Source organism: Aulostomus chinensis, chromosome 1 (genome assembly GCF_037954235.1).
Source record: "Aulostomus chinensis isolate RoL2024-O1b breed Wild chromosome 1, RoL_Achi_v1.0, whole genome shotgun sequence".
Taxonomy (NCBI): domain Eukaryota; kingdom Metazoa; phylum Chordata; class Actinopteri; order Syngnathiformes; family Aulostomidae; genus Aulostomus; species Aulostomus chinensis.
In genome coordinates, this window is record NC_141320.1 from 24,282,418 (window position 1) to 24,354,506 (window position 72,089).

The following is a 72,089-nucleotide window of genomic DNA, read 5'->3' on the forward strand; positions in this document are numbered from 1 at the left end:
TGTAGTCATGGAAACCACAATTGCAGCTTCTCTGCCCTCATGTACATACTCTCAAACAAACACTTGTAGCTTCTAAACTAAAACACTCACACATTCAGAAAACACACCATTGAATTCCTGAGAAAAAACTCTACGCACTGATGTCTTTACATTCAACTTTTGACCAACATATGCTGAGTTATGACTGTGTTTGTCAGTAAAACTGCCAAATCCTCCTCTGCTCTCCACTCTAGCACAGATGGCAGAGATTTGTTTACTGTAGTCATGGAAACCACAATTGGAGGGTCTCTGCCCTCATGTACATACTCTCAAACAAACACTTGTATCTTCTAAACTAAAACACTCACACCTTCAGAAAACACACCATTGAATTCCTGAGAAAAAACTCTACGCACTGATGTCTTTACATTCCACTTTTGACCAACATATGCTGAGTTATGACTGTGTTTGTCAGTAAAACTGCCAAATCCTCCTCTGCTCTCCACTCTGACACAGATGGCAGAGAGCGAGCAGAGAAGGGAGGGGCTCTTAAAGGGCCGGCTCTCAACTCTGCATTCGCACTGTGCAGCGAACTGAGGCTCGTATCTCCTAAACTACAAGGCCTAGGGATTTGCCGATTACACCGTTGGATTGGGGCCGGCGATCCGGCCGCGGTTAGGCGGGGGCTCAGGCCCTAACAACGCTGCTTGCAGCTTTAATTAGGGCCTGAGCCAGTCCCTGGCGAAGACCCTATTATGTTTCGAAGTCACACTCGCCACTTCAAAAGTAAATTTGACCCCCTAAACATGCATGAAAACTCACCAAATTTGGTAAGCACATCGGGTGCGGCGAAAAATTCGATAATTTAAAAAAAAAGAGGCGCTCTACTCAATAGCGCCACCTACATACACAAAAAACCACGCCCCAGACTGTAGGAATGTCCTACAGACATGGGACAAACACCATTGAACTCGTCTCATCAAGACGGATAAATCATACACTCACACCCCTGACCTAACTGTAACAGGATGTCCACAATTTGGACACGAATGTCTAATTTTGGACAATTTTGCTCCCCGAACAAAATCTATCTCCTCCTAAACCGTAAATGCCAGGGCTTCCAAACTTTCACACATTACTCTCCCAACTGTGCTGATTAAAAGTTGTTCAAGGTTAATATACTACGCGCTCGGTTTGGATTTTATGAGCCGTCAAAGTGGGGGAGACACTTTTCGCCTTACAATGGAAGTCTATGGGGAGAGCGTGTCCTCTCAGGGTACATACTCTCAAACAAATGCTTCTCACATCTACACCATACATTCCACAGCTTTTAAAAACACACCACTGTATTCCTGACAAAAATCCCTACAAAAATATGGTATTTTGTGTGACTTTTGACCAACGTATGCCGACTTATTCACCTTTTACACACTACATTTCTCTTAATCCTCCACTCTCTCCACTCCAGCACAGATCAGACACAGTGCAGCGGGGGAGGGGTTCTTAAAGGGCCAGCTGGCAGCTCTGCTCTCAGCTCTGCTCTCAGCTCTGACAGAGATGGCAGAGAGCGAGCAGAGAAGGGAGGGGCTCTTAAAGGGCCGGCTCTCAGCTCTGCTCTCACACTGTGCAGCGCACTGAGGCTTGTATCTCCTAAACTACAAGGCCTAGGGATTTGCCGATTACACCGTTGAATTCGGGCCGGCGATCCGGCCGCGGTTAGGCGGGGGCTCAGGCCCTAACAACGCTGCTTGCAGCTTTAATTATTATTTTTTTTCTTTGTTTCATCCGACGCCTCTTTGACGCTTAATTTGACCCCCTAGACATTTATGAAATTCGCTGAAATTCGGCACACATGTCCGGTCTGGCGAAAAATTTTATATTTTAAAAAAAAATTTCGCAAAAACTCAATAGCGCCACCTAGGGAGCCAAAAAACTCGCAAAAAATTTGGAGCGCTATAACTGCTTGCACGAATGTCCCACAGACATGGGACCAACACCGTTGGAATCGTCTCATTAAGACGAAAAATTCATACACTCTGACCTCTCACCTATCTACAACACAATGTCCACAAATTGGACAAAACTGTCAAAAAAAGGAATTTTTTACTCCCCGAACAAAATCTATCTCCTCCTAAACCGTAAATGGCACCGCTTCCAGACTTTCACACACTACTCTCCCAACACTGCTCTTCAAAAATCTTTAAAGGCTAATATACTACGCGCTCGGTTTGGATTTTATAAGCCGTCAAAGTCGGGGAGACACGTTTCACGCTTACAATGGAAGTCAATGGGGTGGCCGTGTCCTCTCATGGTACAAACTCTCGAACAAATGCTTCTCACATCTAAACTAAAACTCTCACAGCTTCACAAAACACACCAGTCGATTCCTCAGAAAAATCTCTACAAAAATATGGTATTATATCCCACTTCCAAGCAACATATGCAGAGTTATTTGCTTTTCACACACTAAAAATGTACACTTTTAAGCTGCTCTCCACTCAGGCACAGATGGCAGAGATTTGTTTACTGTAGTCATGGAAACCACAATTCGAGGGTCTCTGCCCTCATGTACATACTCTCAAACAAACACTTGTAGCTTCTAAACTAAAAGACTCACACCTTCAAAAAGCACACCATTGAATTCCTGAGAAAAAACTCTACACACTGATGTCTTTACATTCCACTTTTGACCCATATATGCAGAGTTATGACTGTGTTTCACAGTTAAACTGCCAAATCCTCCTCTGCTCTCCACTCTGACACAGATGGCAGAGAGCGAGCAGAGAAGGGAGGGGCTCTTAAATGGCCGGCTCTCAGCTCTGCAGTCACACTGTGCAGCGCGCTGAGGCTCGTATCTCCTAAACTACAAGGCCTAGGGATTTGCCGATTACACCGTTGGATTCGGGCCGGCGATCCGGCCGCGGTTAGGCGGGGGCTCAGGCCCTAACAACGCTGCTTGCAGCTTTAATTAGGGCCTGAGCCAGAAGGTACTTCTGGCGAAGACCCTATTCTGTTTGCTCGGCAGAGCAACACATTAGCAGCACTAAAAACACTAAAAACACACACTAAACAGTGTCCCAGGCCCCCCCAACACCCATGAGGCAACTGGGCCAGACGGCCCGGAGCCAGTTTTCACATACACACCCATTCAAAACCTGGTATTATACTGTTCTTGCTCTCAATGAGTGCGCGCTATATGCGCATAATGCGCATAACGCGCATAATCTAATTTGACCCCCTGAACATGCATGAAATTCGCTGAATTTCGGCACAATCGTTCGGTATGTCTCAACATTCACTAATCAAAAACAAAAACGCCACAAAAGTCTATAGCGCCACCTAGGGAGCCACACAAAAAAAAGATAATTTTTTTTAATTTCGCGCGCTATAACTCCTCACACAAAACTCCCACAGACATGGGACCAACACCCTTGGACTCGTCTCATCAAGACGAACAATTCTTACACTCTGACCCCTCACCTATCTCCAACAGAATGTCCACAAATTGGACAAAACTGTCAAAATCAGGACTTTTTTTACTCCCCGAACAAAATCTATCTCCTCCTAAACCGTAAATGCCAGGGCTTCCAAACTTTCACACATTACTCTCCCAACTGTGCTCTTCAAAAATCTTTAAAGGCTAATATACTACGCGCTCGGTTTGGATTTTATAAGCCCTCAAAGTGGGGGAGACACGTTTCACGCTTACAATGGAAGTCAATGGGGGGAGCGTGTCCTCTCATGGTACATACTCTCGAACAAATGCTTCTCACGTCTATACCATACATCGCACAGCTTTTAAAAACATATCAATGTATTCCTGACAAAAATCCCTACAAAAATATGGTATTTTGTGTTACTTTCCACCAACGTAGGCCGAGTTATTCAGCTTTTACACACTACATTTCTCTTAATCCTCCACTCTCTCCACTCTAGCACAGATCAAAGAAAGTGCAGCGGGGGAGGGGTTCTTAAAGGGCCAGCTGGCAGCTCTGCTCTCAGCTCTGACAGAGATGGCAGAGATTTGTTTACTGTAGTCATGGAAACCACAATTGGCACTTCTCTGCCCTCATGTACATACTCTCATACAAACACTTGTCGCTTCTAAATTAAAACACTCACACCTTCAGAAAACACACCATTGAATTCCTGAGAAAAAACTCTACGAACTGATGTCTTTACATTACACTTTTGACCAACATATGCAGAGTTATGACTGTGTTTGTCAGTAAAACTGCCAAATCCTCCTCTGCTCTCCACTCTGACAGAGATGGCAGAGAGCGAGCAGAGAAGGGAGGGGCTCTTAAAGGGCCGGCTCTCAGCTCTGCACTCACACTGTGCAGCGCACTGAGGCTCGTATCTTCTAAACTACAAGGCCTAGGGATTTGCCGATTACACCGTTGGATTCGGGCCGGTGTCAAGGACGCGGCCGTAGGCCGCGTGGGGGCTCAGGCCCTAACAACGCTGCTTGCAGCTTTAATTAGGGCCTGAGCCAGAAGGTACTTCTGGGCGAAGACCCTATTATGTTTCGAAGTCAGAGAGACACGAAGTCAGCGCTAAAAGCAGTAAAAACACACACTTAGGAGCATCACAGGCCTCTAAAAACATCACAGGGGGGTCCGGGGGGGGACAGGGGGGTGAGGTCCCCCATTGAAACCTATGGTGGCAAAAATTTTATCTGAAATTGCAAAGTTTTTCCTATTATTATTAGGGCCTGAGCCAGAAGGTACTTCTGGGCGAAGACCCTATTATGTTTCGAAGTCAGAGAGACACGAAGTCAGCGCTAAAAGCAGTAAAAATACACACTTAGGAACATCACAGGCCTCTAAAAACATCACAGGAGGGTCCGGGGGGGGACAGGGGGGTGAGGTCCCCCATTGAAACCAATGGTGGCAAAAATTTTATCTGAAATTGCAAAGTTTTTTTGGCTATTATTATTAGGGCCTGAGCTAGTCCCTGGCGAAGACCCTATTATGTTTCGAAGTCACACTCGCCACTTCAAAAGTAAATTTGACCCCCTAAACATGCATGAAAACTCACCAAATTTGGTAAGCACATCGGGTGCGGCGAAAAATTCGATAATTAAAAAAAAAAGAGGCGCTCTACTCAATAGCGCCACCTACATACACAAAAAACCACGCCACAGACTGTAGGAATGTCCTACAGACATGGGACAAACACCATTGAACTCGTCTCATCAAGACGGATAAATCATACACTCACACCCCTGACCTAACTGTAACAGGATGTCCACAATTTGGACACGAATGTCTAATTTTGGACAATTTTGCGCCCCGAACAAAATCTATCTCCTCCTAAACCGTAAATGCCAGGGCTTCCAAACTTTCACACATTACTCTCCCAACTGTGCTGATTGAAAGTTGTTCAAGGTTAATATACTACGCGCTTGGTTTGGATTTTATGAGCCGTCAAAGTGGGGGAGACACTTTTCGCCTTACAATGGAAGTCTATGGGGAGAGCGTGTCCTCTCAGGGTACATACTCTCGAACAAATGCTTCTCACGTCTATACCATACATCGCACAGCTTTTAAAAACACACCACTGTATTCCTGACAAAAATCCCTACAAAAATATGGTATTTTGTGTGACTTTTGACCAACGTATGCCGACTTATTCAGCTTTTACACACTACATTTCTCTGAATCCTCCACTCTCTCCACTCCAGCACAGATCAGACACAGTGCAGCGGGGGAGGGGTTCTTAAAGGGCCAGCTGGCAGCTCTGCTCTCAGCTCTGCTCTCCACTCTGACACAGATGGCAGAGAGCGAGCAGAGAAGGGAGGGGCTCTTAAATGGCCGGCTCTCAGCTCTGCTCTCACACTGTGCAGCGCACTGAGGCTCGTATCTCCTAAACTACAAGGCCTAGGGATTTGCCGATTACACCGTTGGATTCGGGCCGCTGTCAAGGACGCGGCCATAGGCCGCGCGGGGGCTCAGGCCCTAACAACGCTGCTTGCAGCTTTAATTAGGGCCTGAGCCAGAAGGTACTTCTGGGCGAAGACCCTATTATGTTTCGAAGTCAGAGAGACACGAAGTCAGCGCTAAAAGCAGTAAAAATACACACTTAGGAGGATCACAGGCCTCTAAAAACATCACAGGGGGGTCCGGGGGGGGAGAGGGGGGTGAGGTCCCCCATTGAAACCTATGGTGGCAAAAATTATATCTGAAATTGCTGCGTTTTTTTGGCTATTATTCTTTCTTTCTTCCGCCGCGACTTTAACGCTGAATTTGACCCCCTGAACATGCATGAAATTCGCTGAATTTTTGCACACACGTCCGGTCCGGCGAAAAATTTTATATTTTAAAAAAAAATTTCACCAAAACTCAATAGCGCCACCTAGGGAGCCAAAAAACTAAAAAAAAATTGGGAGCGCTATAACTGCTTGCACGAATGTCCCACAGACATGGGACCAACACCGTTGGAATCGTCTCATTAAGACGAACAATTCATACACTCTGACCTCTGACCTATCTACAACAGAATGTCCACAAATTGGACAAAACTGTCAAAATGAGGAGTTTTGCTCCTCCCCGAACAAAATCTATCTCCTCCTAAACCGTAAATGGCACCGCTTCCAGACTTTCACACATTACTCTCCCAACTGTGCTGATAAAAAGTTCAGTAAGAATAATATACTACGCGCTCGGTTTGGATTTTATAAGCCGTCAAAGTCGGGGAGACACGTTTTACGTTACAATGGAAGTCAATGGGGAGGCCGTGTCCTCTCATGGTACATACTGTTAAACAAACGCTTCTCACGTCTACACTAAAACTCACACAGCTTCACAAAACACACAATGGATTCCTCAGAAAAATCTCTACAAAAATATGGTATTATATTCCACTTCCAAGCAACAAATGCAGAGTTATTTGCTTTTCACACACTAAAAATGTACACTTTTCAGCTGCTCTCCACTCAGGCACAGATGGCAGAGATTTGTTTACTGTAGTCATGGAAACCACAATTGGAGCTTCTCTGCCCTCATGTACATTCTCTCAAACAAACACTTGTAGCTTCTAAACTAAAACACTCACACCTTCAAAAAGCACACCATTGAATTCCTGAGAAAAAACTCTACGCACTGATGTCTTTACATTCCACTTTTGACCAACATATGCTGAGTTATGACTGTGTTTCACAGTAAAACTGCCAAATCTTCCTCTGCTCTCCACTCTGACACAATTGGCAGAGAGCGAGCAGAGAAGGGAGGGGCTCTTAAAGGGCCGGCTCTCAACTCTGCAGTCGCACTGTGCAGCGAACTGAGGCTCGTATCTCCTAAACTACAAGGCCTAGGGATTTGCCGATTACACCGTTGGATTGGGGCCGGCGATCCGGCCGCGGTTAGGCGGGGGCTCAGGCCCTAACAACGCTGCTTGCAGCTTTAATTATTAGGGCCTGAGCCAGAAGGTACTTCTGGCGAAGACCCTATTATGTTTGCTCGGCAGAGCAACACATTAGCAGCACTAAAAACACTAAAAACACACACTAAACAGTGTCCCAGGCCCCCCCAACACCCATGAGGCAACTGGGCCAGACGGCCCGGAGCCAGTTTTCACATACACACCCATTCAAAACCTGGTATTATACTGTTCTTGCTCTCAATGAGTGCGCGCTATATGCGCATAATGCGCATAATGCGCATAATCTAATTTGACCCCCTGAACATGCATGAAATTCGCTGAAATTTGGCACAATCGTTCGGTATGTCTCAACATTCACTAATCAAAAACAAAAACGCCACAAAAGTCTATAGCGCCACCTAGGGAGCCACACAAAAAAAAGATAATTTTTTTTAATTTCGCGCGCTATAACTCCTCACACAAAACTCCCACAGACATGGGACCAACACCGTTGGACTCGTCTCATCAAGACGAACAATTCTTACACTCTGACCCCTCACCTATCTCCAACAGAATGTCCACAAATTGGACAAAACTGTCAAAATCAGGACTTTTTTTACTCCCCGAACAAAATCTATCTCCTCCTAAACCGTAAATGCCAGGGCTTCCAAACTTTCACACATTACTCTCCCAACTGTGCTGATTAAAAGTTCAGTAAGAATAATATACTACGCGCTCGGTTTGGATTTTATAAGCTCTCAAAGTGGGGGAGACACGTTTCACGCTTACAATGGAAGTCTATGGGGGGAGCGTGTCCTCTCAGGGTACATACTCTCAAACAAATGCTTCTCACGTCTATACCATACATCGCACAGCTTTTAAAAACATATCACTGTATTCCTGACAAAAATCCCTACAAAAATATGGTATTTTGTGTTACTTTTGACCAACGTAGGCCGAGTTACTCAGCTTTTACACACTACATTTCTTTTAATCCTCCACTCTCTCCACTCTAGCACAGATCAAAGAAAGTGCAGCGGGGGAGGGGTTTTTAATGAGCCAGCTGGCAGCTCTGCTCTCAGCTCTGCTCTCAGCTCTGACAGACATGGCAGAGATTTGTTTACTGTAGTCATGGAAACCAGAATTGGAGCTTCTCTGCCCTCATGTACATACTCTCAAACAAACACTTGTCGCTTCTAAATTAAAACACTCACACATTCAAAAAGCACACCATTGAATTCCTGAGAAAAAACTCTACGCACTGATGTCTTTACATTCCACTTTTGACCCATATATGCAGAGTTATGACTGTGTTTCACAGTTAAACTGCCAAATCCTCCTCTGCTCTCCACTCTGACACAGACAGCAGAGAGCGAGCAGAGAAGGGAGGGGTTCTTAAAGGGCCGGCTCTCAGCTCTGCAGTCACACTGTGCAGCGCACTGAGGCTCGTATCTCCTAAACTACAAGGCCTAGGGATTTGCCGATTACACCGTTGGATTCGGGCCGGTGTCAAGGACGCGGCCGTAGGCCGCGCGGGGGCTCAGGCCCTAACAACGCTGCTTGCAGCTTTAATTAGGGCCTGAGCCAGAAGGTACTTCTGGCGAAGACCCTATTATGTTTGCTCGGCAGAGCAACACATTAGCAGCACTAAAAACACTAAAAACACACACTAAACAGTGTCCCAGGCCCCCCCAACACCCATGAGGCAACTGGGTCAGACGGCCCGGAGCCAGTTTTCACATACACACCCATTCAAAACCTGGTATTATACTGTTCTTGCTCTCAATGAGTGCGCGCTATATGCGCATAATGCGCATAACGCGCATAATCTAATTTGACCCCCTGAACATGCATGAAATTCGCTGAAATTTGGCACAATCGTTCGGTATGTCTCAACATTCACTAATCAAAAACAAAAACGCCACAAAAGTCTATAGCGCCACCTAGGGAGCCACACAAAAAAAAGATAATTTTTTTTAATTTCGCGCGCTATAACTCCTCACACAAAACTCCCACAGACATGGGACCAACACCGTTGGACTCGTCTCATCAAGCCGAACAATTCTTACACTCTGACCCCTCACCTATCTCCAACAGAATGTCCACAAATTGGACAAAACTGTCAAAATCAGGACTTTTTTTACTCCCCGAACAAAATCTATCTCCTCCTAAACCGTAAATGCCAGGGCTTCCAAACTTTCACACATTACTCTCCCAACTGTGCTGATTAAAAGTTCAGTAAGAATAATATACTACGCGCTCGGTTTGGATTTTATAAGCTCTCAAAGTGGGGGAGACACGTTTCACGCTTACAATGGAAGTCTATGGGGGGAGCGTGTCCTCTCAGGGTACATACTCTCAAACAAATGCTTCTCACGTCTATACCATACATCGCACAGCTTTTAAAAACATATCACTGTATTCCTGACAAAAATCCCTACAAAAATGTGGTATTTTGTGTTACTTTTGACCAACTTAGGCCGAGTTATTCAGCTTTTACACACTACATTTCTTTTAATCCTCCACTCTCTCCACTCTAGCACAGATCAAAGAAAGTGCAGCGGGGGAGGGGTTTTTAATGAGCCAGCTGGCAGCTCTGCTCTCAGCTCTGCTCTCAGCTCTGACAGACATGGCAGAGATTTGTTTACTGCAGTCATGGAAACCAGAATTGGAGCTTCTCTGCCCTCATGTACATACTCTCAAACAAACACTTGTCGCTTCTAAATTAAAACACTCACACATTCAAAAAGCACACCATTGAATTCCTGAGAAAAAACTCTACGCACTGATGTCTTTACATTCCACTTTTGACCCACATATGCAGAGTTATGACTGTGTTTCACAGTTAAACTGCCAAATCCTCCTCTGCTCTCCACTCTGACAGAGATGGCAGAGAGCGAGCAGAGAAGGGAGGGGCTCTTAAAGGGCCGGCTCTCAGCTCTGCACTCACACTGTGCAGCGCACTGAGGCTCGTATCTCCTAAACTACAAGGCCTAGGGATTTGCCGATTACACCGTTGGATTCGGGCCGGTGTCAAGGACGCGGCCGTAGGCCGCGCGGGGGCTCAGGCCCTAACAACGCTGCTTGCAGCTTTAATTATTCTTTCTTTCTTCTCCCGCCACTTTGACGCTTAATATGACCCCCTGAACATGCATGAAATTCGCTGAAATTTGGTACGCACGTCGGTTCTGGCGAAAAATTCGATATTTAAAAAAAAAAAATTGCAATAACTCTATAGCGCCACCTAGGGAGGCAAAAAACCAATTCTAAAAAATTGGACTGCTATAACTTCTTGCACGAATGTCCCACACACACGGGACCAACACCGTTGCACTCGTCTCATCAAGACAAAAAATTCATACACTCTGACCTCTGACCTATCTACAACAGAATGTCCACAAATTGGACACAACTGTCCAAAAACCAACTTTTTTTACTCCCCGAACAAAATCTATCTCCTCCTAAACCGTAAATGGCATCGCTTCGAAACTTTCACACATTACTCTCCCAACTGTGCTGATTAAAAGTTGCGTAAGAATTATATACTACGCGCTCGGTTTGGATTTTATAAGCCGTCAAAGTCAGGGAGACACGTTTTACGTTATAATGGAAGCCAATGGGGAGGCCGTGTCCTATTATGGTACAAACTCTCGAACAAACGCTACTCACGTCCACACTGAAAGTCACACAGCTTAACAAAACACACCAATGGATTCCTCAGAAAAATCCCTACACAAATATGGTATTATATTGCAGTTTGAAGCAACAAATGCAGAGTTATTTGACTTTCACACACTAAAAATGTGCATTTCTCAGCTGCTCTCCACTCTAGCACAGATGGCAGAGATTTGTTTACTGTAGTCATGGAAACCAGAATTGGAGCTTCTCTGCCCTCATGTACATACTCTCAAACAAACACTTGTAGCTTCTAAACTAAAACACTCACACCTTCAGAAAACACACCATTGAATTCCTGACAAAAAACCCTACGCACTGATGTCTTTACATTCAACTTTTGACCAACATATGCTGAGTTATGACTGTATTTGTCAGTAAAACTGCCAAATCATCCTCTGCTCTCCACTCTGACACAGATGGCAGAGAGCGAGCAGAGAAGGGAGGGGCTCTTAAAGGGCCGGCTCTCAGCTCTGCAGTCACACTGTGCAGCGCACTGAGGCTCGTATCTCCTAAACTACAAGGCCTAGGGATTTGCCGATTACACCGTTGGATTCGGGCCGGCGATCCGGCCGCGGTTAGGCGGGGGCTCAGGCCCTAACAACGCTGCTTGCAGCTTTAATTATTATTATTATTATTCTTTCTTTTTCCGCCGCCACTTTAACGCTTAATTTGACCCCCTGAACATGCATGAAATTCGCTGAAATTTTGCACACACGTCCGGTCTGGCAAAAAATTTTATATTTAAAAAAAAAATTTCGCAAAAACTCAATAGCGCCACCTAGGGAACCAAAAAACTCGCAAAAAATTGGGAGCCCTATAACTGCTAACACGAATGTCCCACAGACATGGGACCAACACCGTTGGAATCGTCTCAGCAAGACGAACAATTCATACACTCTGACCTCTCACCTATCTACAACACAATGTCCACAAATTGGACAAAACTGTCAAAATTTAGACTTTTTTTACTCCCGAACAAAATCTATCTCCTCCTAAACCGTAAATGGCATCGCTTCCAAACTTTCACACATTACTCTCCCAACTGTGCTGATTAAAAGTTCAGTAAGAATAATATACTACGCGCTCGGTTTGGATTTTATAAGCCGTCAAAGTCGGGGAGACACATTTCACGCTTACAATGGAAGTCAATGGGGTGGCCGTGTCCTCTCATTGTACATACTCTCGAACAAACGCTTGTCACGTCTACACTGAAACTCTCACAGCTTCACAAAACACACCACTGGATTCCTCAGAAAAATCTCTACAAAAATATGGAATTATATTTCACTTCCAAGCAAGAAATGCAGAGTTATTTGCTTTTCACACACTAAAAATGTACACTTTTTAGCTGCTCTCCACTCAGGCACAGATGGCAGAGATTTGTTTACTGTAGTCATGGAAACCACAATTGGAGGGTCTCTGCCCTCATGTACATACTCTCAAACAAACACTTGTAGCTTCTAAACTAAAACACTCACACCTTCAAAAAGCACACCATTGAATTCCTGACAAAAAACTCTACGCACTGATGTCTTTACATTCCACTTTTGACCAACATATGCTGAGTTATGACTGTGTTTGTCAGTAAAACTGCCAAATCCTCCTCAGCTCTCCACTCTGACACAGATGGCAGAGAGCGAGCAGAGAAGGGAGGGGCTCTTAAAGGGCCAGCTCTCAGCTCTGCAGTCACACTGTGCAGCGAACTGAGGCTCGTATCTCCTAAACTACAAGGCCTAGGGATTTGCCGATTACACCGTTGGATTGGGGCCGGCGATCCGGCCGCGGTTAGGCGGGGGCTCAGGCCCTAACAACGCTGCTTGCAGCTTTAATTAGGGCCTGAGCCAGAAGGTACTTCTGGGCGAAGACCCTATTATGTTTCGAAGTCAGAGAGACACGAAGTCAGCGCTAAAAGCAGTAAAAATACACACTTAGGAGCATCACAGGCCTCTAAAAACATCACAGGGGGGTCCGGGGGGGGACGGGGGGTGAGGTCCCCCATTGAAACCAATGGTGGCAAAAATTATATCTGAAATTGCTCCGTTTTATTAGGGCCTGAGCCAGAAGGTACTTCTGGGCGAAGACCCTATTATGTTTCGAAGTCAGAGAGACACGAAGTCAGCGCTAAAAGCAGTAAAAAAACACACTTAGGAGCATCACAGGCCTCTAAAAACATCACAGGGGGGTCCGGGGGGGGGGACGGGGGGTGAGGTCCCCCATTGAAACCAATGGTGGCAAAAATTTTATCTGAAATTGCAAAGTTTTTCCTATTATTATTATTATTAGGGCCTGAGCCAGAAGGTACTTCTGGGCGAAGACCCTATTATGTTTCGAAGTCAGAGAGACACGAAGTCAGCGCTAAAAGCAGTAAAAAAACACACTTAGGAGCATCACAGGCCTCTAAAAACATCACAGGAGGGTCCGGGGGGGGACAGGGGGGTGAGGTCCCCCATTGAAACCAATGGTGGCAAAAATTATATCTGAAATTGCTTCGTTTTTTAGGGCCTGAGCCAGAAGGTACTTCTGGCGAAGACCCTATTATGTTTGCTCGGCAGAGCAACACATTAGCAGCACTAAAAACACTAAAAACACACACTAAACAGTGTCCCAGGCCCCCCCAACACCCATGAGGCAACTGGGCCAGACGGCCCGGAGCCAGTTTTCACATACACACCCATTCAAAACCTGGTATTATACTGTTCTTGCTCTCAATGAGTGCGCGCTATATGCGCATAATGCGCATAACGCGCATAATCTAATTTGACCCCCTGAACATGCATGAAATTCGCTGAATTTCGGCACAATCGTTCGGTATGTCTCAACATTCACTAATCAAAAACAAAAACGCCACAAAAGTCTATAGCGCCACCTAGGGAGCCACACAAAAAAAAGATAATTTTTTTTAATTTCGCGCGCTATAACTCCTCACACAAAACTCCCACAGACATGGGACCAACACCGTTGGACTCGTCTCATCAAGACGAACAATTCTTACACTCTGACCCCTCACCTATCTCCAACAGAATGTCCACAAATTGGACAAAACTGTCAAAATCAGGACTTTTTTTACTCCCCGAACAAAATCTATCTCCTCCTAAACCGTAAATGCCAGGGCTTCCAAACTTTCACACATTACTCTCCCAACTGTGCTGATTAAAAGTTCAGTAAGAATAATATACTACGCGCTCGGTTCCCATTTTATAAGCCGTCAAAGTCGGGGAGACACGTTTCACGCTTACAATGGAAGTCAATGGGGAGGCCGTGTCCTCTCATGATACATACTCTCGAACAAATGCTTCTCACGTCTATACCATACATCGCACAGCTTTTAAAAACATATCACTGTATTCCTGACAAAAATCCCTACAAAAATATGGTATTTTGTGTTACTTTCGACCAACGTAGGCCGAGTTATTCAGCTTTTACACACTACATTTCTCTTAATCCTCCACTCTCTCCACTCTAGCACAGATCAAAGAAAGTGCAGCGGGGGAGGGGTTCTTAAAGGGCCAGCTGGCAGCTCTGCTCTCAGCTCTGACAGAGATGGCAGAGATTTGTTTACTGTAGTCATGGAAACCACAATTGGAGCTTCTCTGCCCTCATGTACATACTCTCAAACAAACACTTGTAGCTTCTAAACTAAAACACTCACACCTTCAGAAAACACACCATTCAATTCCTGAGAAAAAACTCTACGAACTGATGTCTTTACATTACACTTTTGACCAACATATGCAGAGTTATGACTGTGTTTGTCAGTAAAACTGCCAAATCCTCCTCTGCTCTCCACTCTGACAGAGATGGCAGAGAGCGAGCAGAGAAGGGAGGGGCTCTTAAAGGGCCGGCTCTCAGCTCTGCACTCACACTGTGCAGCGCACTGAGGCTCGTATCTCCTAAACTACAAGGCCGAGGGATTTGCCGATTACACCGTTGGATTGGGGCCGGTGTCAAGGACGCGGCCGTAGGCCGCGCGGGGGCTCAGGCCCTAACAACGCTGCTTGCAGCTTTAATTATTCTTTCATTCTTCCGCCGCCTCTTTAACGCTTAATTTCACCCCCTGAACATGCATGAAATTCGCTGAATTTTTGCACGCACGTCCGGTCTGGCGAAAAATTTTATATTTAAAAAAAAAAATTCAGAAAAACTCTATAGCGCCACCTAGGGAGCAAAAAAACAAACCAAAAAGTTTGGAGCGCTATAACTTCTTGCACGAATGTCCCACAGACACGGGACCAACACTGTTGCACTCGTCTCATCAAGACGAAAAATTCATATGCTCTGACCTCTCACCTATCTGCAACAGGATGTCCACAAATTGGACAAAACTGTCAAAATGAGGACTTTTGCTCCTCCCCGAACAAAATCTATCTCCTCCTTAACCGTAAATGGCATCGCTTCCAAACTTTCACACATTACTCTCCCAACTGTGCTGATTAAAAGTTCAGTAAGAATAATATACTACGCGCTCGGTTTGGATTTTATAAGCCGTCAAAGTCGGGGAGACACGTTTCACGCTTACAATGGAAGTCAATGGGGTGGCCGTGTCTTCTCATGGTACAAACTCTCGAACAAACGCTTCTCACGTCTAAACTAAAACTCTCACAGCTTCACAAAACACATCAGTCGATTCCTCAGAAAAATCTCTACAAAAATATGGTATTATATTCCACTTCCAAGCAACATATGCAGAGTTATTTGCTTTACACACACTAAAAATTTACACTTTTCAGCTGCTCTCCACTCAGGCACAGATGGCAGAGATTTGTTTACTGTAGTCATGGAAACCACATTTGGAGCTTCTCTGCCCCCATGTACATACTCTCAAACAAACACTTGTAGCTTCTAAACTAAAACACTCACACCTTCAGAAAACACACCATTGAATTCCTGAGAAAAAACTCTACGCACTGATGTCTTTACATTCAACTTTTGACCCACATATGCTGAGTTATGACTGTGTTTGTCAGTAAAACTGCCAAATCCTCCTCTGCTCTCAGCTCTGACAGAGATGGCAGAGAGCGAGCAGAGAAGGGAGGGGCTCTTAAAGGGCCGGCTCTCAGCTCTGCACTCGCGCTGTGCAGCGAACTGAGGCTTGTATCTCCTAAACTACAAGGCCTAGGGATTTGCCGATTACACCGTTGGATTCGGGCCGGCGATCCGGCCGCGGTTAGGCGGGGGCTCAGGCCCTAACAACGCTGCTTGCAGCTTTAATTAGGGCCTGAGCCAGAAGGTACTTCTGGGCGAAGACCCTATTATGTTTCGAAGTCAGAGAGACACGAAGTCAGCGCTAAAAGCAGTAAAAACACACACTTAGGAGCATCACAGGCCTCTAAAAACATCACAGGGGGGTCCGGGGGGGGACGGGGGGTGAGGTCCCCCATTGAAACCAATGGTGGCAAAAATTATATCTGAAATTGCTGCGTTTTAATTAGGGCCTGAGCCAGAAGGTACTTCTGGGCGAAGACCCTATTATGTTTCGAAGTCAGAGAGACACGAAGTCAGCGCTAAAAGCAGTAAAAACACACACTTAGGAGCATCACAGGCCTCTAAAAACATCACAGGGGGGTCCGGGGGGGGACGGGGGGTGAGGTCCCCCATTGAAACCAATGGTGGCAAAAATTATATCTGAAATTGCTGCGTTTTAATTAGGGCCTGAGCCAGAAGGTACTTCTGGGCGAAGACCCTATTATGTTTCGAAGTCAGAGAGACACGAAGTCAGCGCTAAAAGCAGTAAAAACACACACTTAGGAACATCACAGGCCTCTAAAAACATCACAGGAGGGTCCGGGGGGGGACAGGGGGGTGAGGTCCCCCATTGAAACCAATGGTGGCAAAATTATATCTGAAATTGCTTCGTTTTTTAGGGCCTGAGCCAGAAGGTACTTCTGGCGAAGACCCTATTATGTTTGCTCGGCAGAGCAACACATTAGCAGCACTAAAAACACTAAAAACACACACTAAACAGTGTCCCAGGCCCCCCCAACACCCATGAGGCAACTGGGCCAGACGGCCCGGAGCCAGTTTTCACATACACACCCATTCAAAACCTGGTATTATACTGTTCTTGCTCTCAATGAGTGCGCGCTATATGCGCATAATGCGCATAATGCGCATAATCTAATTTGACCCCCTGAACATGCATGAAATTCGCTGAAATTTGGCACAATCGTTCGGTATGTCTCAACATTCACTAATCAAAAACAAAAACGCCACAAAAGTCTATAGCGCCACCTAGGGAGCCACACAAAAAAAAGATAATTTTTTTTAATTTCGCGCGCTATAACTCCTCACACAAAACTCCCACAGACATGGGACCAACACCGTTGGACTCGTCTCATCAAGACGAACAATTCTTACACTCTGACCCCTCACCTATCTCCAACAGAATGTCCACAAATTGGACAAAACTGTCAAAATCAGGACTTTTTTTACTCCCCGAACAAAATCTATCTCCTCCTAAACCGTAAATGCCAGGGCTTCCAAACTTTCACACATTACTCTCCCAACTGTGCTGATTAAAAGTTCAGTAAGAATAATATACTACGCGCTCGGTTTGGATTTTATAAGCTCTCAAAGTGGGGGAGACACGTTTCACGCTTACAATGGAAGTCAATGGGGAGGCCGTGTCCTCTCAGGGTACATACTCTCAAACAAATGCTTCTCACGTCTATACCATACATCGCACAGCTTTTAAAAACATATCACTGTATTCCTGACAAAAATCCCTACAAAAATATGGTATTTTGTGTTACTTTTGACCAACGTAGGCCGAGTTACTCAGCTTTTACACACTACATTTCTTTTAATCCTCCACTCTCTCCACTCTAGCACAGATCAAAGAAAGTGCAGCGGGGGAGGGGTTTTTAATGAGCCAGCTGGCAGCTCTGCTCTCAGCTCTGCTCTCAGCTCTGACAGACATGGCAGAGATTTGTTTACTGTAGTCATGGAAACCAGAATTGGAGCTTCTCTGCCCTCATGTACATACTCTCAAACAAACACTTGTCGCTTCTAAATTAAAACACTCACACATTCAAAAAGCACACCATTGAATTCCTGAGAAAAAACTCTACGCACTGATGTCTTTACATTCCACTTTTGACCCATATATGCAGAGTTATGACTGTGTTTCACAGTTAAACTGCCAAATCCTCCTCTGCTCTCCACTCTGACACAGACAGCAGAGAGCGAGCAGAGAAGGGAGGGGCTCTTAAAGGGCCGGCTCTCAGCTCTGCAGTCACACTGTGCAGCGCACTGAGGCTCGTATCTCCTAAACTACAAGGCCTAGGGATTTGCCGATTACACCGTTGGATTCGGGCCGGTGTCAAGGACGCGGCCGTAGGCCGCGCGGGGGCTCAGGCCCTAACAACGCTGCTTGCAGCTTTAATTAGGGCCTGAGCCAGAAGGTACTTCTGGCGAAGACCCTATTATGTTTGCTCGGCAGAGCAACACATTAGCAGCACTAAAAACACTAAAAACACACACTAAACAGTGTCCCAGGCCCCCCCAACACCCATGAGGCAACTGGGTCAGACGGCCCGGAGCCAGTTTTCACATACACACCCATTCAAAACCTGGTATTATACTGTTCTTGCTCTCAATGAGTGCGCGCTATATGCGCATAATGCGCATAACGCGCATAATCTAATTTGACCCCCTGAACATGCATGAAATTCGCTGAAATTTGGCACAATCGTTCGGTATGTCTCAACATTCACTAATCAAAAACAAAAACGCCACAAAAGTCTATAGCGCCACCTAGGGAGCCACACAAAAAAAAGATAATTTTTTTTAATTTCGCGCGCTATAACTCCTCACACAAAACTCCCACAGACATGGGACCAACACCGTTGGACTCGTCTCATCAAGCCGAACAATTCTTACACTCTGACCCCTCACCTATCTCCAACAGAATGTCCACAAATTGGACAAAACTGTCAAAATCAGGACTTTTTTTACTCCCCGAACAAAATCTATCTCCTCCTAAACCGTAAATGCCAGGGCTTCCAAACTTTCACACATTACTCTCCCAACTGTGCTGATTAAAAGTTCAGTAAGAATAATATACTACGCGCTCGGTTTGGATTTTATAAGCTCTCAAAGTGGGGGAGACACGTTTCACGCTTACAATGGAAGTCTATGGGGGGAGCGTGTCCTCTCAGGGTACATACTCTCAAACAAATGCTTCTCACGTCTATACCATACATCGCACAGCTTTTAAAAACATATCACTGTATTCCTGACAAAAATCCCTACAAAAATGTGGTATTTTGTGTTACTTTTGACCAACTTAGGCCGAGTTATTCAGCTTTTACACACTACATTTCTTTTAATCCTCCACTCTCTCCACTCTAGCACAGATCAAAGAAAGTGCAGCGGGGGAGGGGTTTTTAATGAGCCAGCTGGCAGCTCTGCTCTCAGCTCTGCTCTCAGCTCTGACAGACATGGCAGAGATTTGTTTACTGCAGTCATGGAAACCAGAATTGGAGCTTCTCTGCCCTCATGTACATACTCTCAAACAAACACTTGTCGCTTCTAAATTAAAACACTCACACATTCAAAAAGCACACCATTGAATTCCTGAGAAAAAACTCTACGCACTGATGTCTTTACATTCCACTTTTGACCCACATATGCAGAGTTATGACTGTGTTTCACAGTTAAACTGCCAAATCCTCCTCTGCTCTCCACTCTGACAGAGATGGCAGAGAGCGAGCAGAGAAGGGAGGGGCTCTTAAAGGGCCGGCTCTCAGCTCTGCACTCACACTGTGCAGCGCACTGAGGCTCGTATCTCCTAAACTACAAGGCCTAGGGATTTGCCGATTACACCGTTGGATTCGGGCCGGTGTCAAGGACGCGGCCGTAGGCCGCGCGGGGGCTCAGGCCCTAACAACGCTGCTTGCAGCTTTAATTTCTTCTTTATTATTCTTTCCGGTTCCGCCGCCAAAAAAACCCTTAATTACACCCCCTGAACATGCATGAAATTCGCTGAATTTTTGCACGCACGTCCGGTCCGGCGAAAAATTTAATATTTTAAAAAAAAATTTAACGCAAAACTCAACAGCGCCACCTAGCAGGCCAAAAACACGTTTACGTCAATAACTTCCCCGAGGAATGTCCCACAGACATGGGACCAACACCGCTGGATTCGTCTCATCAAGACGAAAAATTCGTACACTCTGACCCCTGACCTAACTCCAACAGGATGTCCACAATTTGGACACAAACGTCCAATTTTTCACCATCGCACCCTCCGAACAAAATCTATCTCCTCCTAAACCGTAAATGGTATCGCTTCCAAACTTTCACACATTACTCTCCCGACTGTGCTGATTAAAAGTTCAGTAAGAATAATATACTACGCGCTCGGTTTGGATTTTATAAGCCGTCAAAGTTGCGACAAAAATTCACGTTATAATGGAAGTCTATGGGGAGAGCGTGTCCTCTCAGGTACATACTGTCAAACAAATGCTTCTCATGTCTATACCATACATTGCACAGCTTCAGAAAACACACCACTGTATTCCTGACAAAAATCCCTAACAAAATTTGGTATTTTGTGTTACTTTTGACCAACGTATGCCGACTTATTCAGCTTTTACACACTACATTTCTCTGAATCCTCCACTCTCTCCACTCTAGCACAGATCAAAGAAAGTGCAGCGGGGGAGGGGTTCTTAAAGGGCCAGCTGCCAGCTCTGCTCTCAGCTCTGCTCTCAGCTCTGACAGAGATGGCAGAGATTTGTTTACTGTAGTCATGGAAACCACAATTGGAGGGTCTCTGCCCTCATGTACATACTCTCAAACAAACACTTGTAGCTTCTAAACTAAAAGACTCACACCTTCAAAAAACACACCATTGAATTCCTGAGAAAAAACTCTACGCACTGATGTCTTTACATTCCACTTTGGACCCACATATGCTGAGTTATGACTGTGTTTGTCAGTTAAACTGCCAAATCATCCTCTGCTCTCCACTCTGACACAGATGGCAGAGAGCGAGCAGAGAAGGGAGGGGCTCTTAAAGGGCCGGCTCTCAGCTCTGCACTCACACTGTGCAGCGCACTGAGGCTCGTATCTCCTAAACTACAAGGCCTAGGGATTTGCCGATTACACCGTTGGATTCGGGCCGGCGATCCGGCCGCGGTTAGGCGGGGGCTCAGGCCCTAACAACGCTGCTTGCAGCTTTAATATTATTATTAGGGCCTGAGCCAGAAGGTACTTCTGGCGAAGACCCTATTATGTTTGCTCGGCAGAGCAACACATTAGCAGCACTAAAAACACTAAAAACACACACTAAACAGTGTCCCAGGCCCCCCCAACACCCATGAGGCAACTGGGCCAGACGGCCCGGAGCCAGTTTTCACATACACACCCATTCAAAACCTGGTATTATACTGTTCTTGCTCTCAATGAGTGCGCGCTATATGCGCATAATGCGCATAATGCGCATAATCTAATTTGACCCCCTGAACATGCATGAAATTCGCTGAAATTTGGCACAATCGTTCGGTATGTCTCAACATTCACTAATCAAAAACAAAAACGCCACAAAAGTCTATAGCGCCACCTAGGGAGCCACACAAAAAAAAGATAATTTTTTTTAATTTCGCGCGCTATAACTCCTCACACAAAACTCCCACAGACATGGGACCAACACCGTTGGACTCGTCTCATCAAGACGAACAATTCTTACACTCTGACCCCTCACCTATCTCCAACAGAATGTCCACAAATTGGACAAAACTGTCAAAATCAGGACTTTTTTTACTCCCCGAACAAAATCTATCTCCTCCTAAACCGTAAATGCCAGGGCTTCCAAACTTTCACACATTACTCTCCCAACTGTGCTGATTAAAAGTTCAGTAAGAATAATATACTACGCGCTCGGTTTGGATTTTATAAGCTCTCAAAGTGGGGGAGACACGTTTCACGCTTACAATGGAAGTCTATGGGGGGAGCGTGTCCTCTCAGGGTACATACTCTCAAACAAATGCTTCTCACGTCTATACCATACATCGCACAGCTTTTAAAAACATATCACTGTATTCCTGACAAAAATCCCTACAAAAATATGGTATTTTGTGTTACTTTTGACCAACGTAGGCCGAGTTACTCAGCTTTTACACACTACATTTCTTTTAATCCTCCACTCTCTCCACTCTAGCACAGATCAAAGAAAGTGCAGCGGGGGAGGGGTTTTTAATGAGCCAGCTGGCAGCTCTGCTCTCAGCTCTGCTCTCAGCTCTGACAGACATGGCAGAGATTTGTTTACTGTAGTCATGGAAACCAGAATTGGAGCTTCTCTGCCCTCATGTACATACTCTCAAACAAACACTTGTCGCTTCTAAATTAAAACACTCACACATTCAAAAAGCACACCATTGAATTCCTGAGAAAAAACTCTACGCACTGATGTCTTTACATTCCACTTTTGACCCATATATGCAGAGTTATGACTGTGTTTCACAGTTAAACTGCCAAATCCTCCTCTGCTCTCCACTCTGACACAGACAGCAGAGAGCGAGCAGAGAAGGGAGGGGCTCTTAAAGGGCCGGCTCTCAGCTCTGCAGTCACACTGTGCAGCGCACTGAGGCTCGTATCTCCTAAACTACAAGGCCTAGGGATTTGCCGATTACACCGTTGGATTCGGGCCGGTGTCAAGGACGCGGCCGTAGGCCGCGCGGGGGCTCAGGCCCTAACAACGCTGCTTGCAGCTTTAATTAGGGCCTGAGCCAGAAGGTACTTCTGGCGAAGACCCTATTATGTTTGCTCGGCAGAGCAACACATTAGCAGCACTAAAAACACTAAAAACACACACTAAACAGTGTCCCAGGCCCCCCCAACACCCATGAGGCAACTGGGTCAGACGGCCCGGAGCCAGTTTTCACATACACACCCATTCAAAACCTGGTATTATACTGTTCTTGCTCTCAATGAGTGCGCGCTATATGCGCATAATGCGCATAACGCGCATAATCTAATTTGACCCCCTGAACATGCATGAAATTCGCTGAAATTTGGCACAATCGTTCGGTATGTCTCAACATTCACTAATCAAAAACAAAAACGCCACAAAAGTCTATAGCGCCACCTAGGGAGCCACACAAAAAAAAGATAATTTTTTTTAATTTCGCGCGCTATAACTCCTCACACAAAACTCCCACAGACATGGGACCAACACCGTTGGACTCGTCTCATCAAGCCGAACAATTCTTACACTCTGACCCCTCACCTATCTCCAACAGAATGTCCACAAATTGGACAAAACTGTCAAAATCAGGACTTTTTTTACTCCCCGAACAAAATCTATCTCCTCCTAAACCGTAAATGCCAGGGCTTCCAAACTTTCACACATTACTCTCCCAACTGTGCTGATTAAAAGTTCAGTAAGAATAATATACTACGCGCTCGGTTTGGATTTTATAAGCTCTCAAAGTGGGGGAGACACGTTTCACGCTTACAATGGAAGTCTATGGGGGGAGCGTGTCCTCTCAGGGTACATACTCTCAAACAAATGCTTCTCACGTCTATACCATACATCGCACAGCTTTTAAAAACATATCACTGTATTCCTGACAAAAATCCCTACAAAAATGTGGTATTTTGTGTTACTTTTGACCAACTTAGGCCGAGTTATTCAGCTTTTACACACTACATTTCTTTTAATCCTCCACTCTCTCCACTCTAGCACAGATCAAAGAAAGTGCAGCGGGGGAGGGGTTTTTAATGAGCCAGCTGGCAGCTCTGCTCTCAGCTCTGCTCTCAGCTCTGACAGACATGGCAGAGATTTGTTTACTGCAGTCATGGAAACCAGAATTGGAGCTTCTCTGCCCTCATGTACATACTCTCAAACAAACACTTGTCGCTTCTAAATTAAAACACTCACACATTCAAAAAGCACACCATTGAATTCCTGAGAAAAAACTCTACGCACTGATGTCTTTACATTCCACTTTTGACCCACATATGCAGAGTTATGACTGTGTTTCACAGTTAAACTGCCAAATCCTCCTCTGCTCTCCACTCTGACAGAGATGGCAGAGAGCGAGCAGAGAAGGGAGGGGCTCTTAAAGGGCCGGCTCTCAGCTCTGCACTCACACTGTGCAGCGCACTGAGGCTCGTATCTCCTAAACTACAAGGCCTAGGGATTTGCCGATTACACCGTTGGATTCGGGCCGGTGTCAAGGACGCGGCCGTAGGCCGCGCGGGGGCTCAGGCCCTAACAACGCTGCTTGCAGCTTTAATTAGGGCCTGAGCCAGAAGGTACTTCTGGCGAAGACCCTATTATGTTTGCTCGGCAGAGCAACACATTAGCAGCACTAAAAACACTAAAAACCCACACTAAACAGTGTCCCAGGCCCCCCCAACACCCATGAGGCAACTGGGCCAGACGACCCGGAGCCAGTTTTCACATACACACCCATTCAAAACCTGGTATTATACTGTTCTTGCTCTCAATGAGTGCGCGCTATATGCGCATAATGCGCATAACGCGCATAATCTAATTTGACCCCCTGAACATGCATGAAATTCGCTGAAATTTGGCACAATCGTTCGGTATGTCTCAACATTCACTAATCAAAAACAAAAACGCCACTAAAGTCTATAGCGCCACCTAGGGAGCCACACAAAAAAAAGATAATTTTTTTAAATTTCGCGCGCTATAACTCCTCACACAAAACTCCCACAAACATGGGACCAACACCGTTGGACTCGTCTCATCAAGACGAACAATTCTTACACTCTGACCCCTCACCTATCTCCAACAGAATGTCCACAAATTGGACAAAACTGTCAAAATCAGGACTTTTTTTACTCCCCGAACAAAATCTATCTCCTCCTAAACCGTAAATGCCAGGGCTTCCAAACTTTCACACATTACTCTCCCAACTGTGCTGATTAAAAGTTCAGTAAGAATAATATACTACGCGCTCGGTTCCCATTTTATAAGCCGTCAAAGTTGGGGAGACACGTTTCACGCTTACAATGGAAGTCAATGGGGAGGCCGTGTCCTCTCATGATACATACTCTCGAACAAATGCTTCTCACGTCTATACCATACATCGCACAGCTTTTAAAAACATATCACTGTATTCCTGACAAAAATCCCTACAAAAATATGGTATTTTGTGTTACTTTCGACCAACGTAGGCCGAGTTATTCAGCTTTTACACACTACATTTCTCTTAATCCTCCACTCTCTCCACTCTAGCACAGATCAAAGAAAGTGCAGCGGGGGAGGGGTTCTTAATGGGCCAGCTGGCAGCTCTGCTCTCAGCTCTGCTCTCAGCTCTGACAGAGATGGCAGAGATTTGTTTACTGTAGTCATGGAAACCACAATTGGCGCTTCTCTGCCCTCATGTACATACTCTCAAACAAACACTTGTAGCTTCTAAACTAAAACACTCACACCTTCAGAAAACACACCATTGAATTCCTGAGAAAAAACTCTACAAACTGATGTCTTTACATTACACTTTTGACCAACATATGCAGAGTTATGACTGTGTTTATCAGTAAAACTGCCAAATCCTCCTCTGCTCTCCACTCTGACAGAGATGGCAGAGAGCGAGCAGAGAAGGGAGGGGCTCTTAAAGGGCCGGCTCTCAGCTCTGCACTCACACTGTGCAGCGAACTGAGGCTCGTATCTCCTAAACTACAAGGCCTAGGGATTTGCCGATTACACCGTTGGATTGGGGCCGGTGTCAAGGACGCGGCCGTAGGCCGCGCGGGGGCTCAGGCCCTAACAACGCTGCTTGTTAGGGCCTGAGCCAGTCCCTGGCGAAGACCCTATTATGTTTCGAAGTCACACTCGCCACTTCAAAAGTAAATTTGACCCCCTAAACATGCATGAAAACTCACCAAATTTGGTACGCACATCGGGTGAAGCGAAAAATTCAATAATTTAAAAAAAAAGAGGCGCTCTACTCAATAGCGCCACCTACATACACAAAAAACCACGCCACAGACTGTAGGAATGTCCTACAGACATGGGACCAACACCTTTGAACTCGTCTCATCAAGACGGATAAATCATACACTCACACCCCTGACCTAACTGTAACAGGATGTCCACAATTTGGACACGAATGTCTAATTTTGGACAATTTTGCGCCCCGAACAAAATCTATCTCCTCCTAAACCGTAAATGCCAGGGCTACCAAACTTTCACACATTACTCTCCCAACTGTGCTGATTAAAAGTTGTTCAAGGTTAATATACTACGCGCTCGGTTTGGATTTTATGAGCCGTCAAAGTGGGGGAGACACTTTTCGCCTTACAATGGAAGTCTATGGGGAGAGCGTGTCCTCTCAGGGTACATACTCTCAAACAAATGCTTCTCACATCTACACCATACATTCCACAGCTTTTAAAAACACACCACTGTATTCCTGACAAAAATCCCTACAAAAATATGGTATTTTGTGTGACTTTTGACCAACGAATGCCGACTTATTCAGCTTTTACACACTACATTTCTCTTAATCCTCCACTCTCTCCACTCCAGCACAGATCAGACACAGTGCAGCGGGGGAGGGGTTCTTAAAGGGCCAGCTGGCAGCTCTGCTCTCAGCTGTGCTCTCAGCTCTGACAGAGATGGCAGAGAGCGAGCAGAGAAGGGAGGGGCTCTTAAAGGGCCGGCTCTCAGCTCTGCACTCACACTGTGCAGCGCACTGAGGCTCGTATCTCCTAAACTACAAGGCCTAGGGATTTGCCGATTACACCGTTGGATTGGGGCCGGTGTCAAGGACGCGGCCGTAGGCCGCGCGGGGGCTCAGGCCCTAACAACGCTGCTTGCAGCTTTAATTAGGGCCTGAGCCAGTCCCTGGCGAAGACCCTATTATGTTTCGAAGTCACACTCGCCACTTCAAAAGTGAATTTGACCCCCTAAACATGCATGAAAACTCACCAAATTTGGTAAGCACATCGGGTGCGGCGAAAAATTCGATAATTGAAAAAAAAAGAGGCGCTCTACTCAATAGCGCCACCTACATACACAAAAAACCACGCCACAGACTGTAGGAATGTCCTACAGACATGGGACAATCACCATTGAACTCGTCTCATCAAGACGGATAAATCATACACTCACACCCCTGACCTAACTGTAACAGGATGTCCACAATTTGGACACGAATGTCTAATTTTGGACAATTTTGCGCCCCGAACAAAATCTATCTCCTCCTAAACCGTAAATGCCAGGTCTTCCAAACTTTCACACATTACTCTCCCAACTGTGCTGATTAAAAGTTGTTCAAGGTTAATATACTACGCGCTCGGTTTGGATTTTATGAGCCGTCAAAGTGGGGGAGACACTTTTCGCCTTACAATGGAAGTCTATGGGGAGAGCGTGTCCTCTCAGGGTACATACTCTCAAACAAATGCTTCTCACATCTACACCATACATTCCACAGCTTTTAAAAACACACCACTGTATTCCTGACAAAAATCCCTACAAAAATATGGTATTTTGTGTGACTTTTGACCAACGTATGCCAACTTATTCAGCTTTTACACACTACATTTCTCTGAATCCTCCACTCTCTCCACTCCAGCACAGATCAGACACAGTGCAGCGGGGGAGGGGTTCTTAAAGGGCCAGCTGGCAGCTCTGCTCTCAGCTCTGCTCTCAGCTCTGACAGAGATGGCAGAGAGCGAGCAGAGAAGGGAGGGGCTCTTAAAGGGCCGGCTCTCAGCTCTGCAGTCACACTGTGCAGCGCACTGAGGCTCGTATCTCCTAAACTACAAGGCCTAGGGATTTGCCGATTACACCGTTGGATTGGGGCCGGTGTCAAGGACGCGGCCGTAGGCCGCGCGGGGGCTCAGGCCCTAACAACGCTGCTTGCAGCTTTAATTAGGGCCTGAGCCAGAAGGTACTTCTGGCGAAGACCCTATTATGTTTGCTCGGCAGAGCAACACATTAGCAGCACTAAAAACACTAAAAACACACACTAAACAGTGTCCCAGGCCCCCCCAATACCCATGAGGCAACTGGGCCAGACGGCCCGGAGCCAGTTTTCACATACACACCCATTCAAAACCTGGTATTATACTGTTCTTGCTCTCAATGAGTGCGCGCTATATGCGCATAATGCGCATAACGCGCATAATCTAATTTGACCCCCTGAACATGCATGAAATTCGCTGAATTTCGGCACAATCGTTCGGTATGTCTCAACATTCACTAATCAAAAACAAAAACGCCACAAAAGTCTATAGCGCCACCTAGGGAGCCACACAAAAAAAAGATAATTTTTTTTAATTTCGCGCGCTATAACTCCTCACACAAAACTCCCACAGACATGGGACCAACACCGTTGGACTCGTCTCATCAAGACGAACAATTCTTACACTCTGACCCCTCACCTATCTCCAACAGAATGTCCACAAATTGGACAAAACTGTCAAAATCAGGACTTTTTTTACTCCCCGAACAAAATCTATCTCCTCCTAAACCGTAAATGCCAGGGCTTCCAAACTTTCACACATTACTCTCCCAACTGTGCTGATTAAAAGTTCAGTAAGAATAATATACTACGCGCTCGGTTCCCATTTTATAAGCCGTCAAAGTCGGGGAGACACGTTTCACGCTTACAATGGAAGTCAATGGGGAGGCCGTGTCCTCTCATGATACATACTCTCGAACAAATGCTTCTCACGTCTATACCATACATCGCACAGCTTTTAAAAACATATCACTGTATTCCTGACAAAAATCCCTACAAAAATATGGTATTTTGTGTTACTTTCGACCAACGTAGGCCGAGTTATTCAGCTTTTACACACTACATTTCTCTTAATCCTCCACTCTCTCCACTCTAGCACAGATCAAAGGAAGTGCAGCGGGGGAGGGGTTCTTAATGAGCCAGCTGGCAGCTCTGCTCTCAGCTCTGCTCTCAGCTCTGACAGAGATGGCAGACATTTGTTTACTGTAGTCATGGAAACCACAATTGGAGCTTCTCTGCCCTCATGTACATACTCTCAAACAAACACTTGTAGCTTCCAAACTAAAACACTCACACCTTCAAAAAGCACACCATTGAATTCCTGAGAAAAACTCTACGAACTGATGTCTTTACATTCCACTTTTGACCCATATATGCAGAGTTATGATTGTGTTTCACAGTTAAACTGCCAAATCCTCCTCTGCTCTCCACTCTGACACAGACAGCAGAGAGCGAGCAGAGAAGGGAGGGGTTCTTAAAGGGCCGGCTCTCAGCTCTGCTCTCAGCTCTGCAGTCACACTGGGCAGCGCACTGAGGCTCGTATCTCCTAAACTACAAGGCCTAGGGATTTGCCAATTACACCGTTGGATTCGGGCCGGTGTCAAGGACGCGGCCGTAGGCCGCGCGGGGGCTCAGGCCCTAACAACGCTGCTTGCAGCTTTAATTAGGGCCTGAGCCAGAAGGTACTTCTGGCGAAGACCCTATTATGTTTGCTCGGCAGAGCAACACATTAGCAGCACTAAAAACACTAAAAACACACACTAAACAGTGTCCCAGGCCCCCCCAACACCCATGAGGCAACTGGGCCAGACGGCCCGGAGCCAGTTTTCACATACACACCCATTCAAAACCTGGTATTATACTGTTCTTGCTCTCAATGAGTGCGCGCTATATGCGCATAATGCGCATAACGCGCATAATCTAATTTGACCCCCTGAACATGCATGAAATTCGCTGAATTTCGGCACAATCGTTCGGTATGTCTCAACATTCACTAATCAAAAACAAAAACGCCACTAAAGTCTATAGCGCCACCTAGGGAGCCACACAAAAAAAAGATAATTTTTTTTAATTTCGCGCGCTATAACTCCTCACACAAAACTCCCACAGACATGGGACCAACACCGTTGGACTCGTCTCATCAAGACGAACAATTCTTACACTCTGACCCCTCACCTATCTCCAACAGAATGTCCACAAATTGGACAAAACTGTCAAAATCAGGACTTTTTTTACTCCCCGAACAAAATCTATCTCCTCCTAAACCGTAAATGCCAGGGCTTCCAAACTTTCACACATTACTCTCCCAACTGTGCTGATTAAAAGTTCAGTAAGAATAATATACTACGCGCTCGGTTTGGATTTTATAAGCCCTCAAAGTGGGGGAGACACGTTTCACGCTTACAATGGAAGTCAATGGGGAGGCCGTGTCCTCTCATGGTACATACTCTCGAACAAATGCTTCTCACGTCTATACCATACATCGCACAGCTTTTAAAAACATATCACTGTATTCCTGACAAAAATCCCTACAAAAATATGGTATTTTGTGTTACTTTCCACCAACGTAGGCCGAGTTATTCAGCTTTTACACACTACATTTCTCTTAATCCTCCACTCTCTCCACTCTAGCACAGATCAAAGAAAGTGCAGCGGGGGAGGGGTTCTTAATGGGCCAGCTGGCAGCTCTGCTCTCAGCTCTGACAGACATGGCAGACATTTGTTTACTGTAGTCATGGAAACCAGAATTGGAGCTTCTCTGCCCTCATGTACATACTCTCAAACAAACACTTGTCGCTTCTAAATTAAAACACTCACACATTCAAAAAGCACACCATTGAATTCCTGAGAAAAAACTCTACGCACTGATGTCTTTACATTCCACTTTTGACCCATATATGCAGAGTTATGACTGTGTTTCACAGTTAAACTGCCAAATCCTCCTCTGCTCTCCACTCTGACACAGATGGCAGAGAGCGAGCAGAGAAGGGAGGGGCTCTTAAAGGGCCAGCTCTCAGCTCTGCAGTCACACTGTGCAGCGAACTGAGGCTCGTATCTCCTAAACTACAAGGCCTAGGGATTTGCCGATTACACCGTTGGATTCGGGCCGGTGTCAAGGACGCGGCCGTAGGCCGCGCGGGGGCTCAGGCCCTAACAACGCTGCTTGCAGCTTTAATTAGGGCCTGAGCCAGAAGGTACTTCTGGCGAAGACCCTATTATGTTTGCTCGGCAGAGCAACACATTAGCAGCACTAAAAACACTAAAAACACACACTAAACAGTGTCCCAGGCCCCCCCAACACCCATGAGGCAACTGGGCCAGACGGCCCGGAGCCAGTTTTCACATACACACCCATTCAAAACCTGGTATTATACTGTTCTTGCTCTCAATGAGTGCGCGCTATATGCGCATAATGCGCATAACGCGCATAATCTAATTTGACCCCCTGAACATGCATGAAATTCGCTGAATTTCGGCACAATCGTTCGGTATGTCTCAACATTCACTAATCAAAAACAAAAACGCCACAAAAGTCTATAGCGCCACCTAGGGAGCCACACAAAAAAAAGATAATTTTTTTTAATTTCGCGCGCTATAACTCCTCACACAAAACTCCCACAGACATGGGACCAACACCGTTGGACTCGTCTCATCAAGACGAACAATTCTTACACTCTGACCCCTCACCTATCTCCAACAGAATGTCCACAAATTGGACAAAACTGTCAAAATCAGGACTTTTTTTACTCCCCGAACAAAATCTATCTCCTCCTAAACCGTAAATGCCAGGGCTTCCAAACTTTCACACATTACTCTCCCAACTGTGCTGATTAAAAGTTCAGTAAGAATAATATACTACGCGCTCGGTTCCCATTTTATAAGCCGTCAAAGTCGGGGAGACACGTTTCACGCTTACAATGGAAGTCAATGGGGAGGCCGTGTCCTCTCATGATACATACTCTCGAACAAATGCTTCTCACGTCTATACCATACATCGCACAGCTTTTAAAAACATATCACTGTATTCCTGACAAAAATCCCTACAAAAATATGGTATTTTGTGTTACTTTCGACCAACGTAGGCCGAGTTATTCAGCTTTTACACACTACATTTCTCTTAATCCTCCACTCTCTCCACTCTAGCACAGATCAAAGAAAGTGCAGCGGGGGAGGGGTTCTTAAAGGGCCAGCTGGCAGCTCTGCTCTCAGCTCTGACAGAGATGGCAGAGATTTGTTTACTGTAGTCATGGAAACCACAATTGGAGCTTCTCTGCCCTCATGTACATACTCTCAAACAAACACTTGTAGCTTCTAAACTAAAACACTCACACCTTCAGAAAACACACCATTCAATTCCTGAGAAAAAACTCTACGAACTGATGTCTTTACATTACACTTTTGACCAACATATGCAGAGTTATGACTGTGTTTGTCAGTAAAACTGCCAAATCCTCCTCTGCTCTCCACTCTGACAGAGATGGCAGAGAGCGAGCAGAGAAGGGAGGGGCTCTTAAAGGGCCGGCTCTCAGCTCTGCACTCACACTGTGCAGCGCACTGAGGCTCGTATCTCCTAAACTACAAGGCCGAGGGATTTGCCGATTACACCGTTGGATTGGGGCCGGTGTCAAGGACGCGGCCGTAGGCCGCGCGGGGGCTCAGGCCCTAACAACGCTGCTTGCAGCTTTAATTATTATTCTTTCCGGTTCCGCCGCCAAAAAACCCCTTAATTACACCCCCTGAACATGCATGAAATTCGCTGAAATTTGGCACGCACGTCCGGTCTGGCGAAAATTTCGATATTTTGAAAAAAAAAATCGGCAAAACTCTATAGCGCCACCTAGGGAGCAAAAAAACAAACAAAAAACATTGGATCGCTATAACTTCTTGCACGAATGTCCCACACACACGGGACCAACACTGTTGCACTCGTCTCATCAAGACGAACAATTCATACACTCTGACCTCTCACCTATCTACAACACAATGTCCACAAATTGGACAAAACTGTCAAAATGAGGACTTTTTTTACTCCCGAACAAAATCTATCTCCTCCTAAACCGTAAATGGCATCGCTTCCAAACTTTCACACATTACTCTCCCAACTGTGCTGATTAAAAGTTCAGTAAGAATAATATACTACGCGCTCGGTTTGGATTTTATAAGCCGTCAAAGTCGGGGAGACACATTTCACGCTTACAATGGAAGTCAATGGGGTGGCCGTGTCCTCTCATTGTACATACTCTCGAACAAATGCTTCTCACGTCTATACCATACATCGCACAGCTTTTAAAAACATATCACTGTATTCCTGACAAAAATCCCTACAAAAATATGGTATTTTGTGTTACTTTTGACCAACGTAGGCCGAGTTATTCAGCTTTTACACACTACATTTCTCTTAATCCTCCACTCTCTCCACTCTAGCACAGATCAAAGAAAGTGCAGCGGGGGAGGGGTTCTTAATGGGCCAGCTGGCAGCTCTGCTCTCAGCTCTGCTCTCAGCTCTGACAGAGATGGCAGAGATTTGTTTACTGTAGTCATGGAAACCACAATTGGAGCTTCTCTGCCCTCATGTACATACTCTCAAACAAACACTTGTAGCTTCTAAACTAAAACACTCACACCTTCAGAAAACACACCATTGAATTCCTGACAAAAAACTCTACGCACTGATGTCTTTACATTACACTTTTGACCAACATATGCAGAGTTATGACTGTGTTTGTCAGTAAAACTGCCAAATCCTCCTCTGCTCTCCACTCTGACAGAGATGGCAGAGAGCGAGCAGAGAAGGGAGGGGCTCTTAAAGGGCCGGCTCTCAGCTCTGCAGTCACACTGTGCAGCGCACTGAGGCTCGTATCTCCTAAACTACAAGGCCTAGGGATTTGCCGATTACACCGTTGGATTCGGGCCGGTGTCAAGGACGCGGCCGTAGGCCGCGCGGGGGCTCAGGCCCTAACAACGCTGCTTGCAGCTTTAATTATTCTTTGTTTCATCCGGGAATCTTTAACGCTTAATTTGACCCCCTGAACATGCATGAAATTCGCTGAAATTTTGCACACACGTCCGGTCCGGCGAAAAATTTGATATTTAAAAAAAAAATTTCGCCAAAACTCAATAGCGCCACCTAGGGAGACAAAAAACTCGCAAAAAATTTGGAGCGCTATAACTGCTTGCACGAATGTCCCACAGACACGGGACCAACACCGTTGCACTCGTCTCATCAAGATGAAAATTTCATACGCTCTGACCTCTCACCTATCTACAACACAATGTCCACAAATTGGACAAAACTGTCAAAATGAGGACTTTTGCTCCTCCCCGAACAAAATCTATCTCCTCCTAAACCGTAAATGGCATCGCTTCCAAACTTTCACACATTACTCTCCCAACTGTGCTGATTAAAAGTTCAGTAAGAATAATATACTACGCGCTCGGTTTGGATTTTATAAGCCGTCAAAGTCGGGGAGACACGTTTCACGCTTACAATGGAAGTCAATGGGGTGGCCGTGTCCTCTCATGGTACATACTCTCGAACAAACGCTTGTCACGTCTACACTGAAACTCTCACAGCTTCACAAAACACACCACTGGATTCCTCAGAAAAATCTCTACAAAAATATGGAATTATATTCCACTTCCAAGCAACAAATGAAGAGTTATTTGCTTTTCACACACTAAAAATGTACACTTTTCAGCTGCTCTCCACTCCTGCACAGATGGCAGAGATTTGTTTACTGTAGTCATGGAAACCACAATTGGAGCTTCTCTGCCCTCATGGTACATATTCTCAAACAAACACTTGTAGCTTCAAAACTAAAAGACTCACACCTTCAAAAAGCACACCATTGAATTCCTGAGAAAAAACTCTACGCACTGATGTCTTTACATTACACTTTTGACCAACATATGCTGAGTTATGACTGTGTTTCACAGTAAAACTGGCAAAATCCTCCTCTGCTCTCCACTCTGACACAGACGGCAGAGAGAGAGCAGAGAAGGGAGGGGCTCTCACACCCTAGCAACAAGGCTCTGTGAAGTCTCAGCTCTCCCCTCAATGGTCAGATCTGACAGCTCTCTACCAATCAGTTGCTGTGCTACAATGCACTTCATGACGTGTCCTCATGCCACCTCTCTGCCAATCCCTTGCTGTGCCACTCTGTACTCCGTGACGTCTCTTCATAGGAGCTCATAAAACCTGACTGCTTCGTCGCCATTTTCTCCTGCTCGTCCGACCGGAGGTGAGTGCTGCTGTCTCATTTGCATGATTTCTTGTTACTTACAGCCATGTTTCAAATGCTCATTTTTGCTTCATTCTGTTACGGGACACCGTATTTCCCCTACTACCATGTACCCCGTAAACGCCGCTACATCCGCACCTCAGCCATTCCGCCTCACCTTGACGAACTTGTTAGGTCCTCGGGTCTATTTCGCCTCCTCTCCACCGCTACCTTCACACCTCTACCGACTTGCCTTACCACCACGAAGTCGCCAGGTTCGGGCGTCTGCCCTTTAAACTCACCACCACATAGCCGCTATCTCTTCGCCTCAACGCAACTATGCTGCTACCGCCGCCATTTCGCGTCACTGAGACGAGGCCGCTAGCTCCGCCATTTCGCGTCTCCACAGGAGGCTGCTAGCTCCGCCATTTCGCGTCTCCACAGGAGGCCGCTAGCTCCGCCATTTCGCGTCTCGAGACGAGGCCGCTAGCTCCGCCATTTCACCTGGCCTCGACTAGGCCCCTCGCCTCCGCCATTTCGTGTCGCTGCACGAAATCAATGCCATTTCGCCTCACCGCCAGGAACTGCTACCTTGTCCCTTTTACTTAATCATTTCACATGACTAACAGCTTCTTATGTTACTGTATCCATTTAACCATTTTTTAAAATTTATATCATACTTCTGATGTTTTTGAGTTGTTTAATGATTTTCTCTCTATATTGTATAACAGTGAATTATATTATACATACTTATATCGTTTCACACTGTCAATCACTACAAATAATTATTACACACGTTCATTAATGCCGTCATTTCACATGAATAATAGCTTTATATAGATTATGTCTGAAGGTGTGTATGTATGTTTATAGGTGTGTGTTTATCTGTATATCTTGTATGTCTATATGTGTGTATATAAAACAATACTTTGTAACACCGTCATGTCTACCTTACAGATTACCTGCTTGTAACTTGCTGGTCTGCTACATCTCGTATATCAACAACTACTCTTCCAGACTACTCTCATCTGCAAACTCAACACATACTTACATACTCACTTCATTTACTCAAACGCATAACTTTTGCATACTTTAACAACTCTACATTCGTTCACATAGACACACACACACACACACACACACACACACACACACACACACACTACTTTTACACATTGCCCATCTCCTACTGCCAAGGTAAGTTGCAATTTTTAATTACCTCACTTTAGAAGTGAACATCTCTCCCGTTTGTGAGTACAAATAGCATAATATAGTCTCATGCTTTCATTGTGAACGATCAAACAATATACATTCTCTTTTATAGATGCCCCGTGCGAAGGCCCACCGGCGTGCCCAGGCGACCAAGCGGAGGATGGCGGAGAGGCAGCCTTGGATCCCTGGGCCACCTATCCCCGAGTTTGTTGCTCGTATGTATTACCTATTCTTTAAATACCTTGCCGCTCCCACTTAAACACTTGCCACAAAAAAACATGTCAGCCATGACCTCACATTCTTCTACATCTCCATCCTAACAGGGCGCGGTACCGGACACCGCCATCGCGTGCGGAGATGGCAAACTTCACTCTACACCAACCACTCCGTGAAGCTTGTCACTCCTGCTCAGTCCCCGGGCCAGAAGGTACTGATCTTTTTCATTCTACATTATTGCATGCATCTACGCACTCATCCTTGCTGTCTGTTCTAAACATGTGCTTCTGTGACAGATGGTGTTCGTCCTCGGAGACTCCCACCTGCGTGCCATCGTCGACGGGTTCGTGAGTATGCCGCAAGGTTCTCTCACTTTTGGCTTCTTATCCGTTCCAGGTGGAGCCGCCTCTGACCTCAGGACCGAGGTCATGCATGCTACCCTCCCCTGGACCCCGGACTTGGTGTGCGTGGGGGCCCCCAGCAACAACCTCACAGCCAGCAGGACTGTTGGTGAGGCGGCGTTGGACTTCCGTGCTCTCCTGACCACAGTCAGCAGCCTCTGGCCGACGGTGAGCTTCTGTTTGTTATATACTGTTACTATTATGTCTTCCCTCCTACACAGTCACACTTTTTAGTTATGTCATTATTTACAATCATATAAGACATTTATTTCATTTCGCCCTTCAAGGTGTTAGTGATGGATTTCCCTCCACGCTTAACCATCGATCCGGCCTTGCAGGACCTGCTACGTCAGGAATACCGCCGTGTCACAGCGCGCATGGGTATGTCACTCTTCACGTCTCCTTGTTACATCACATTCATACTTTGACGTTCTATTATTTTATGCACATTACACCATTACCATAGATATTTATGCCGTCTACATCTTCCAGGTATTCCATACGTGTCTATGGCGGAGCACCTCCCAGTCCATCGGTTGGAGCTGTGGTGCCACGACGGTGTAAGTACAGCACAGTGTTGTTAATTTCACATGTGACATGCTTTACTTTCCCTCTTGTTCCATGCTACTTGACCCTACGCCATTAAAGTCTACTTTGTTTTGCTGTCTTTCAGGTTCACCTCAGCGACTCCGATGGCATGCCGGTTGTGGTGGACCTGCTGTGGAACGCCGCGGTCCATCAGCTCGCCCCCCCTCCACCACAGCCCACCGTGTCACCCCGCACATCGCCGCGTGTGAGGGTGTCTCCCAGGGTGATCGTGACGGGACACGTTCCTGTGCCTCGTCGTCGTGACCCCCGGGAGTGGACCGTCGTTGGACGGGCATGCGCGGTAATGTATTTCACTATTATATTATCTAAATGCACATTTCTTAAATCTTCTTGTTATGAACAACAACTAATATTTGTGCTCCTTTCCCTCTTTGCTTTCTACTTGAAAGACTGGTACACCTCCGGCCCGACAGTCTCCCATCCCGTCCAACCCGGTGTGGTTCAGCAGTGACATGCTGGATGCCATGGAGAAGGTTTCACCTTCTTCTGGCTCTGGCTGCACTGCTGCTCCACCAGCTGGCCAGGTAACTATATACCACTCATTACATCTACTGTTGAAAGCCTACATGCATATCAGATGTTCTAATAAAAAAAAAAAAAAAATCTCTTCTTCTTTCAGCCTTCCCCTGGGCACGGGAAGCGCCAGCGACAACGTGTTGCCTCAAAGCCCAAAGGAGGAAAGCGACAGGTTGGTGTTTTTATATTTTCTTCCAACAACTGCAATATAACTTATACCTGCATTTTGACTTACACCTTTCAATCCACTTCTTTTGTACTTACTCTCGTTTTCTTTATTTAGGTGCTGGCAACACCACCTGCCCATCTGACCGTGTCCGCCTCCAAGCCCCGTCCAGCAGCGCAGCAGGTTTGCCTGCCTTTAATTACATACAGTTTACTTCTTGTGGCTCATTCAAATCACCAACATTTCCTCTCCTACTTCATTTACATTTTACATTCTCTTTTCATTTTCTATCAGGTGGAGGCGGCAGCCAAGGCGTGCGTGGAGGAGTCTGCGGTGCCACTGTCTGCTGCCGTGGTGCCAGAGGGTCTGAGGAGGGAGGTTGCCGCAGCTTGCCCGGCCTTGCTGACGGAATCGACTGTCCAGGAGCCGACGCAGACAACGCACACGCCCAGCAAAGCTAAGTCTGACTTTTTCATGTTCTCTTTGCGTGATATAAGAGCAGCTAAAGCAGATTCCAATGGCAATGATGTGGCAATGGTGGCTCCTAATAGCAGAGGGATTAAGATATGTAAGGTTGTGAAGGGCTCATTTCACCAGGGACATGAGCAGTTTAAGTATGGAGGACTGCAGTGTATGGCTATTGCTTTGGTCAGCTTAGCCAAACACACTTTCAGCAGTGTGTTCTCCTGGAAGAGGTGTGATCTGGATCAGGTCTTATTGGAGGGTGATGAGTTATACACCTTCCTGCGTGACAGTGGCTCTTTTACACATCCCTCAAATCTGCTATCTGTTCCTGATTTACCGCAGCAGTTGGAAGTTGATGGACAGATATGCAGCTTCCATTTTGGGGATGTACTGTTGGGGGAAGTTGGTGTGACTGAAGGGGAACTGGTGGACTTTGGTGTCTTTATCAGTCTGCGTGATGGACTGGCCAGGATCTTCAGTGAGTACAGCACATGTCTTATGACACTGTGTGGGAACACCACTTCCATCATCCATCAGGATGGACAGTTTGCTGTTGTTGACAGTCACTCACGTAACTATAGTGGCTTGTCACATTGCCGTGGTACCAGTGTGGTTCTGCATTTTGCATGTGTTGATGACCTGCACCACTACATCTGCTGTTTGGCTGAGAGTCTCAGTTCAAACCAGAAACTTTTTGAACTCTGTGGTGTTGTTGTGTGTCCGGATGTGATTCCAGTTCCATCTGGAGAGAGTTGTTTGGTTGAATCAAGTGAAGCGAGACAGTCTGCTTTTATTGCCGAAACAGTACATGATGACGTCAACATCTCTGAAGGTGTTCTTCCCGTACCTCCAAGTCTGGCCATGTCTAACATTGCTGACCAGACTCCATCTTGTAATGTCAGTGCTGCGTTACACAAAGAACCACATGGTATTCACGGCATAAAGCGCAAAATTTCTCCTGACACCCATGTGTCAAAGAAATTAAAAACGCTTGAAGACTGTACGCTTAACACAGATGTACAAATTATTAGCACGGTCACTAATGACACGCTGCTGTTTTGTCCTCTCGGTGTACGTAATTGTCAGGTTTTGTGTCAAAAATTAAACATTGGCTTTGACAAGTTCAATCCTCCACTCTCCACAGAAGTTGGATTGATTGGTCCTCCATGTAAGAATGAGAGGATCGTTGCTGATGGGAACTGCTTTTTCAGGGCCATCTCTCAGGCAGTGAGTGGCTCACAGAAGCACCATCGGAAGATTAGGTCAGCAGTTTGTAAAGAGCTGGAGAGAAATGCTCAGAAATATGTCTCTCTTTTGAGAGGACAGTATTCTTCTGTGTCACAGTACCTCCAGCAGTCCAGGATGAAATATGTTAACACTTGGGCCACAGAGGTGGAGATACAGGTCACGGCTGATTTCTTAGGAGTTAGTGTTTTTACTTTTCTGGATGGACGTTGGATTAAGTATAGCAGTACCGGTGACCTTTTGCACTCGCAGTGCATTTATGTACAAAACATCCTGGACAGGCATTTTGAGAATGTGGTCTGTGTGTTAAAGCCGGGACAACAGACGTGTTATGGTTATTGTAAAGTTGAGGATGTGAGCACTTACACCTTGAGGACTACAATTCAGAATGTTTTGGACACGAAATCCATAGGATGTACCTTTCCATTTGTAGTTTCAGACAAAGGTCTTGACACTGAGAAGGTTGTGCCAGATACTCTGATAGATGTTAATACTACCCCTCAAATATCCAAATATTTGACAGAAAAGAGAAGGAGACAAAAAAAAATCCTAAGGGACAAAATAAACTTGACTTACAAAAAATCTTATTCTGACAACGTTTTCTATAGACAGAGGAAAAATTTACTGAGTCGAATTAAGTATCACACGCTATTGGAATATAAACAGAATGTAAAACAAAAGAGTAGAACGAGGAGTACTACACACTACAAGCAAAACACCCAGCATACAAAGAAAGTGAAGGACAAAAGTAAAGCTTACAGTTTTGTAAAATATCGACTAAACATAAAGCACAGACAGCATGTGAAATCAAAAAGTGTGGAAAAATATAAACACAATGTCCACCATCGACAGGCAGTTAAATCCAGAAGTGTAGCCAAATATAAAGCTAATATCCAACATAGACAGCAAGTTAGAGCAAGGAGCGTTCAAAAATACAGAGAAGACATTCTACATAGACAACATGTTAAAGACAGGAGTTTCATTAAATATAAAGAGAATATTCTGCATAGACATACAGTTAGAGCCAGGAGTAGCCATCATATGAAGACAAAGTATCATCACAGTCCACAAGTTAAGCAGAAACTTATTGCTACGGTTAGACAGAGTAGAAAGGAAACAGCTGTAAAGTGTCAAGACTTCAACTTTGTCATGGAACAATTCTTGGAAAAGGTTAGAGACGGCCCTGAGTTCATTTGTTGTGTGTGTCATCGGTTGTTGTTCAGAACTCAGGTGCTGGGTTGTAGCTATGAAATGTACGCTGGAAATTCTGCTAGAGTTGCGGTTGCTAACCGATGCATAAGTGACACGTATTTGCACAGGTGTGGTAGTGATTGTGTTGTGCCTTGTGGGTTGGCAGCTTGTAGAGGGGAACTTTGGATCTGCCATACGTGTCACAGTAAAATTTCCAAAGGGCAGATTCCAGCTGAGTGTTGGGTCAACAACCTGACACCTGATCCCATTCCGCCGGAACTGGGATGCTTAAATAGCTTGGAGCAACACTTGATTGCGCTGCATATTCCGTTCATGAAATTGTTGGCATTGCCCAAAGGGGGGCAGAACGGAGTACATGGGCCGGTAACATGCGTTCCGGCTAATGTCGTGCAGACAACCAATGTGTTGCCTAGGACTAGCGTGGAAGGGTCCATGATGCAGGTCAAACTTAAGCGCAAGTTGACCTACAAAGGCCATTATCGATATCAGTTTGTCGATAGTACACGAGTAAGACAGGCGCTGCACTTTTTAAAAAGGAATAATCCTTTTTACAAGGACATTGACTTCAATGAGGATTGGGTCAATGACTTTTGTCGCCAGGACGATGGCGAGACTGAGGAGGTTCAGTCTGACGGTGAGGACGGAGCTGTCGTAGATGGGGCAGAGTCTTGTGAGCAGAAGAAGGTCGTTTCAGAGGGTGCGGTGACAGCTCCGTCAGGTGGTCAAGACGACGTGATAGATGATTCAACAGAAATAATACAAGATGAACTGTTGCATGACAGACAGCAGCACTGCATGTTTCAGGACACTTGTCTTATGCCTGTTGATATTGGTCAGGAAGCATTAGACCAGTATTTCGAGGACATAATCAACGTGGCGCCTGCGGAAGGGAATAGTCCAGTTAGGCTGCTTTCTGACCAGACGAACGAGGCCAAGTGTTTCCCCGTCTTGTTTCCTCTGGGTAGGAAAACATTTCACGACGGGCGCTCGCAAGCGTTGACTTTGACGCGGTACTTCAACAACCGGATTATGCATGCGGATGGCCGCTATTCCGGCAACGTTGAGTACATTTTCTTCAGTCAGTACATGTCTGAGGCTGAGCAAGTGTCCTCTAAAGTTTCCGTGGCAGGGCGTAAGGGTAGGGCAGGTCAGAAGTCCCAGAAGGTTAGCGCAGCGATGCTGATGAACGAGGACACTTTGAAGCAGATGTTGCAGGTCGACGAGGGCTTCAGATTTCTGAAGCCCATTCGAGGAACGCCTGCCTTTTGGCAGTCGGTTCAAAAGGACCTGTTAGCATGCGTCCGTCAGTTGGGGATTCCGACGTGGTTCTGTTCGTTTTCGTCTGCTGATCTGCGCTGGCAGAATCTTCTGACCAGTATCCTGAAGCAGGAGGGCAGAACGCAGACGGTAGAGGATTTGGAGTGGGCAGACAGGTGCGAGCTGTTGCGGAGGAACCCCGTGACAGCCGCGAGGATGTTTGATTACAGGTGGCATTGTTTCTTGAACGAGGTTCTCAAGTCTCCTTCACAACCAATTGGCAAAATCACAGATTACTTTTATAGGGTAGAATTTCAGCAGCGCGGCTCCCCTCATGTCCACTGTCTGTTTTGGATTGAGGGGGCTCCCCAAATTGATAAGAACACAGATGAGGAGGTGGTGGCATTTATTGACCAATATGTCACCTGCGACTTAAACCCTGACGATGACACGTTATCGGCTATCGTGGCATCGGTTCAAGCCCACTCCAGGCGACACACCAAATCCTGTTTGAAACACGGAACGTGTCGCTTCCATTTCCCAAAAGTTGTTTCGGCCCGGACTTTTGTTTGTAAAACGGAAATTAAAACCTGTACCTGTGATCCGAAGGCCAGAGAGAATCCTCAGTCAACAAGCGTGCCGGTCTGTAATTGTTTCCAAGACACGAATCCCATTAATAAGGAGACGGCACACGCCATTTTGAAAGCCGTGAAGAAGGCTGTTAAAAAAGCGGACGCAGGAGAAGTGGCCTACGCTAGTGTGGACCACTTGTTCCAGACTCTGGGCATTAATCAGGACATTTTTGAGCTGGCTTATAAGCGCCTGCACACAAAGACTAGGGTAGTCTATAAAAGAGGGGTAAAGGACGTCTGGGTGAACCAGTATAATAAGAAATTGTTGAAGTGCTGGAATGCTAACATGGACATTAGCTTTGTCACCGATGCCTATGCAGTAATCATTTACATCATTTCGTATATAACCAAAGCCGAGAGAGAAATTGGGCTTTTATTGGCCAACGCACAAAAAGAAGCATCCAAACAATCAAATCTCTCTGCTAGAGAGGCTTTGAAAAAATTAGGAAGTGTGTATTTGCACAACAGGGACGTTTGTGCCCAGGAGTCGGTGTACAGGCTAACGAACATGCATCTGAGGGAGTGTTCCAGGAAGGTTGTTTTTGTGCCAACAGGGGCAAATGTAGTTAGGATGAGTTTACCCCTCAGTGTGTTGAGGCAGAAAGCCGCTTGTGGTGACATGAGGTCAGAGGATATGTGGATGCCGAATATCGTTGATAGGTATAGGAGCAGGCCAGATGACCAGGTGTTTGACGACATGTGTATGGCTACGTTTGCGTCTGAGTATCGACTTCTCAGCAATAATGAAAAGTCCAAGAACATGATTCAACTGAAGAATGGACTTGGCTTCATCTTGAGGAGAACGCGGTCTCAGTTCGCTGTTGTGCGCTACATGCGCTTCGACTTAGAAAAACAGGAGGAAGCACACTATCAGAGTCTGCTTCAGATGTATCTCCATTACAGAATTGACGCAGATCTGAAACCTGAGGGGTTTCATCTGTTCAGTCAGTTCTATAAGGATGGAGAGGTTAGGTTTAGGGACGGTTCGGTGAAGTCGGTGCAAAGCGTCGTTGATGAGAACAGGGCCAGGTTTGAGGTCGATTGTCCTGAGTTGGATCACGCTGAGGAGATTGCTCAGCAAGGTCAGGTCGATGAGGATGTTTGGGGGGAGCTCTGTCCTGAGCTGGAAGCGGAACGCCTCGAGTGTTTAGAGGAAATGAAAGAGCAAAGGCAAGGCGAAAATGCTGATGAGCATTTGGCCGACGCCTTACAAAATGTTCCCGATTTGGCGGCTGCCAAACCAAAAACAGATGTGTTTTTGGAGAGGAACAGGAGCATTTTGCCCAGAAGTGACGGCTTGGCCTTAGTTAGGTCTCTGAACGAGACGCAAATGGCTGTCTTCAACAAAGTTAGACAGTGGTGTCTGCAGAAGGCCATGGGTAAGAACCCAGAGCCTCTGCATGTGTTTTTGACAGGCGGTGCAGGGACGGGGAAAAGTCACTTAATTAGGGCCATTCAGTACGAGGCCGGGAGACTGCTGGCAACACTTTGTCATCAACCAGATAGCATTTCGGTTCTGTTAATGGCCTCCACGGGCATAGCTGCATACACTTTAAATGCAGCAACAATTCATCACTCGCTGAGTATTGGCACACACTCCAGCTTGCCTTACACACCCTTGGGAGAAGACAAACTGAACTCTCTAAGGGCCACATTTAGAGACCTCCAAATTGTCATCATTGATGAGATTAGCATGGTTGATCACAATCTGTTGGCATACGTTCACGGCAGGTTGAGGCAGTTAAAACAGACCGGTGACTTTTCCCCATTTGGTAATGTTAGCGTCATAGCCGTCGGTGACTTCTACCAGTTGCCTCCCGTTAAAGGGAAGCCGCTGTACGCTGGTCAGGTTGGTGTGGACCTGTGGTGCCACTTTAGCGTGGTGGAGCTGACTACTGTCGTCAGACAGAAGGACAGCTCCTTTGCTGAGATGTTGAACAGGCTTCGGGTGCGTTCCAAGAAAACCCCCATGTTAGACGGCGACGTCCAAATTTTGAAATCGCGAGAGACAGGGGAAGATAGCTCGGCCTTGCATATTTTCACCACAAATGTGCAAGTGGAAGAATTTAATTTGAACCAGTTGTTCCGCACGTGCCCAGATTACGTTGAAATTGACGCTAAAGACTTTACGCCGAACCGCAAAACCGGCAAATTGGAACCTGGAATCATTAGCAAGGGGCAGGGCACGTGTTTGGAATCTAAATTGTGTTTGGCCAAAAACGCCAGAGTCATGCTCTGTCGTAACGTCGACGTCCAGGACGGTCTGGTCAATGGCGCGTGTGGCACTGTCAGCTACATTGAATTTGGCCCCGACCCCACATTTCCTCTGAGAATTTACGTCAAGTTCGATGACGACAATATTGGCAGACAGAGGAGGACAGAGCGTCCACACGCAGCAGTAGAATACAGGCATTCTACTGCTATTGAACCAGACAGGGAGAAGACCAGGAAGCGCGGTTGTGTGCGGGTGCAGTTTCCCCTCAGGCTAGCGTGGGCTTGTACAGTCCACAAAGTACAGGGGTTGACTGTAGACCAGGCTGTTGTCAGTTTAAAGAAGGTATTTGCACCTGGGCAGGCGTATGTAGCTCTCAGTCGTGTTAGGGCCTTGTCGGGACTGATCATCAAGGACTTTGAAGAGAAAGCCATTTACTGCAAGGACACCATTAAGGAGGCCATGGCTAGCATGCCTCCATTTTTGATTGAGCAGCCTTCATCAAATACACAGTTCGCGGTGTATTTGATGAACGTACAAAGTTTAAGTCGCCACCTGCTAGACTTGGTGTCCTGCACGCAGCATTTGCAGCTTAACTGCATTGCTGTCACAGAAACATGGCTCACTGCACAGTCCTCATTGGACTGTGTGCAAATTTCCGGCTACGATTTCCACAGTCGTCCTCGGTCTCTGTGTTACAGCGCCGCTGACCCCACATTCTCCAAATTCCAGCAGTTAGAACGCGGTGGCGTCGGCCTGTATAGTTTAGCCCATTCGGACGTCGACATTCTGCAGGTACCCGATTTCAATCTGGAGTGCTTGGTGTGCCTGCACAAAAAATTGAGCATTTCCCTGGCCGTCATTTACCGTCCACCAGCGTATCCAAATTTGCTGTTCAAAGGCAATGTGGGGAGGTTGCTTGACTGGTTAACTCCGACAAGTAACACTGTTGTAGTCATGGGAGACTTTAATGAGAACATTTTGAAAGGGTCATCAATTTGTAAATTTATGGAAGAAAAAGGGTTCACCCAACACGTGACACAAGAGACCACAGAAAAGGGGACGCTAATTGACCACGTTTACGTTAAAACGTCACAGTACGACGTGGAATGTGCAGTCTGGCCAGCCTACTTCAGCGATCACGAAGGGATCCTGTGTAGGTTTTCTGTTTCAGATGATCAGGGGGAGTTAGATGACCTCGCCAGTTTGTTTAGCTTGGATGACTTTGAGGATTTCCAGGGCGATTCTGACCACCAGGATGACTGAGTGTCAAAGCTACATGGCTGTCCCAGGTCAAATACTAGCCTCATGTCAGCTCAGTTGGCTCTGTGTGTGCTGGTAGGACAAGTTGACTCGGACCTGTTGTTGATAGGAAGCCTGGCATGACTGTTGGCATTTGTTAGTGTAGAAAGTCCCACTCCACCTCTCTGTGCCCTTTTTAATCTTTTTAGCTTTTTAAACCTTTTTAACTTTGGCTATTTATTCTGTGCATGTCTTGACATGCACGGTTTTTAAGGTATTTATTCATGTATTTATTATTAACTTATTCCACTGTCACGCACTGCACTTACTGCAGTTTTGTAGTGACTATGAGTTGGTAGTTTAGCTCCACGAATCATGGTTCCACTGGTGCTGCGTGACAATCATGGGTCACAGCACGATGTTGTTGTTGATATTTATAGTTGTTGTAGTTGATATTTATAGTTGTTTGTTATTTATAGTTGTTGTGAGTCACTGTCTGTCACATTATTGCTGTTGGTCTCTTATAAATGTTTTATAAATGTATCATGCATGTATATTTTTGCCTGTTGTCTCTCCTCTCAGCCCCCTCCCTCTTTGTCTCTCTCTCTCTCTGTATCTCCTCTTCTCCCACTGCCCCCGCCCCTCACCCCCAAGTCTATCTCCCCTCTCCACCCCAGCCCCATCTCTCTCCCTCTCCCTTTCAACCCCAACCGGTCCAGGCAGGTGGCCGCCCACTTTGAGCCTGGTTCTGCCTGAGGTTTCTTCCTGTAAAAGGGAGTTTTTCCTCACCACCGTCGCCAAGTGCTTGCTCATGTGGGAATGTTGGGTTTCTTTCACTAAACTTGTAAATAGTTTGTTCATTGAACCCCAACGGGGAGAAATTTCATTTAAGTTCTAAATTACTTTCATTAATTATGTTCACTGTATGTTCTAAAAGCATTTTTATTTGACTTCAGATTTATAATTTCCATTTTGTTACACATGCAGTGACTGTCTCTAATTGACCTTTTGTTCAAATTAATCAGTTAATAAATTCCCATGTTCACCACAGCTGATGTCTGTCTTTTATTGTCACAATAACTGTACATGGACAATGAATGTTGAACTTTCTAATCCACAGTCAAATGTCCTGTTTTCAATGCTGGATTTTGCCACATTCATGCTTGATGATATTCAGCAACTTAACTGGAAGAACCACAGTAAAGTGACAGCCAACAGGTAGCACAGACAATGATGAACACAAGGGTCAATATGAAGCTGTCACATCTGCAGTCACACTTTGGGTCCAACTGGAGCTTCTACCTCCTCAACTTCAACTCTCACCACTTTGATACCAACATGGATGGAGGAGCACTTCTCCATCACCCTGGGATTGATGATGTCATTCAACACCTTCACTAGGAGAAGCACATCAAACTTAGACAAAGGTAGGACAGAAGATGACAGGCAGACGGATCAATGCTGTCAGCTCAGCACTTGGAGTCACAACTGAAAAAGATGGTCTTAAATATTACTTTGACCCACATATGCTGAGTTATGACTGTGTTTCACAGTTAAACTGTCAAATCCTCCTCTGCTCTCCACTCTGACACAGACAGCAGAGAGCGAGCAGAGAAGGGAGGGGCTCTTAAAGGGCCGGCTCTCAGCTCTGCAGTCACACTGTGCAGCGCACTGAGGCTCGTATCTCCTAAACTACAAGGCCTAGGGATTTGCCGATTACACCGTTGGATTCGGGCCGGTGTCAAGGACGCGGCCATAGGCCGCGCGGGGGCTCAGGCCCTAACAACGCTGCTTGCAGCTTTAATTAGGGCCTGAGCCAGTCCCTGGCGAAGACCCTATTATGTTTCGAAGTCACACTCGCCAATTAAAAAGTAAATTTGACCCCCTAAACATGCATGAAAACTCACCAAATTTGGTAAGCACATCGGGTGCGGCGAAAAATTCGATAATTAAAAAAAAAAGAGGCGCTCTACTCAATAGCGCCACCTACATACACAAAAAACCACGCCACAGACTGTAGGAATGTCCTACAGACATGGGACAAACACCATTTAACTCTTCTCATCAAGACGGATAAATTATACACTCACACCCCTGACCTAACTGTAACAGGATGTCCACAATTTGGACACGAATGTCTAATTTTGGACAATTTTGCGCCCCGAACAAAATCTATCTCCTCCTAAACCGTAAATGCCAGGGCTTCCAAACTTTCACACATTACTCTCCCAACTGTGCTGATTAAAAGTTGTTCAAGGTTAATATACTACGCGCTCGGTTTGGATTTTATGAGCCGTCAAAGTGGGGGAGACACTTTTCGCCTTACAATGGAAGTCTATGGGGAGAGCGTGTCCTCTCAGGGTACATACTCTCAAACAAATGCTTCTCACATCTACACCATACATTCCACAGCTTTTAAAAACACACCACTGTATTCATGACAAAAATCCCTACAAAAATATGTTTTTTTGTGTGACTTTTGACCAACGTAGGCCGAGTTATTCAGCTTTTACACACTACATTTCTCTGAATCCTCCACTCTCTCCACTCCAGCACAGATCAGACACAGTGCAGCGGGGGAGGGGTTCTTAAAGGAACAGCTGGCAGCTCTGCTCTCAGCTCTGACACAGACAGCAGAGAGCGAGCAGAGAAGGGAGGGGCTCTTAAAGGGCCAGCTCTCAGCTCTGCACTCACACTGTGCAGCGCACTGAGGCTCGTATCTCCTGAACTACAAGGCCTAGGGATTTGCCGATTACACCGTTGGATTCGGGCCGGTGTCAAGGACGCGGCCATAGGCCGCGCGGGGGCTCAGGCCCTAACAACGCTGCTTGCAGCTTTAATTAGGGCCTGAGCCAGTCCCTGGCGAAGACCCTATTATGTTTCGAAGTCACACTCGCCACTTCAAAAGTAAATTTGACCCCCTAAACATGCATGAAAACTCACCAAATTTGGTACGCACATCGGGTGAAGCGAAAAATTCAATAATTTTAAAAAAAAGAGGCGCTCTACTCAATAGCGCCACCTACATACACAAAAAACCACGCCACAGACTGTAGGAATGTCCTACAGACATGGGACCAACACCTTTGAACTCGTCTCATCAAGACGGATAAATCATACACTCACACCCCTGACCTAACTGTAACAGGATGTCCACAATTTGGACACGAATGTCTAATTTTGGACAATTTTGCGCCCCGAACAAAATCTATCTCCTCCTAAACCGTAAATGCCAGGGCTACCAAACTTTCACACATTACTCTCCCAACTGTGCTGATTAAAAGTTGTTCAAGGTTAATATACTACGCGCTCGGTTTGGATTTTATGAGCCGTCAAAGTGGGGGAGACACTTTTCGCCTTACAATGGAAGTCTATGGGGAGAGCGTGTCCTCTCAGGGTACATACTCTCAAACAAATGCTTCTCACATCTACACCATACATTCCACAGCTTTTAAAAACACACCACTGTATTCCTGACAAAAATCCCTACAAAAATATGGTATTTTGTGTGACTTTTGACCAACGAATGCCGACTTATTCAGCTTTTACACACTACATTTCTCTTAATCCTCCACTCTCTCCACTCCAGCACAGATCAGACACAGTGCAGCGGGGGAGGGGTTCTTAAAGGGCCAGCTGGCAGCTCTGCTCTCAGCTCTGCTCTCAGCTCTGACAGAGATGGCAGAGAGCGAGCAGAGAAGGGAGGGGCTCTTAAAGGGCCGGCTCTCAGCTCTGCACTCACACTGTGCAGCGCACTGAGGCTCGTATCTCCTAAACTACAAGGCCTAGGGATTTGCCGATTACACCGTTGGATTGGGGCCGGTGTCAAGGACGCGGCCGTAGGCCGCGCGGGGGCTCAGGCCCTAACAACGCTGCTTGCAGCTTTAATTAGGGCCTGAGCCAGAAGGTACTTCTGGCGAAGACCCTATTATGTTTGCTCGGCAGAGCAACACATTAGCAGCACTAAAAACACTAAAAACACACACTAAACAGTGTCCCAGGCCCCCCCAACACCCATGAGGCAACTGGGCCAGACGGCCCGGAGCCAGTTTTCACATACACACCCATTCAAAACCTGGTATTATACTGTTCTTGCTCTCAATGAGTGCGCGCTATATGCGCATAATGCGCATAACGCGCATAATCTAATTTGACCCCCTGAACATGCATGAAATTCGCTGAAATTTGGCACAATCGTTCGGTATGTCTCAACATTCACTAATCAAAAACAAAAACGCCACTAAAGTCTATAGCGCCACCTAGGGAGCCACACAAAAAAAAGATAATTTTTTTAAATTTCGCGCGCTATAACTCCTCACACAAAACTCCCACAGACATGGGACCAACACCGTTGGACTCGTCTCATCAAGACGAACAATTCTTAAACTCTGACCCCTCACCTATCTCCAACAGAATGTCCACAAATTGGACAAAACTGTCAAAATCAGGACTTTTTTTACTCCCCGAACAAAATCTATCTCCTCCTAAACCGTAAATGGCACCGCTTCCAGACTTTCACACATTACTCTCCCAACACTGCTCTTCAAAAATCTTTAAAGGCTAATATACTACGCGCTCGGTTCCCATTTTATAAGCCCTCAAAGTGGGGGAGACACGTTTCACGCTTACAATGGAAGTCAATGGGGAGGCCGTGTCCTCTCATGATACATACTCTCGAACAAATGCTTCTCACGTCTATACCATACATCGCACAGCTTTTAAAAACATATCACTGTATTCCTGACAAAAATCCCTACAAAAATATGGTATTTTGTGTTACTTTCGACCAACGTAGGCCGAGTTATTCAGCTTTTACACACTACATTTCTCTTAATCCTCCACTCTCTCCACTCTAGCACAGATCAAAGAAAGTGCAGCGGGGGAGGGGTTCTTAATGGGCCAGCTGGCAGCTCTGCTCTCAGCTCTGCTCTCAGCTCTGACAGACATGGCAGAGATTTGTTTACTGTAGTCATGGAAACCACAATTGGCGCTTCTCTGCCCTCATGTACATACTCTCAAACAAACACTTGTAGCTTCTAAACTAAAACACTCACACCTTCAGAAAACACACCATTGAATTCCTGAGAAAAAACTCTACAAACTGATGTCTTTACATTACACTTTTGACCAACATATGCAGAGTTATGACTGTGTTTGTCAGTTAAACTGCCAAATCCTCCTCTGCTCTCCACTCTAGCACAGATCAGACACAAAGCAGCGGGGGAGGGGTTCTTAAAGGGCCAGCTGGCAGCTCTGCTCTCAGCTGTGCTCTCAGCTCTGACAGAGATGGCAGAGAGCGAGCAGAGAAGGGAGGGGCTCTTAAAGGGCCGGCTCTCAGCTCTGCACTCGCACTGTGCAGCGAACTGAGGCTCGTATCTCCTAAACTACAAGGCCTAGGGATTTGCCGATTACACCGTTGGATTCGGGCCGGTGTCAAGGACGCGGCCGTAGGCCGCGTGGGGGCTCAGGCCCTAACAACGCTGCTTGCAGCTTTAATTTGACCCCCTAAACATGCATGAAAACTCACCAAATTTGGTAAGCACATCGGGTGCGTCGAAAAATTCGATAATTAAAAAAAAAAGAGGCGCTCTACCCAATAGCGCCACCTACATACACAAAAAACCACGCCACAGACTGTAGGAATGTCCTACAGACATGGGACAAACACCATTGAACTCGTCTCATCAAGACGGATAAATCATACACTCACACCCCTGACCTAACTGTAACAGGATGTCCACAATTTGGACACGAATGTCTAATTTTGGACAATTTTGCACCCCGAACAAAATCTATCTCCTCCTAAACCGTAAATGCCAGGGCTTCCAAACTTTCACACATTACTCTCCCAACTGTGCTGATTAAAAGTTGTTCAAGGTTAATATACTACGCGCTCGGTTTGGATTTTATGAGCCGTCAAAGTGGGGGAGACACTTTTCGCCTTACAATGGAAGTCAATGGGGAGAGCGTGTCCTCTCAGGGTACATACTCTCAAACAAATGCTTCTCACATCTACACCATACATTCCACAGCTTTTAAAAACACACCACTGTATTCCTGACAAAAATCCCTACAAAAATATGGTATTTTGTGTGACTTTTGACCAACGAATGCCGACTTATTCAGCTTTTACACACTACATTTCTCTTAATCCTCCACTCTCTCCACTCCAGCACAGATCAGACACAGTGCAGCGGGGGAGGGGTTCTTAAAGGGCCAGCTGGCAGCTCTGCTCTCAGCTCTGCTCTCAGCTCTGACACAGATGGCAGAGAGCGAGCAGAGAAGGGAGGGGCTCTTAAAGGGCCGGCTCTCAGCTCTGCTCTCACACTGTGCAGCGCACTGAGGCTCGTATCTTCTAAACTACAAGGCCTAGGGATTTGCCGATTACACCGTTGGATTCGGGCCGGTGTCAAGGACGCGGCCGTAGGCCGCGCGGGGGCTCAGGCCCTAACAACGCTGCTTGCAGCTTTAATTAGGGCCTGAGCCAGAAGGTACTTCTGGGCGAAGACCCTATTATGTTTCGAAGTCAGAGAGACACGAAGTCAGCGCTAAAAGCAGTAAAAACACACACTTAGGAGGATCACAGGCCTCTAAAAACATCACAGGGGGGTCCGGGGGGGAGAGGGGGGTGAGGTCCCCCATTGAAACCAATGGTGGCAAAATTATATCTGAAATTGCTTCGTTTTTTTCTTCCGATTATTAGGGCCTGAGCCAGAAGGTACTTCTGGGCGAAGACCCTATTATGTTTCGAAGTCAGAGAGACACGAAGTCAGCGCTAAAAGCAGTAAAAATACACACTTAGGAGCATCACAGGCCTCTAAAAACATCACAGGGGGGTCCGGGGGGGGACGGGGGGTGAGGTCCCCCATTGAAACCAATGGTGGCAAAAATTATATCTGAAATTGCTCCGTTTTATTAGGGCCTGAGCCAGAAGGTACTTCTGGCGAAGACCCTATTATGTTTGCTCGGCAGAGCAACACATTAGCAGCACTAAAAACACTAAAAACACACACTAAACAGTGTCCCAGGCCCCCCCAACACCCATGAGGCAACTGGGCCAGACGGCCCGGAGCCAGTTTTCACATACACACCCATTCAAAACCTGGTATTATACTGTTCTTGCTCTCAATGAGTGCGCGCTATATGCGCATAATGCGCATAATGCGCATAATCTAATTTGACCCCCTGAACATGCATGAAATTCGCTGAAATTTGGCACAATCGTTCGGTATGTCTCAACATTCACTAATCAAAAACAAAAACGCCACAAAAGTCTATAGCGCCACCTAGGGAGCCACACAAAAAAAAGATAATTTTTTTTAATTTCGCGCGCTATAACTCCTCACACAAAACTCCCACAGACATGGGACCAACACCGTTGGACTCGTCTCATCAAGACGAACAATTCTTACACTCTGACCCCTCACCTATCTCCAACAGAATGTCCACAAATTGGACAAAACTGTCAAAATCAGGACTTTTTTTACTCCCCGAACAAAATCTATCTCCTCCTAAACCGTAAATGCCAGGGCTTCCAAACTTTCACACATTACTCTCCCAACTGTGCTGATTAAAAGTTCAGTAAGAATAATATACTACGCGCTCGGTTTGGATTTTATAAGCTCTCAAAGTGGGGGAGACACGTTTCACGCTTACAATGGAAGTCTATGGGGGGAGCGTGTCCTCTCAGGGTACATACTCTCAAACAAATGCTTCTCACGTCTATACCATACATCGCACAGCTTTTAAAAACATATCACTGTATTCCTGACAAAAATCCCTACAAAAATATGGTATTTTGTGTTACTTTTGACCAACGTAGGCCGAGTTACTCAGCTTTTACACACTACATTTCTTTTAATCCTCCACTCTCTCCACTCTAGCACAGATCAAAGAAAGTGCAGCGGGGGAGGGGTTTTTAATGAGCCAGCTGGCAGCTCTGCTCTCAGCTCTGCTCTCAGCTCTGACAGACATGGCAGAGATTTGTTTACTGTAGTCATGGAAACCAGAATTGGAGCTTCTCTGCCCTCATGTACATACTCTCAAACAAACACTTGTCGCTTCTAAATTAAAACACTCACACATTCAAAAAGCACACCATTGAATTCCTGAGAAAAAACTCTACGCACTGATGTCTTTACATTCCACTTTTGACCCATATATGCAGAGTTATGACTGTGTTTCACAGTTAAACTGCCAAATCCTCCTCTGCTCTCCACTCTGACACAGACAGCAGAGAGCGAGCAGAGAAGGGAGGGGCTCTTAAAGGGCCGGCTCTCAGCTCTGCAGTCACACTGTGCAGCGCACTGAGGCTCGTATCTCCTAAACTACAAGGCCTAGGGATTTGCCGATTACACCGTTGGATTCGGGCCGGTGTCAAGGACGCGGCCGTAGGCCGCGCGGGGGCTCAGGCCCTAACAACGCTGCTTGCAGCTTTAATTAGGGCCTGAGCCAGTCCCTGGCGAAGACCCTATTATGTTTCGAAGTCACACTCGCCACTTCAAAAGTAAATTTGACCCCCTAAACATGCATGAAAACTCACCAAATTTGGTACGCACATCGGGTGAAGCGAAAAATTCAATAATTTTAAAAAAAAGAGGCGCTCTACTCAATAGCGCCACCTACATACACAAAAAACCACGCCACAGACTGTAGGAATGTCCTACAGACATGGGACCAACACCTTTGAACTCGTCTCATCAAGACGGATAAATCATACACTCACACCCCTGACCTAACTGTAACAGGATGTCCACAATTTGGACACGAATGTCTAATTTTGGACAATTTTGCGCCCCGAACAAAATCTATCTCCTCCTAAACCGTAAATGCCAGGGCTACCAAACTTTCACACATTACTCTCCCAACTGTGCTGATTAAAAGTTGTTCAAGGTTAATATACTACGCGCTCGGTTTGGATTTTATGAGCCGTCAAAGTGGGGGAGACACTTTTCGCCTTACAATGGAAGTCTATGGGGAGAGCGTGTCCTCTCAGGGTACATACTCTCAAACAAATGCTTCTCACATCTACACCATACATTCCACAGCTTTTAAAAACACACCACTGTATTCCTGACAAAAATCCCTACAAAAATATGGTATTTTGTGTGACTTTTGACCAACGAATGCCGACTTATTCAGCTTTTACACACTACATTTCTCTTAATCCTCCACTCTCTCCACTCCAGCACAGATCAGACACAGTGCAGCGGGGGAGGGGTTCTTAAAGGGCCAGCTGGCAGCTCTGCTCTCAGCTCTGCTCTCAGCTCTGACAGAGATGGCAGAGAGCGAGCAGAGAAGGGAGGGGCTCTTAAAGGGCCGGCTCTCAGCTCTGCACTCACACTGTGCAGCGCACTGAGGCTCGTATCTCCTAAACTACAAGGCCTAGGGATTTGCCGATTACACCGTTGGATTGGGGCCGGTGTCAAGGACGCGGCCGTAGGCCGCGCGGGGGCTCAGGCCCTAACAACGCTGCTTGCAGCTTTAATTAGGGCCTGAGCCAGAAGGTACTTCTGGCGAAGACCCTATTATGTTTGCTCGGCAGAGCAACACATTAGCAGCACTAAAAACACTAAAAACACACACTAAACAGTGTCCCAGGCCCCCCCAACACCCATGAGGCAACTGGGCCAGACGGCCCGGAGCCAGTTTTCACATACACACCCATTCAAAACCTGGTATTATACTGTTCTTGCTCTCAATGAGTGCGCGCTATATGCGCATAATGCGCATAACGCGCATAATCTAATTTGACCCCCTGAACATGCATGAAATTCGCTGAAATTTGGCACAATCGTTCGGTATGTCTCAACATTCACTAATCAAAAACAAAAACGCCACTAAAGTCTATAGCGCCACCTAGGGAGCCACACAAAAAAAAGATAATTTTTTTAAATTTCGCGCGCTATAACTCCTCACACAAAACTCCCACAGACATGGGACCAACACCGTTGGACTCGTCTCATCAAGACGAACAATTCTTAAACTCTGACCCCTCACCTATCTCCAACAGAATGTCCACAAATTGGACAAAACTGTCAAAATCAGGACTTTTTTTACTCCCCGAACAAAATCTATCTCCTCCTAAACCGTAAATGGCACCGCTTCCAGACTTTCACACATTACTCTCCCAACACTGCTCTTCAAAAATCTTTAAAGGCTAATATACTACGCGCTCGGTTCCCATTTTATAAGCCCTCAAAGTGGGGGAGACACGTTTCACGCTTACAATGGAAGTCAATGGGGAGGCCGTGTCCTCTCATGATACATACTCTCGAACAAATGCTTCTCACGTCTATACCATACATCGCACAGCTTTTAAAAACATATCACTGTATTCCTGACAAAAATCCCTACAAAAATATGGTATTTTGTGTTACTTTCGACCAACGTAGGCCGAGTTATTCAGCTTTTACACACTACATTTCTCTTAATCCTCCACTCTCTCCACTCTAGCACAGATCAAAGAAAGTGCAGCGGGGGAGGGGTTCTTAATGGGCCAGCTGGCAGCTCTGCTCTCAGCTCTGCTCTCAGCTCTGACAGAGATGGCAGAGATTTGTTTACTGTAGTCATGGAAACCACAATTGGCGCTTCTCTGCCCTCATGTACATACTCTCAAACAAACACTTGTAGCTTCTAAACTAAAACACTCACACCTTCAGAAAACACACCATTGAATTCCTGAGAAAAAACTCTACAAACTGATGTCTTTACATTACACTTTTGACCAACATATGCAGAGTTATGACTGTGTTTGTCAGTTAAACTGCCAAATCCTCCTCTGCTCTCCACTCTAGCACAGATCAGACACAGTGCAGCGGGGGAGGGGTTCTTAAAGGGCCAGCTGGCAGCTCTGCTCTCAGCTGTGCTCTCAGCTCTGACAGAGATGGCAGAGAGCGAGCAGAGAAGGGAGGGGCTCTTAAAGGGCCGGCTCTCAGCTCTGCACTCGCACTGTGCAGCGAACTGAGGCTCGTATCTCCTAAACTACAAGGCCTAGGGATTTGCCGATTACACCGTTGGATTCGGGCCGGTGTCAAGGACGCGGCCGTAGGCCGCGTGGGGGCTCAGGCCCTAACAACGCTGCTTGCAGCTTTAATTATTCTTTCTTTCTTCTCCCGCCACTTTGACGCTTAATATGACCCCCTGAACATGCATGAAATTCGCTGAAATTTGGTACGCACGTCGGTTCTGGCGAAAAATTCGATATTTAAAAAAAAAAAATTGCAATAACTCTATAGCGCCACCTAGGGAGGCAAAAAACCAATTCTAAAAAATTGGACCGCTATAACTTCTTGCACGAATGTCCCACACACACGGGACCAACACCGTTGCACTCGTCTCATCAAGACAAAAAATTCATACACTCTGACCTCTGACCTATCTACAACAGAATGTCCACAAATTGGACACAACTGTCCAAAAACCAACTTTTTTTACTCCCCAAACAAAATCTATCTCCTCCTAAACCGTAAATGGCATCGCTTCCAAACTTTCACACATTACTCTCCCAACTGTGCTGATTAAAAGTTGCGTAAGAATTATATACTACGCGCTCGGTTTGGATTTTATAAGCCGTCAAAGTCAGGGAGACACGTTTTACGTTATAATGGAAGCCAATGGGGAGGCCGTGTCCTATTATGGTACAAACTCTCGAACAAACGCTACTCACGTCCACACTGAAAGTCACACAGCTTAACAAAACACACCAATGGATTCCTCAGAAAAATCCCTACACAAACATGGTATTATATTGCAGTTTGAAGCAACAAATGCTGAGTTATTTGACTTTCACACACTAAAAATGTGCATTTCTCAGCTGCTCTCCACTCTAGCACAGATGGCAGAGATTTGTTTACTGTAGTCATGGAAACCAGAATTGGAGCTTCTCTGCCCTCATGTACATACTCTCAAACAAACACTTGTAGCTTCTAAACTAAAACACTCACACCTTCAGAAAACACACCATTGAATTCCTGACAAAAAACCCTACGCACTGATGTCTTTACATTCAACTTTTGACCAACATATGCTGAGTTATGACTGTATTTGTCAGTAAAACTGCCAAATCATCCTCTGCTCTCCACTCTGACACAGATGGCAGAGAGCGAGCAGAGAAGGGAGGGGCTCTTAAATGGCCGGCTCTCAGCTCTGCACTCACACTGTGCAGCGCACTGAGGCTCGTATCTCCTAAACTACAAGGCCTAGGGATTTGCCGATTACACCGTTGGATTCGGGCCGGCGATCCGGCCGCGGTTAGGCGGGGGCTCAGGCCCTAACAACGCTGCTTGCAGCTTTAATTAGGGCCTGAGCCAGTCCCTGGCGAAGACCCTATTATGTTTCGAAGTCACACTCGCCACTTCAAAAGAAAATTTGACCCCCTAAACATGCATGAAAACTCACCAAATTTGGTAAGCACATCAGGTGCGGCGAAAAATTAGATAATTAAAAAAAAAAGAGGCGCTCTACTCAATAGCGCCACCTACATACACAAAAATCCACGCCACAGACTGTAGGAATGTCCTACAGACATGGGACAAACACCATTGAACTCGTCTCATCAAGACGGATAAATCATACACTCACACCCCTGACCTAACTGTAACAGGATGTCCACAATTTGGACACGAATGTCTAATTTTGGACAATTTTGCGCCCCGAACAAAATCTATCTCCTCCTGAACCGTAAATGCCAGGTCTTCCAAACTTTCACACATTACTCTCCCAACTGTGCTGATTAAAAGTTGTTCAAGGTTAATATACTACGCGCTCGGTTTGGATTTTATGAGCCGTCAAAGTGGGGGAGACACTTTTCGCCTTACAATGGAAGTCTATGGGGAGAGCGTGTCCTCTCAGGGTACATACTCTCAAACAAATGCTTCTCACATCTACACCATACATTCCACAGCTTTTAAAAACACAACACTGTATTCCTGACAAAAATCCCTACAAAAATATGGTATTTTGTGTGACTTTTGACCAACGTATGACGACTTATTCAGCTTTTACACACTACATTTCTCTTAATCCTCCACTCTCTCCACTCTAGCACAGATCAGACACAGTGCAGCGGGGGAGGGGCTCTTAAAGGGCCAGCTGGCAGCTCTGCTCTCAGCTCTGCTCTCACACTGTGCAGCAAACTGAGGCTCGTATCTCCTAAACTACAAGGCCTAGGGATTTGCCGATTACACCGTTGGATTCAGGCCGGTGTCAAGGACGCGGCCGTAGGCCGCGCGGGGGCTCAGGCCCTAACAACGCTGCTTGCAGCTTTAATTAGGGCCTGAGCCAGAAGGTACTTCTGGCGAAGACCCTATTATGTTTGCTCGGCAGAGCAACACATTAGCAGCACTAAAAACACTAAAAACACACACTAAACAGTGTCCCAGGCCCCCCCAACACCCATGAGGCAACTGGGCCAGACGGCCCGGAGCCAGTTTTCACATACACACCCATTCAAAACCTGGTATTATACTGTTCTTGCTCTCAATGAGTGCGCGCTATATGCGCATAATGCGCATAACGCGCATAATCTAATTTGACCCCCTGAACATGCATGAAATTCGCTGAATTTCGGCACAATCGTTCGGTATGTCTCAACATTCACTAATCAAAAACAAAAACGCCACAAAAGTCTATAGCGCCACCTAGGGAGCCACACAAAAAAAAGATAATTTTTTTTAATTTCGCGCGCTATAACTCCTCACACAAAACTCCCACAGACATGGGACCAACACCGTTGGACTCGTCTCATCAAGACGAACAATTCTTACACTCTGACCCCTCACCTATCTCCAACAGAATGTCCACAAATTGGACAAAACTGTCAAAATCAGGACTTTTTTTACTCCCCGAACAAAATCTATCTCCTCCTAAACCGTAAATGCCAGGGCTTCCAAACTTTCACACATTACTCTCCCAACTGTGCTGATTAAAAGTTCAGTAAGAATAATATACTACGCGCTCGGTTCCCATTTTATAAGCCGTCAAAGTCGGGGAGACACGTTTCACGCTTACAATGGAAGTCAATGGGGAGGCCGTGTCCTCTCATGATACATACTCTCGAACAAATGCTTCTCACGTCTATACCATACATCGCACAGCTTTTAAAAACATATCACTGTATTCCTGACAAAAATCCCTACAAAAATATGGTATTTTGTGTTACTTTCGACCAACGTAGGCCGAGTTATTCAGCTTTTACACACTACATTTCTCTTAATCCTCCACTCTCTCCACTCTAGCACAGATCAAAGGAAGTGCAGCGGGGGAGGGGTTCTTAATGGGCCAGCTGGCAGCTCTGCTCTCAGCTCTGCTCTCAGCTCTGCTCTCAGCTCTGACAGAGATGGCAGACATTTGTTTACTGTAGTCATGGAAACCACAATTGGAGCTTCTCTGCCCTCATGTACATACTCTCAAACAAACACTTGTAGCTTCCAAACTAAAACACTCACACCTTCAAAAAGCACACCATTGAATTCCTGAGAAAAACTCTACGAACTGATGTCTTTACATTCCACTTTTGACCCATATATGCAGAGTTATGATTGTGTTTCACAGTTAAACTGCCAAATCCTCCTCTGCTCTCCACTCTGACACAGACAGCAGAGAGCGAGCAGAGAAGGGAGGGGTTCTTAAAGGGCCGGCTCTCAGCTCTGCTCTCAGCTCTGCAGTCACACTGGGCAGCGCACTGAGGCTCGTATCTCCTAAACTACAAGGCCTAGGGATTTGCCAATTACACCGTTGGATTCGGGCCGGTGTCAAGGACGCGGCCGTAGGCCGCGCGGGGGCTCAGGCCCTAACAACGCTGCTTGCAGCTTTAATTCTTTCTTTCTTCCGTCGCCACTTTGACGCTTAATTTGACCCCCTGAACATGCATGAAATTCGCTGAATTTTTGCACGCAAGTCCGGTCTGGCGAAAAATTTTATATTTTAAAAAAAAATTTCGCAAAAACTCAATAGCGCCACCTAGGGAGCAAAAAAACTAAAAAAAAATTGGGAGCGCTATAACTGCTTGCACGAATGTCCCACAGACATGGGACCAACACCGTTGGAATCGTCTCATTAAGACGAAAAATTCATACGCTCTGACCTCTCACCTATCTACAACACAATGTCCACAAATTGGACAAAACTGTCAAAATGAGGACTTTTGCTCCTCCCCGAACAAAATCTATCTCCTCCTAAACCGTAAATGGCATCGCTTCCAAACTTTCACACATTACTCTCCCAACTGTGCTGATTAAAAGTTCAGTAAGAATAATATACTACGCGCTCGGTTTGGATTTTATAAGCCGTCAAAGTCGGGGAGACACGTTTCACGCTTACAATGGAAGTCAATGGGGTGGCCGTGTCCTCTCATGGTACATACTCTCAAACATATGCTTCTCACGTCTAAACTAAAACTCTCACAGCTTCACAAAACACACCACTGGATTCCTCAGAAAAATCCCTACAAAAATATGGTATTACATTGCACTTCCAAGTAACATATGCAGAGTTATTTGCTTTTCACACACTAAAAATGTGCATTTTTCAGCTGTTCTCCACTCTAGCACAGATGGCAGAGATTTGTTTACTGTAGTCATGGAAACCACAATTGGAGGGTCTCTGCCCTCATGTACATACTCTCAAACAAACACTTGTAGCTTCTAAACTAAAAGACTCACACCTTCAGAAAACACACCATTGAATTGCTGAGAAAAAACTCTACGCACTGATGTCTTTACATTCAACTTTTGACCAACATATGCTGAGTTATGACTGGTTTTCACAGTAAAACTGCCAAATCCTCCTCTGCTCTCCACTCTGACAGAGATGGCAGAGAGCGAGCAGAGAAGGGAGGGGCTCTTAAAGGGCCGGCTCTCAGCTCTGCAGTCACGCTGTGCAGCGAACTGAGGCTCGTATCTCCTAAACTACAAGGCCTAGGGATTTGCCGATTACACCGTTGGATTGGGGCCGGCGATCCGGCCGCGGTTAGGCGGGGGCTCAGGCCCTAACAACGCTGCTTGCAGCTTTAATTATTAGGGCCTGAGCCAGAAGGTACTTCTGGCGAAGACCCTATTATGTTTGCTCGGCAGAGCAACACATTAGCAGCACTAAAAACACTAAAAACCCACACTAAACAGTGTCCCAGGCCCCCCCAACACCCATGAGGCAACTGGGCCAGACGACCCGGAGCCAGTTTTCACATACACACCCATTCAAAACCTGGTATTATACTGTTCTTGCTCTCAATGAGTGCGCGCTATATGCGCATAATGCGCATAACGCGCATAATCTAATTTGACCCCCTGAACATGCATGAAATTCGCTGAAATTTGGCACAATCGTTCGGTATGTCTCAACATTCACTAATCAAAAACAAAAACGCCACTAAAGTCTATAGCGCCACCTAGGGAGCCACACAAAAAAAAGATAATTTTTTTAAATTTCGCGCGCTATAACTCCTCACACAAAACTCCCACAAACATGGGACCAACACCGTTGGACTCGTCTCATCAAGACGAACAATTCTTACACTCTGACCCCTCACCTATCTCCAACAGAATGTCCACAAATTGGACAAAACTGTCAAAATCAGGACTTTTTTTACTCCCCGAACAAAATCTATCTCCTCCTAAACCGTAAATGCCAGGGCTTCCAAACTTTCACACATTACTCTCCCAACTGTGCTGATTAAAAGTTCAGTAAGAATAATATACTACGCGCTCGGTTCCCATTTTATAAGCCGTCAAAGTTGGGGAGACACGTTTCACGCTTACAATGGAAGTCAATGGGGAGGCCGTGTCCTCTCATGATACATACTCTCGAACAAATGCTTCTCACGTCTATACCATACATCGCACAGCTTTTAAAAACATATCACTGTATTCCTGACAAAAATCCCTACAAAAATATGGTATTTTGTGTTACTTTCGACCAACGTAGGCCGAGTTATTCAGCTTTTACACACTACATTTCTCTTAATCCTCCACTCTCTCCACTCTAGCACAGATCAAAGAAAGTGCAGCGGGGGAGGGGTTCTTAATGGGCCAGCTGGCAGCTCTGCTCTCAGCTCTGCTCTCAGCTCTGACAGAGATGGCAGAGATTTGTTTACTGTAGTCATGGAAACCACAATTGGCGCTTCTCTGCCCTCATGTACATACTCTCAAACAAACACTTGTAGCTTCTAAACTAAAACACTCACACCTTCAGAAAACACACCATTGAATTCCTGAGAAAAAACTCTACAAACTGATGTCTTTACATTACACTTTTGACCAACATATGCAGAGTTATGACTGTGTTTATCAGTAAAACTGCCAAATCCTCCTCTGCTCTCCACTCTGACAGAGATGGCAGAGAGCGAGCAGAGAAGGGAGGGGCTCTTAAAGGGCCGGCTCTCAGCTCTGCACTCACACTGTGCAGCGAACTGAGGCTCGTATCTCCTAAACTACAAGGCCTAGGGATTTGCCGATTACACCGTTGGATTGGGGCCGGTGTCAAGGACGCGGCCGTAGGCCGCGCGGGGGCTCAGGCCCTAACAACGCTGCTTGTTATTAGGGCCTGAGCCAGAAGGTACTTCTGGCGAAGACCCTATTATGTTTGCTCGGCAGAGCAACACATTAGCAGCACTAAAAACACTAAAAACACACACTAAACAGTGTCCCAGGCCCCCCCAACACCCATGAGGCAACTGGGTCAGACGGCCCGGAGCCAGTTTTCACATACACACCCATTCAAAACCTGGTATTATACTGTTCTTGCTCTCAATGAGTGCGCGCTATATGCGCATAATGCGCATAACGCGCATAATCTAATTTGACCCCCTGAACATGCATGAAATTCGCTGAAATTTGGCACAATCGTTCGGTATGTCTCAACATTCACTAATCAAAAACAAAAACGCCACAAAAGTCTATAGCGCCACCTAGGGAGCCACACAAAAAAAAGATAATTTTTTTTAATTTCGCGCGCTATAACTCCTCACACAAAACTCCCACAGACATGGGACCAACACCGTTGGACTCGTCTCATCAAGCCGAACAATTCTTACACTCTGACCCCTCACCTATCTCCAACAGAATGTCCACAAATTGGACAAAACTGTCAAAATCAGGACTTTTTTTACTCCCCGAACAAAATCTATCTCCTCCTAAACCGTAAATGCCAGGGCTTCCAAACTTTCACACATTACTCTCCCAACTGTGCTGATTAAAAGTTCAGTAAGAATAATATACTACGCGCTCGGTTTGGATTTTATAAGCTCTCAAAGTGGGGGAGACACGTTTCACGCTTACAATGGAAGTCTATGGGGGGAGCGTGTCCTCTCAGGGTACATACTCTCAAACAAATGCTTCTCACGTCTATACCATACATCGCACAGCTTTTAAAAACATATCACTGTATTCCTGACAAAAATCCCTACAAAAATGTGGTATTTTGTGTTACTTTTGACCAACTTAGGCCGAGTTATTCAGCTTTTACACACTACATTTCTTTTAATCCTCCACTCTCTCCACTCTAGCACAGATCAAAGAAAGTGCAGCGGGGGAGGGGTTTTTAATGAGCCAGCTGGCAGCTCTGCTCTCAGCTCTGCTCTCAGCTCTGACAGACATGGCAGAGATTTGTTTACTGCAGTCATGGAAACCAGAATTGGAGCTTCTCTGCCCTCATGTACATACTCTCAAACAAACACTTGTCGCTTCTAAATTAAAACACTCACACATTCAAAAAGCACACCATTGAATTCCTGAGAAAAAACTCTACGCACTGATGTCTTTACATTCCACTTTTGACCCACATATGCAGAGTTATGACTGTGTTTCACAGTTAAACTGCCAAATCCTCCTCTGCTCTCCACTCTGACAGAGATGGCAGAGAGCGAGCAGAGAAGGGAGGGGCTCTTAAAGGGCCGGCTCTCAGCTCTGCACTCACACTGTGCAGCGCACTGAGGCTCGTATCTCCTAAACTACAAGGCCTAGGGATTTGCCGATTACACCGTTGGATTCGGGCCGGTGTCAAGGACGCGGCCGTAGGCCGCGCGGGGGCTCAGGCCCTAACAACGCTGCTTGCAGCTTTAATTAGGGCCTGAGCCAGAAGGTACTTCTGGCGAAGACCCTATTATGTTTGCTCGGCAGAGCAACACATTAGCAGCACTAAAAACACTAAAAACACACACTAAACAGTGTCCCAGGCCCCCCCAACACCCATGAGGCAACTGGGCCAGACGGCCCGGAGCCAGTTTTCACATACACACCCATTCAAAACCTGGTATTATACTGTTCTTGCTCTCAATGAGTGCGCGCTATATGCGCATAATGCGCATAATGCGCATAATCTAATTTGACCCCCTGAACATGCATGAAATTCGCTGAAATTTGGCACAATCGTTCGGTATGTCTCAACATTCACTAATCAAAAACAAAAACGCCACAAAAGTCTATAGCGCCACCTAGGGAGCCACACAAAAAAAAGATAATTTTTTTTAATTTCGCGCGCTATAACTCCTCACACAAAACTCCCACAGACATGGGACCAACACCGTTGGACTCGTCTCATCAAGACGAACAATTCTTACACTCTGACCCCTCACCTATCTCCAACAGAATGTCCACAAATTGGACAAAACTGTCAAAATCAGGACTTTTTTTACTCCCCGAACAAAATCTATCTCCTCCTAAACCGTAAATGCCAGGGCTTCCAAACTTTCACACATTACTCTCCCAACTGTGCTGATTAAAAGTTCAGTAAGAATAATATACTACGCGCTCGGTTTGGATTTTATAAGCTCTCAAAGTGGGGGAGACACGTTTCACGCTTACAATGGAAGTCTATGGGGGGAGCGTGTCCTCTCAGGGTACATACTCTCAAACAAATGCTTCTCACGTCTATACCATACATCGCACAGCTTTTAAAAACATATCACTGTATTCCTGACAAAAATCCCTACAAAAATATGGTATTTTGTGTTACTTTTGACCAACGTAGGCCGAGTTACTCAGCTTTTACACACTACATTTCTTTTAATCCTCCACTCTCTCCACTCTAGCACAGATCAAAGAAAGTGCAGCGGGGGAGGGGTTTTTAATGAGCCAGCTGGCAGCTCTGCTCTCAGCTCTGCTCTCAGCTCTGACAGACATGGCAGAGATTTGTTTACTGTAGTCATGGAAACCAGAATTGGAGCTTCTCTGCCCTCATGTACATACTCTCAAACAAACACTTGTCGCTTCTAAATTAAAACACTCACACATTCAAAAAGCACACCATTGAATTCCTGAGAAAAAACTCTACGCACTGATGTCTTTACATTCCACTTTTGACCCATATATGCAGAGTTATGACTGTGTTTCACAGTTAAACTGCCAAATCCTCCTCTGCTCTCCACTCTGACACAGACAGCAGAGAGCGAGCAGAGAAGGGAGGGGCTCTTAAAGGGCCGGCTCTCAGCTCTGCAGTCACACTGTGCAGCGCACTGAGGCTCGTATCTCCTAAACTACAAGGCCTAGGGATTTGCCGATTACACCGTTGGATTCGGGCCGGTGTCAAGGACGCGGCCGTAGGCCGCGCGGGGGCTCAGGCCCTAACAACGCTGCTTGCAGCTTTAATTATTCTTTCATTCTTCCGCCGCCTCTTTAACGCTTAATTTCACCCCCTGAACATGCATGAAATTCGCTGAATTTTTGCACGCACGTCCGGTCTGGCGAAAAATTTTATATTTAAAAAAAAAAATTCAGAAAAACTCTATAGCGCCACCTAGGGAGCAAAAAAACAAACCAAAAAGTTTGGAGCGCTATAACTTCTTGCACGAATGTCCCACAGACACGGGACCAACACTGTTGCACTCGTCTCATCAAGACGAAAAATTCATATGCTCTGACCTCTCACCTATCTGCAACAGGATGTCCACAAATTGGACAAAACTGTCAAAATGAGGACTTTTGCTCCTCCCCGAACAAAATCTATCTCCTCCTTAACCGTAAATGGCATCGCTTCCAAACTTTCACACATTACTCTCCCAACTGTGCTGATTAAAAGTTCAGTAAGAATAATATACTACGCGCTCGGTTTGGATTTTATAAGCCGTCAAAGTCGGGGAGACACGTTTCACGCTTACAATGGAAGTCAATGGGGTGGCCGTGTCTTCTCATGGTACAAACTCTCGAACAAACGCTTCTCACGTCTAAACTAAAACTCTCACAGCTTCACAAAACACATCAGTCGATTCCTCAGAAAAATCTCTACAAAAATATGGTATTATATTCCACTTCCAAGCAACATATGCAGAGTTATTTGCTTTACACACACTAAAAATTTACACTTTTCAGCTGCTCTCCACTCAGGCACAGATGGCAGAGATTTGTTTACTGTAGTCATGGAAACCACATTTGGAGCTTCTCTGCCCCCATGTACATACTCTCAAACAAACACTTGTAGCTTCTAAACTAAAACACTCACACCTTCAGAAAACACACCATTGAATTCCTGAGAAAAAACTCTACGCACTGATGTCTTTACATTCAACTTTTGACCCACATATGCTGAGTTATGACTGTGTTTGTCAGTAAAACTGCCAAATCCTCCTCTGCTCTCAGCTCTGACAGAGATGGCAGAGAGCGAGCAGAGAAGGGAGGGGCTCTTAAAGGGCCGGCTCTCAGCTCTGCACTCGCGCTGTGCAGCGAACTGAGGCTTGTATCTCCTAAACTACAAGGCCTAGGGATTTGCCGATTACACCGTTGGATTCGGGCCGGCGATCCGGCCGCGGTTAGGCGGGGGCTCAGGCCCTAACAACGCTGCTTGCAGCTTTAATTAGGGCCTGAGCCAGAAGGTACTTCTGGGCGAAGACCCTATTATGTTTCGAAGTCAGAGAGACACGAAGTCAGCGCTAAAAGCAGTAAAAACACACACTTAGGAGCATCACAGGCCTCTAAAAACATCACAGGGGGGTCCGGGGGGGGACGGGGGGTGAGGTCCCCCATTGAAACCAATGGTGGCAAAAATTATATCTGAAATTGCTGCGTTTTAATTAGGGCCTGAGCCAGAAGGTACTTCTGGGCGAAGACCCTATTATGTTTCGAAGTCAGAGAGACACGAAGTCAGCGCTAAAAGCAGTAAAAACACACACTTAGGAGCATCACAGGCCTCTAAAAACATCACAGGGGGGTCCGGGGGGGGACGGGGGGTGAGGTCCCCCATTGAAACCAATGGTGGCAAAAATTATATCTGAAATTGCTGCGTTTTAATTAGGGCCTGAGCCAGAAGGTACTTCTGGGCGAAGACCCTATTATGTTTCGAAGTCAGAGAGACACGAAGTCAGCGCTAAAAGCAGTAAAAACACACACTTAGGAACATCACAGGCCTCTAAAAACATCACAGGAGGGTCCGGGGGGGGACAGGGGGGTGAGGTCCCCCATTGAAACCAATGGTGGCAAAATTATATCTGAAATTGCTTCGTTTTTTAGGGCCTGAGCCAGAAGGTACTTCTGGCGAAGACCCTATTATGTTTGCTCGGCAGAGCAACACATTAGCAGCACTAAAAACACTAAAAACACACACTAAACAGTGTCCCAGGCCCCCCCAACACCCATGAGGCAACTGGGCCAGACGGCCCGGAGCCAGTTTTCACATACACACCCATTCAAAACCTGGTATTATACTGTTCTTGCTCTCAATGAGTGCGCGCTATATGCGCATAATGCGCATAATGCGCATAATCTAATTTGACCCCCTGAACATGCATGAAATTCGCTGAAATTTGGCACAATCGTTCGGTATGTCTCAACATTCACTAATCAAAAACAAAAACGCCACAAAAGTCTATAGCGCCACCTAGGGAGCCACACAAAAAAAAGATAATTTTTTTTAATTTCGCGCGCTATAACTCCTCACACAAAACTCCCACAGACATGGGACCAACACCGTTGGACTCGTCTCATCAAGACGAACAATTCTTACACTCTGACCCCTCACCTATCTCCAACAGAATGTCCACAAATTGGACAAAACTGTCAAAATCAGGACTTTTTTTACTCCCCGAACAAAATCTATCTCCTCCTAAACCGTAAATGCCAGGGCTTCCAAACTTTCACACATTACTCTCCCAACTGTGCTGATTAAAAGTTCAGTAAGAATAATATACTACGCGCTCGGTTTGGATTTTATAAGCTCTCAAAGTGGGGGAGACACGTTTCACGCTTACAATGGAAGTCAATGGGGAGGCCGTGTCCTCTCAGGGTACATACTCTCAAACAAATGCTTCTCACGTCTATACCATACATCGCACAGCTTTTAAAAACATATCACTGTATTCCTGACAAAAATCCCTACAAAAATATGGTATTTTGTGTTACTTTTGACCAACGTAGGCCGAGTTACTCAGCTTTTACACACTACATTTCTTTTAATCCTCCACTCTCTCCACTCTAGCACAGATCAAAGAAAGTGCAGCGGGGGAGGGGTTTTTAATGAGCCAGCTGGCAGCTCTGCTCTCAGCTCTGCTCTCAGCTCTGACAGACATGGCAGAGATTTGTTTACTGTAGTCATGGAAACCAGAATTGGAGCTTCTCTGCCCTCATGTACATACTCTCAAACAAACACTTGTCGCTTCTAAATTAAAACACTCACACATTCAAAAAGCACACCATTGAATTCCTGAGAAAAAACTCTACGCACTGATGTCTTTACATTCCACTTTTGACCCATATATGCAGAGTTATGACTGTGTTTCACAGTTAAACTGCCAAATCCTCCTCTGCTCTCCACTCTGACACAGACAGCAGAGAGCGAGCAGAGAAGGGAGGGGCTCTTAAAGGGCCGGCTCTCAGCTCTGCAGTCACACTGTGCAGCGCACTGAGGCTCGTATCTCCTAAACTACAAGGCCTAGGGATTTGCCGATTACACCGTTGGATTCGGGCCGGTGTCAAGGACGCGGCCGTAGGCCGCGCGGGGGCTCAGGCCCTAACAACGCTGCTTGCAGCTTTAATTATTCTTTCTTTCTTCTCCCGCCACTTTGACGCTTAATATGACCCCCTGAACATGCATGAAATTCGCTGAAATTTGGTACGCACGTCGGTTCTGGCGAAAAATTCGATATTTAAAAAAAAAAAATTGCAATAACTCTATAGCGCCACCTAGGGAGGCAAAAAAACAATTCTAAAAAATTGGACTGCTATAACTTCTTGCACGAATGTCCCACACACACGGGACCAACACCGTTGCACTCGTCTCATCAAGACAAAAAATTCATACACTCTGACCTCTGACCTATCTACAACAGAATGTCCACAAATTGGACACAACTGTCCAAAAACCAACTTTTTTTACTCCCCGAACAAAATCTATCTCCTCCTAAACCGTAAATGGCATCGCTTCGAAACTTTCACACATTACTCTCCCAACTGTGCTGATTAAAAGTTGCGTAAGAATTATATACTACGCGCTCGGTTTGGATTTTATAAGCCGTCAAAGTCAGGGAGACACGTTTTACGTTATAATGGAAGCCAATGGGGAGGCCGTGTCCTATTATGGTACAAACTCTCGAACAAACGCTACTCACGTCCACACTGAAAGTCACACAGCTTAACAAAACACACCAATGGATTCCTCAGAAAAATCCCTACACAAATATGGTATTATATTGCAGTTTGAAGCAACAAATGCAGAGTTATTTGACTTTCACACACTAAAAATGTGCATTTCTCAGCTGCTCTCCACTCTAGCACAGATGGCAGAGATTTGTTTACTGTAGTCATGGAAACCAGAATTGGAGCTTCTCTGCCCTCATGTACATACTCTCAAACAAACACTTGTAGCTTCTAAACTAAAACACTCACACCTTCAGAAAACACACCATTGAATTCCTGACAAAAAACCCTACGCACTGATGTCTTTACATTCAACTTTTGACCAACATATGCTGAGTTATGACTGTATTTGTCAGTAAAACTGCCATCTCTGTCAGAGTGGAGAGCAGAGGAGGATTTGGCAGAGAGCGAGCAGAGAAGGGAGGGGCTCTTAAATGGCGGGCTCTCAACTCTGCACTCACACTGTGCAGCGAAGTGAGGCTCGTATCTCCTAAACTACAAGGCCTAGGGATTTGCCGATTACACCGTTGGATTCGGGCCGGCGATCCGGCCGCGGTTAGGCGGGGGCTCAGGCCCTAACAACGCTGCTTGCAGCTTTAATTATTCTTTCCGGTTCCGCCGCCAAAAAACCCCTTAATTACACCCCCTGAACATGCATGAAATTCGCTGAAATTTGGCACGCACGTCCGGTCTGGCGAAAATTTCGATATTTTGAAAAAAAAAATCGGCAAAACTCTATAGCGCCACCTAGGGAGCAAAAAAACAAACAAAAAACATTGGATCGCTATAACTTCTTGCACGAATGTCCCACACACACGGGACCAACACTGTTGCACTCGTCTCATCAAGACGAACAATTCATACACTCTGACCTCTCACCTATCTACAACACAATGTCCACAAATTGGACAAAACTGTCAAAATGAGGACTTTTTTTACTCCCGAACAAAATCTATCTCCTCCTAAACCGTAAATGGCATCGCTTCCAAACTTTCACACATTACTCTCCCAACTGTGCTGATTAAAAGTTCAGTAAGAATAATATACTACGCGCTCGGTTTGGATTTTATAAGCCGTCAAAGTCGGGGAGACACATTTCACGCTTACAATGGAAGTCAATGGGGTGGCCGTGTCCTCTCATTGTACATACTCTCGAACAAATGCTTCTCACGTCTATACCATAC

The 72,089-nt window shown here is 45.9% G+C and overlaps 2 protein-coding genes across 2 annotated transcripts; both read left to right on the top strand.

The window, feature by feature from the left end:
- Positions 1-34,873: 34,873 nt before the first annotated feature.
- On the top strand, positions 34,874-37,220 carry LOC147270851 (uncharacterized). Its single transcript, XM_086205495.1, has 5 exons — positions 34,874-34,984; positions 35,921-36,390; positions 36,499-36,602; positions 36,688-36,960; positions 37,080-37,220. The coding sequence occupies exons 2-5, from the start codon at positions 36,288-36,290 to the stop codon at positions 37,218-37,220; spliced, it is 621 nt and encodes a 206-aa protein (XP_086061621.1). The 5' UTR covers positions 34,874-34,984; positions 35,921-36,287.
- Positions 37,221-37,289: 69 nt separating this feature from the next.
- Positions 37,290-47,398, top strand: LOC147270852 (uncharacterized). The gene is made up of 6 exons (XM_086201613.1): positions 37,290-37,352; positions 37,466-37,681; positions 37,791-37,925; positions 38,021-38,089; positions 38,201-38,266; positions 38,378-47,398. Exons 1-6 carry the CDS (start codon positions 37,302-37,304, stop codon positions 46,370-46,372), a joined length of 8,532 nt encoding a protein of 2,843 aa, XP_086057739.1. The 5' UTR covers positions 37,290-37,301; the 3' UTR covers positions 46,373-47,398.
- The last annotated feature ends 24,691 nt before the right edge of the window (positions 47,399-72,089 follow it).

Excerpts from the sequence above, each read along its gene's own strand:
- LOC147270852 (XM_086201613.1), top strand. The coding sequence starts at position 37,302 with ATGGCGGAGCACCTCCCAGTCCATCGGTTGGAGCTGTGGTGCCACGAC. Across the intron at positions 37,682-37,790 it reads TCGTTGGACGGGCATGCGCG|ACTGGTACACCTCCGGCCCG; the intron begins GTAATGTATTTC and ends TCTACTTGAAAG. Across the intron at positions 38,090-38,200 it reads CCAAAGGAGGAAAGCGACAG|GTGCTGGCAACACCACCTGC; the intron begins GTTGGTGTTTTT and ends TTCTTTATTTAG.
- LOC147270851 (XM_086205495.1), top strand. The coding sequence starts at position 36,288 with ATGCCCCGTGCGAAGGCCCACCGGCGTGCCCAGGCGACCAAGCGGAGG. Across the intron at positions 36,391-36,498 it reads TATCCCCGAGTTTGTTGCTC|GGCGCGGTACCGGACACCGC; the intron begins GTATGTATTACC and ends CCATCCTAACAG. Across the intron at positions 36,961-37,079 it reads TCAGCAGCCTCTGGCCGACG|GTGTTAGTGATGGATTTCCC; the intron begins GTGAGCTTCTGT and ends TCGCCCTTCAAG.